This window comes from Gavia stellata, chromosome 13 (genome assembly GCF_030936135.1).
Source record: "Gavia stellata isolate bGavSte3 chromosome 13, bGavSte3.hap2, whole genome shotgun sequence".
In the NCBI taxonomy this organism is placed as follows: Eukaryota; Metazoa; Chordata; class Aves; order Gaviiformes; family Gaviidae; genus Gavia; species Gavia stellata.
In genome coordinates this window covers 9,611,466-9,683,554 of record NC_082606.1, presented here as the reverse complement: position 1 = coordinate 9,683,554, position 72,089 = coordinate 9,611,466, and the positions used below count along the sequence as shown (strand labels likewise).

The 72,089-nt window shown below is 42.9% G+C and overlaps 1 protein-coding gene across 1 annotated transcript; it reads right to left on the bottom strand.

Moving 5' to 3' along the window:
* Positions 1–14,907: 14,907 nt before the first annotated feature.
* Positions 14,908–41,285, bottom strand: RFX7 (regulatory factor X7). The gene is made up of 8 exons (XM_009820014.2): positions 41,252–41,285; positions 32,878–32,960; positions 31,924–32,046; positions 25,631–25,747; positions 22,800–22,884; positions 21,917–22,124; positions 19,225–19,520; positions 14,908–18,287 (listed from the first exon to the last, which is right to left on the bottom strand). The coding sequence occupies exons 3-8, from the start codon at positions 32,031–32,033 to the stop codon at positions 14,973–14,975; spliced, it is 4,131 nt and encodes a 1,376-aa protein (XP_009818316.2). The 5' UTR covers positions 32,034–32,046; positions 32,878–32,960; positions 41,252–41,285; the 3' UTR covers positions 14,908–14,972.
* Positions 41,286–72,089: the final 30,804 nt, after the last annotated feature.

Genomic DNA, 72,089 nt, shown 5'->3' with positions numbered 1-72,089 from the left:
CACGAGTTCATTTCAAGAAACGCTGAAACGCGCGCAAGATTTCATACTCTCGCTAATGGCAACGCAGAGAAAAGCACCATCGCTCAGGCCCCAAACTACCTTTCGTACCATTTTAATCCACGCGCCGCTTCAGTGGTTCAAATGCTGCCTGTGACAAAAGCCTGAAACAAAGACTTTATTCTTCAGTACTGGGGGAGGGAGGAGGAGAAATCCCGCTTCACCCATCTCGCACCCTCACGAGGAAGTTGCCCAACGCACGCGAATCTCTCCGTCTACGAGGGGAAGCTCCCACAGCTTTCAAAAAGCAGCCTAGAGACAGGAATGCCGGTGCTAGGAGACACGGCAGCCGCCAGCTTACCGCGCTGCCCGCGGCCGGCCGGGGCTGGTGGGGCGGCCCGGCAACCGGGGCGGAGGGGACCGGGCAGGGGGCGGAGGGGACCGGGCAGGGGGCGCCGGCCCCGCGCTGCCCCGCTCCCGGGCGGGCCCGCCAGGGCCAGGGCCAGGGCCCCCACCTCACCCCGCCCCGCCCCGTCCCTCAGCCCCGCTCCCCCACCCCGCCGCCACGCCAGACCGCGGCGGGCCCGCAGGAAATCCCCGCCCTGAGGGGAGACCCACCCGGCCTGGCCCTGAGGGAAAGCCGCCCCCCGCGGAGAAAGGAAGCGGGAAGCGCGGGGCGGGGTCGGGCGGTCACAGGCCTCACCTCCTCTCCCGGCAGCCCGAACACCTCAACAGGAGAAGCCGCCATGGCCGAGCGGCGCGCGCTCTCCGAAGACCCGCCGCCGTGTTTACCCGCCGCCCCCGCCCCGCAGCGCAGCCCGCCACCGCCCCGCCCACAGCCCCGCCCACAGCCCGCCGCGCGCGCGAGCAGCGGCCGCCCCCCAGCACCGCGAGCGCGCGCCCCCCTCCTCTCCCCGGCCCCCCGCCTCGCCTGATTGGCGCAGAAGCCGGCGCCACCGCCCACCCGGGAGGTGGGCAGCGCCTTCCGATTGGCTCTCGCTCCGTGCCCCGCCCGGAGACACGCGCCGCGCGGGCAGCCGAGGGGGCGCGCGGCCCCAGGCGGCGGGGCGGGCCCGCCTTCCCCGCCCCTCAGCGGCCCGCCGCCCGGCCCGGGGTGGGCACAGGGGCAGCACCGCGCCTCCCCCCTGCCCTGTGCGAGGGCCATAGGGTCATAGGGTGAATAAAATCGTTTTTCTAAAGATTCTCCCTGTGGTTTACATCGTCGGGGTCTTTTCCACGTCTCTGAGGGCCAGGCGCAAGCTGGGGTAGCTGTTGCCTAAGCCCCTTGCATCCAGGGAACCTTCTGGAATTGCAAAAATTTGGGGAAAACTGAGAGGAAAAAACAATCATTGTCAACGCGCGGAATGGACCTTGCTGACCAGGACGAGGTAGTGCTGTCTTCCAGGGAACTGGGAGGAGGAAGGAAGTCCCCGCTGTGTAAGGAGCTGACCTGACATAGCAGCCAAGCAGGGAGAATGCCAGAGGAGAGAAGATAAACTGTAAAAGCCTTGTCTGAAATCAAAGCAACAACGTAAAGACTTCCCATTTTCTCAAAAGAAAAAGCTGCCCCCCCCTTCAAACTTAAAAGCGGTATAGCAAGACGTTAGTGAGGGAGCATGACAACGCTTCGGCTGGACGCTTGAGGTCATTTCCAAGCAGCCGTTCAGTGATGCTTCCCAGCCGTCACCCACAGTCCCGTTGGAAGGACCCGGTTCCGCAGTGGTTTTGTAAATGGCTTGAATTCATGCTGCCTTCAACAGCTGCCCGTGAATCACTCAGGAGTCCCTCCCTGCCCACCGGCCTTCCCAGACGGCAGAGGACAACAGGAAGAGCTGTGCTAAAGAAAATACGAATAAAATAGGGTGGTTTAGTCTAAGCTTTGCAGCCATAAGCCTTTCTACAAGCCTGAGCCAAACTCCTCCAGGCACTGCACAGCCTGTGAGTGCAGAGAATGTACCATCGTCTTAGGATGAACGTGTGGAAAAACCACATGTGTCGCTAATAGCAAACAAATGTAGCAGCACCTGTACTGGCAGGGAACCAGTGACTTTTGTCATTCTTTCAGCTCATCCAACCTGGCCCCTCATGACCTGGGTGACCTACCTCTCTTATCATCCAATGAGAAACTCTACCCGCTCCAAAACAAACACAGACTCAGGCCCAGCTCTTTGGACTGTGCCCCAAGCAGACCACAAAACACGCAGGTAACTAACACATCCACGGCAGGGCTCAGGCAAGCCTGTGCCCATTATCACACATACTCATGTGCTCCTCTCAGGGCTCGCAGAAGGCTCTGAGGAAAGGCAATCTCAACAGCAACATCAGTTTGTGCATGTCCCAAAATAAATGTAAGGTATTACCTATGAAAAATCAGGTTGAGTGTCTGAGAGACAGATGAAGTGCCATCCGGGCAAGTGTCTTCATAGTCATGATCGTCTATGAATATGAACAGGTAGATTTACATGGGGAAACAATGTCTTTTATTAGACCAACTGATAAAGTTTGGAAAAAAGACCCAGGTAAGCTTTTGGGTAATTCAAAAGAAACAGTCCCCCTGTTTCTGGATCGAACCTCTATACACCCAGCATTTCTGTTTAGTTGCCTTCACTCAGCCTTGCCTACAGCACTCTCCCAGCACAGGTTTAGAGGTTTGTCCAAATTTAAGTGGGAGGTTCCTGAGTGACAGCCAAGCAAGGAAAACCTGCCTAAGTTACAGCAGGCATGATTTCCAGGGTCAGTTACTATATGAAGCACTTGTTTCTGTGATTGAGCCTAATGTTGATGAGTAAATTGTTCTTATGGCTTGCTAGAAAAAATATGTGGGTTTGTGGCTGTCAAGCATGAATACCTGGTTTTGCAGTGCTGCCTCTTACACTCTGCTAGAGTGAACAAACCATGTCAGACAGAAAGCATCAGACACCCAAAAGCTTATGTTTTGGGGTTTTTTTTCAAAATTGTATTGGTTAGTCTAATAAAAGATATTGGTTATTTCTCCCTATAAATCTCCTACTACAACATTACTGTCACTTGCCTGACCTCCGCTTATCTGTTTTTCTGCAGTCTCAGTCTCAGCTTTTCTGTACATTGGAAGGCTATGAGAAGAAGCACTCTGAAGCATCCTGAAGTCCTGTTTAACAAAGGTTTTGTTTGTGAATATTTTATTAGCACATTAGTTATCGGGCTTTTTTGTAAGACATCAAAACTCAAATATTAAAGTCTGAGTAACATGTCATTTCAGTAACTTTGAAATTTGAAATAATGCCCTTTTGAAATTTACAACAGAGCATTAGCATATTTAATTTGTTATATTACATTTTTTAAGTATCAGAGTGTAATGCAGTCCCAAATAAGATCTCACTGGTTCATTTTTTGTGTGGAAAGACCACTGATTGTCCAGAATGGGAGTTACAACACAGTCAAATCCCAAATCCATAAGTAGATGACCTTCTATCAACGAGGCTTGTGTTTCTGGGTTTGTTACCCAGAGGCATCCATATGCTAAGATAAGGTCTATATGCATTTTCAGTGGAATGGTTATCTTCAATGTTCCAGCAAGATATCTAGCAGTTCAGTCAAAATAGAAGAATTTTGAAGTATTCCTTTACTTAAAAACAGGGGAAAATAAACCATAATCTCTTTGTTAACAGACATTCAGTTACTGTGTAAGATATGTATCTCCAGCACTTAATATTTTATGGACTTATACAATTACAGAGTAATAGTGGAAGAGAGCTCTTCTGAGAGCTCTTCCTCTTTATGCAAACAATTGATTTTCAGTTGCAGAAAATAACCTGCATTTGGATCATCTGAGTGCAATGGAACACTTTAACTGTATATCAAGACCATTAAAAACATATTAATATTTTATCTCATTACTGCATCCCAATAATGAGTTCTCATCTGGTAACAAAGAAGTTTGACTTCTCTTGCCATCTAAATTAGTCTTCTGTCCCATGAAAGATTGAAAAAATACAAACTTTAAAAATATTTTCCATCTCGTAGATGATGGCATTCAGCCTGATAGACCCAATTTGTGGTCTGAATTTTGTATACATTTGCAATATTTGGTTTGCATCTTTCTTTATCGTAAATGTTTTTATAAACTGAAGAGAATCCATACACTCTAATACAGAACTGCTTTGAAAAAAGCAAAGCACTGTTTGTTCTTAAAGGAAGAAATAATGTAGGAAAAGGAGGTTTGTTTCAGAATTCCAAAGGGCTATCATAATAAAATAATGTTTAGCTTAAGAATATGTATTAACTATAGTCATGGTTAATTACAAAAGCTAAGACATCAAGTGACATCAAAGTATGGTTTATCTTATTCAATAGAGGATACACTTTTGCTACAGAAGATTTCAAATCAAATTGGATAAATTATCTTCACTGCTCTTCCTTTAAACCAAAGGAATCAGAAGTCATTTTAACGCAATTAAACAAAACATCCAGATGCAAATGACACATACAGATTTTTGTCCTATTGTCTTTTGTTCTACTGAGTCACACAATAGAAAATGTTATGATGAACCACTCACAATGTCACAGTGGCAGGTAAATGGAAAACTACATATAAGGGGAATTAATAGAAAAAATTTGTATTGCTAGTGAGTCATTGATATGACTAAGAGAAGTAAATACCTATTGATAGCCTAGTAATCTCAACTTCTCTACTAACATGGCAGTGACTCACTAATGAGACTAAAGCCAGAGATACACTTAGGAGCCCAAGACTCAACACTCTTCTTGGCCCTACAGTTACATGCAAATACATGCTAGATCCTGGCGCTTAGTACTAGATTTCAAACACCACAATAACAAGATGCAAAATTGATACAAAGATGAAAGCTTAAATTTTGTACGCAAGAACTTCCGTCTGGTAAAAGTCACCCCAGACTGACTGTTGTCTGTGCATTGCATTGCAACTACACTGCCATTTTTTCACGCTCAGGTTTTCACCAGCCCCTTACTGCTCCTTTTAATTCTCAGTTCTCCAAAGTCACTGGTTCTGTTTTCCTCAACTTTTCTTCTTTCCCTTAAAAGCAACATATGTTCTATTTGGATGCGCGTTGCTTTCTGCGTTGCCTGCTGCCAAGCCACTGCCTCCAGCTGTCTCAAACCCTGCAGCCCTACTTGTGCCTGCGGGATGACAGCAAGGCGTGACCTTCATCCAGGGACAGACAAGATGTGTCACTCAAGCAGTTCCTTTTCAGGCAGCCTGCAGACAATATTTAACACTGCTCTCGAAGCGTGGGGCTGTGTTCCCAAGGCACTAACACCTCCCCTGGGCCAGGTCCCTCTGTCCCCCCAGAGAGATCCCTGTCCCCCAGGAAAGCTGCTGAGATTTTCAGCTCTCACAGGGGAAGACTGAGAAGGGAAAGATGTAAGAAATGTTTTTCCTAATTTCTGTGACTAGTATAACAGTTTACAATCAATTTCTTTTGGAAATCTCTCTGGCTTGATGAGCAAACCTGCATAGTAAGAAGAGCAACTGTGGTGGAGGTGGAAAGTCACACTCATTTTGTGCATATGCATTTGAATGAAGTGGTAAACACTTGTCTGAATCACCAGCACTCAGATGTCATCTTTCTCTCCCTATTTTCAGCTTGAGGGGGAGGAGAGCTGCCAGAACAGAAATCTGGAGGTGCTGAGCTCCAGTCAACTGCTGTCATGCTGTTCCCAGCTTAATTCACCACCAGTGATCCCATAGATAACACAGTCATTGTGGATATTTCTGCTAACAGCTCAACCCATTGCAATGTTACAGAAGATATATCTTTCCGGGGATGATGTATTTGCGCTTTTCTTCTTTAAATACCTTGAGGTTATCATTCTCCCTATGTGTATGAAGCAGCTTCTCACAGCGTTTCTCTCTTATTCTGTTAGGAAAATAGGAATAGTAAGTAACTGCCATTTAATTACTTCTGAGGTTTTTTTAGTGTTCAATTACTTTTGAGTACTCATATTTTCAATGTGTTATCCTTGGTCCACTGATTGGCTTCCAATGAACTTGAAAGTGTTGCCACGGGGAATTAATTACCAATAAGGCCAAAGTAGATGTAATAGCACACCATCCAAGAAGTGTCCACACATCTTCAGGTCTGGCTGGTGTAGAAAGTAATCCCACAAGAAACTAATCCTAAAAAACAGGATGTCTGACAAGGATGTAGGGCTTTGTGCATGCTGTAAAAGGATACCCATTAGTGAGAAGACTGTTACCTCTGCCAAACAAAGGGAAATGCAGATATCCTCCGGTATGACATAGCTACCTTTTTGAAATGTTATTTATAAAAAAATGCAACTTCAGATAATTCCTAAAGCAGCAAAATAATTCTAAAGTTATGTGCAGCGTAACAGGTCTTCAGCAATTCCTTATTAGTAAGCACTGAGGTCTTTTGTTTTGCTTTTGCAGAGACAGCCATTTTTAGGCCCCAGCATTAGTTTTGCTTTCTTCAAGAAATCCTTGTCAGAGTAGATTTTAGTTATGCCATTGGCACAAGAACTTCTGAGTGGGGCCTCTTGGACATGGGCACTTCGTCTCCCCTCTCATCTATACCTACACAGCAGGAGAGATTGTTCTGATTTTCAAAGCAGTTTGAAATAGAATCAAATAGCATTTTGTCAGAAATAACCATTGCTACTACACAGCTTTTTGAACAGCACATTTCAAAATGCCTCTCTTGTCTCAGAGTAAGGAGGGATTGGGCTTGATCTCTCTGGGAACTGATTATCACAGCCCTTGGAACAAGTGTCCTGTTGAGGTACTGATACAGAGCAGGGAAACTGAACACTCAAGGGTGTTTTTGATAGAGAAAGGAGATGAGTGAGTCCTAATCAGTTAGTTTATAATGTAATACAGTTATACAGCTGTGTTTTCCCATTCATACTAAAACCCAAAGACAGATATTTGAGAAGAGGGAGCCCAATAGCTCTCTAAAGTAAGCGTGTTGAGAAGCAGAGATTTGTAACGATGGGCAGGTCAGCTACCTGAGGAAGGCTGCAGGGACAGTGACTTCTCTTGATTCCTGCTAGCCACCCTCCTCACAGCGCTCAGAAAACCTGAGGCTACAGATGGACTCAGCCCCAGCAGCAGCCAGGTAGCACCCTGTTCAATTTATTCGTCACAAAAATCCACTAGCACCAAGTTAATAACTGGACATAAGGCTATCAACTCCTGAAAAAATGGAGATGTATTTTCAGCTTCCTATGCATCTCCTTTTTCCTACCTTTAAGATACATGAAGGAATAAAACCAAGTTTAGATTATTTGGTAATTTCTATACTACTCTGAAAAACATTTCTACCAAAAGTGGCTACTTGTATGCACAGGTAGGTTAAAATGGAACCTTCTCACAAGCTCTGGAGACTCACTTCCATCCTTGCACCAATTTTTCAAGTACAATTTTAACATTTGTGTCAATAAAACCCCACACATGCAAGAGAGTATGCTCCAGATCAGTAGCATACTGTAACATTATTTGAACATTTTTTTGAAAGAGTAGCTTGAGATCCACTGAAAATTCGATTCTAATGGGCATCATCTAATTAGGTAGCATGGATAGGCAAAGTTCCAATGATACATAGCTTATCATAATCCATATATTATCCATGTCCAGTTTATTAAAAGGAAGCTGACAACAGAGGAAAGATGAGCCCCAGGGACAAAAATGGACCTTGTTAATGATTGCAAAGCTGAGGTATTACCAGATACAGAAAATGGGTAGGCAGGCCCAGGAAGAACAGACTCAGGAGGAACCATAACAAAGCTGTTGGAGAATAGATATGCAAATGTTCCAAAGCAACACATCTCGAGAATTTACATCCCTAGTAGGGTATCTCCTACATATTCAAAGCACATAGCAGAAATGTTATGATCTATCAGAAACTAAAATCACTTGGTTATATATTCTGCATTATATCAAGGTGATCTTCTATTTTGGGTATTTAACAAATCTGTGGAATGAAACTGCTGTCTTTTCCACACTGTATGTTTTCGAAGCAATTTTCTCCATGTCCTCAGTTCACTTTTGACTTAATTGACCTGGCCTTACTTAGTTTATATTTTACCCTTTTTTCTTTTTTTTAACAAGATGAGCAGGGAAAGCAAAAGAGACTAAAAGATTTGCAATTGCATTAGGTGATGTTAATTACGCATTAGTAGGTGCTGTTTTTTTATGATAGCAGTAACAAAGGTGCTCAGATTCTGTGAAGTACTGCTTAAAATGCCATTTGCTAGAGCTAGCACTATAAAGAAAGAGAGGGCAGTATAGTCTCACATCCCTTCAGATCCCCAGGCTACGCAGCACTGAACGGGCCTCCCATCCACCTGCAGATCCTGCTGGTGGAAGCATCACCCCATTTTGGTCATTTGAGCTATTATAGGGTTTTCTTACAAGAAAACAACTCTGTTCATCATTTCTACTGTCAAGCAAAAAGGACGTTCACATAAGAACTTCTTGCTGCGCTTTTCAGATAAAGGCAAGGACACACAGGTGGCATAATCGCTGGCACCGAGTGGGAGCTGCCTGCAGGCTACTCTGCTATGGTTACTTGGCCAAGTTTACCCTGCAGCCAGGGGAACAGCGCAGCACAACACAGGGACAGCACAGTGCAGCACAGGCCTGGCCATATTCAAGTTAATTGTTAACTGTTAATGTGGATCACTAACGCCTCGATATGTAACCGTCTTCTGGTCTGGAGGGTTACAAGTAACTATTAGAAACACTATGCAGATTAAAAGTTTTACATGAACCACTAAATTTGCCAGTTTTATTGCACTCCCTTATAAGCATTTTTCAGAAACATCTGAAGCGTACAGTCAGGTCACTGCTCATTTCTTAAGTTTGGAATTGCTTTCCAGAGTTACTCCACAATTTGTAAGCCTCACTATACATTTTCCTTATCCAAGCTTAACTCGCGCCATTTGTAAGAGGGGGCGGAAGGCAGCAAGATGCAAGTAGTGGTTATCTCTCACTTAGCGCATCAGAGGAGGCCTAGATAATTAAAAATGTTTGCTGTCAAATGAATTTGATGATCATCAAATATTATGCTTCAACTTTATCTGAGTGAGAGCAGCCATGCTACTGAGTTAGATCCAGTTAGGTTTACTCAGCCCTCCAGCCTTGATGCACATGCTGACACAGTGAGCTTGAAAGGAAGCTCTGGAGGTTACCTACTCCATCCCCCCCAGCTCTAATGCATTGGGTTCAGATTGAGCTTCTAGCTCTTGGGTACAGGAGAGCAGCTTTCACAGAGGCAATTTATTCTGCGACCACCTAATAGTGCAGGACTTCTTTCTCTGGAGAAGATGGTGGTATCAATTGCCAGAGACACTGTACAGACTACATGAACCACCGGCTAAATCAACACAGCAATCCTTATGACCCCAGAGGGGAAATAACAGCTGCGTTCACACATGCAGATTTGTATTTCTAGAGATGTAAAAATATTTCTAAGCACTTGCTTAGAATTTACTCTGGATGTCTTTATTAAACATACAAACATCTAGTCTTTTCGAAACCCACAAAGCTCATGACTTCCAACATTTTGACGTAGTTATTTTGATCATGCATTTAGTTTGACACTTCTACGTTCTTAAGTCTTTCTTGTTAGGCCATTTCCATTCACAGATTTGTTTGGTCTTACGACCCTTTTTATTAACCATTAAGGCCAATTCTTCCCAGTCTACAGCTGAGAGGTTCCGATTAAAACCCATTATTATAAATTTCTAAAATAGCCTTTTGTATCTCCTACATTATATTCCATCTCATTCCTTGGGAATTTTTAATTTGCATTTTTTATGACTGTGGAACCTGGAGAAAGCACATCCACGAATTGTTCATTGAGAACTCTTTTTATACCACATTGATTTAGAATCTAGTGAAATATATTAATAGCATACCCGCCAATGTCATGTTAAAATTAATGTGTCTTTCTGATGCTCTTTCATTGTTGCTGCCTTATTTATGTCTCCTTGATGATTTTCTTTGTTGATGAACCTAAAGTGATTTTGTGCTGCCATCAAATCTGCCACCTGCCAGCTCATCTCAGCACCTCTGTAGCCTGGGATGGAGTCTAACTGTTAACCAGTGCTCTCTTTTTGGCATGAAAACCTGAATGTTTATCCTCACCCTCATTTTCTCATAGCCAGTTTCTGCTCTGTGGCAATACTTTTCCATAGCGTTCATGTAGACTGTGCTGGTAACACTGCTGGCTTTACATACAATTTTACAATCCAAATAAAGGACTCCATTGATCTAAACAGCGTATTTCCCCTTTATGGCAGCGAGCCAACCTGCACCATAACACTATGTTGTAAAAGCACTTTCCTAGTGTCGAAAAACAAAACCAACTAAGCATCACCACCATGGATGGCTATACCAGCAACGGGATATTGTATGCCCCAACAGCATTAGCCACCACCCAGACACAAAACGAACACTTTGACCAGCACCCAGAGCAGGATGAATGCAGCACAGAGGAGCTGCACGTGACAACAACTCTAACCAGCACGACTATCACCACCACCTTCTGAAGTACAGCCTCGGCCAAAATACTATTTTAATGTTTGATGGTAAAATTGAACTGTCAGGTTCAACTGTAAGCTGCAGCTGTTTTTATCCCCCAAATGTAACAGCATCACCACACAGGTACTTTCCACTTAAAAGGGATACCTACAGAAATGGTATATAAAGTGAATGGTCAGAAGCCCATTACCACCAATTTCTCTCAAGAGATTACTCTGACAGCACAATCTGATCAAGGCATCCCAGCTAGGAAGATTCACCTTCATGCTCAGCTTTGCATGTATGACTGGGCTCAGCAACTGCAGCAAGTCGGTACAGCTGAGCAGCTGTGATCTGTCTTTACACAAACTAGAAAGCTCTGTATTTTAGGTCAACCTTAACACACATTTTCCTTATAAAGAAAAAACTCCAGAAGTCATTTTAATACAAAATGTTTTTATTGTTTTTGAAAACATTTAAAAAACAATTTTTGAGCACTTTCAATAAAAAAAAATAACTGAAATGCTACTGCAATATTCAACTACTGTAGTTTCAGCAGTACAACAGACAACAAAACACTGGGGAAGGGGGGAGAAACTGGATTTCCTGCACTAAATGAAAACGTGGAACAGGGATTTTTCTTTCCTTATGGTGCAGTAAATAAAGCACAGTATAGTACAAGACTATTTTATGAACCTCAGATGCACTGCACAAGAAACGCTTTCCTTCTTTTCAGTTCAGAAGTCAGTGCTTATTGCAATTATTTGCAAATTATTTACTTCATGAATTCGTATCATGATAAAATGATGCAAAAATGTTTCTCAACACCAGAACAATAAAAAATAATCCAAGAAAGGAACATATTCAACAATAACTAAGCTGAATTAGTTAACGTAAAAAAGTAAATAATTGTGAATAACTATGCTCACCTGGTTAACACTGAACCAGTTTCAATACAGCAAAAGAATAAAAAAAATAAAAGTGGTTACAGGAATATATCTAGTACTGTACAAGATTAAGTCATTGACACTCATGCACGTTTTGTGATCATGTATTAACATGGTGAAGCAAACTAAACTTAACTTTTCCTGCTGTAATATTCTCACGTAAGAGAATAAGAAATAGAAATATCTCATTGAGATCAATGCACATTGCTACATAAGACAATTTCACCTGTCACTTTTAATGACATTTTGCCTTTTAATAATGAAACACATTAAAAAGGGGTTGTTTTTTTTTTCTTGTTTTGCGCTTTTTTTTTTTTAAATCTGCGGGTCGTATTTGTTGCATTTATCCTAAGGAATGTGCCTGCCACAGGTTCAACAGAATTTTAGTGCAATATATGAACCCAGAAAGTTTGCTGGACTAACCAACCAACCAAATTTAAAGTGTTTGCTGCAATACTGTACGCAGGGTACAAATTCACTAGTTTGTATACTTTAGCAAAAACTGCTATCAAACTAATTTATTTCTCATGTTAGTAGGAAGCCAATAATGTAAACAAGGGGTCAGAACTGTCTCAAATTCTTTGTTTTGGAGTATCTGACACAGACAGGCTTCCATTTGTTAGAATCACAGAATTTTCCTTTGGGTATTGCATACTTTGGTGTGCAGTAGTGCTCTGTCTCAATGTATAGTAAAGAACTAACTAGCACTAAGTACAGGGACCTAACATTATTAATTACAACATCAACACACAAACACCTCTAAAATAATACATACCAATGTACAAAGCTGTGCCTGTGCCTTGGATTTTACTTGAAACAATCCTTATCGAATTTAACACTTCTTAAATTAAACATATATTTGCTTTAAATCCACTGATTATAGAATATTTCCGCTAATTAGGTCACATTAGGCCCAATGTAATGCTTGTATTTAAAAATAATTTTAAACGCACTTTTAAAAACCTTTGGTGATGGCTGCATAATTTAGAACGCATCAGCTTTAAATCCACTCCTGCTTTTCTGAGAAATGTTCTTAAAAAAATTAGTGGAGTTAGGCAAAAACTTATTTCCCCCAAGCCCACATCAGTCTCTGTGTTAGTGACTTGGAGGTGAGGCCAGCACATCATGCAAACGCATGGGCTGCTGCAGCATGTGTGTCGCTTCTCCCCGCAGTGCCGGCGCCCGCGTCCTCCCCCATCGCTCTCCATCGGAAGGTAGGTTTCACCTATTCACAGTAGTGCTGGCACTTCACACAGGGTCGGCAAAAAAACCCCAGAGGTGCTGAGTGTCTCTCAGACCCAGTGAAGTCAACAGGGTAAGAGGATGTTCAGCACGTCTCTGGCAAAAGGCCACGGGCAGGTACAGAACTCAAGCCCTGCCTTCAGCAACTTTAGTCTACAAGAAAAATGGTTCAAGCCTTACTGACAGGCACCTGGCAAGATAATAAGCAGAAGGCTACCCTGCAGTTTTCAGTCTCCTCCCCATTTCCTTTACAAAACTTAAAAGGGTCACTTGGTCTTAAATGAAGCAAACCACACCATCACACATCCATGTGCTTCAAGGAGGGGTCTGAACTCTCGAAGTTTGTTCCTGACGAAGCGGCAAAACTTCTGATGCAAGCACAGTGAAATCAGGCCCCTATAAGGTGCTACAGCTTGGCACAACTGTTCATCCCTGCAGAAGAGGCCACAGACTGGTGATGAATTGGGGCAAGAGCAAGAGAAGCCGTGGTACACCAGCACCTCAAGTGCCAATGCAGCAGCACAAATTGAATCAGCACCGCCAAAAAAAACTGACCAGTACTGGGATCTCAAGTCATTAGCAAAAACTGAAGAAACAGAAGACCACCAAGACACTTAAACAAAAAAACCCCTAATCACCCGAAAAATCTAACCATCTTCCCCTTAAGTAAATCTAGGGGGGCTTATTGTGCCTCCCCCTTCATAAATTCATGACTGCTCATTCAAAGAAGTAACGCAAGAGAGGAAAATGTTTTCTGCTGTTCTCTGTTTTGTAAGTGTCAGTTCACAGGAGAAATAATCACTTTCATACTAAGCTTAAGGGATGGTATTGTAGCATCCTCAGTGCACTACTTGTAAAAGTGTTTGTAAAAGCTTGCCTCTGCAAGTCCTCTTTCTAGCTTCAGGCCCATGGCCGGTTAAGTACCTCTCTCTTTTCACGATTAGAGAGATCCATGCCATGCCGATAAAACAAAAGGTCTTTTTTGGTTCAAGTGAACTAGTGAGGCAGAAGTCTAAATCTCATTTTCCAGAGGGGCAGCTCAGGACTTCTAAAAAAAAAAAAATTAGATTCACCAGTCCTGTCCAATCACTTATGAAAATGGAATTCAGGCTTCTAAAACAGTAAGTACTTTTAAAAGAAGTTTTACCAAAAGAACGATCACATGTCTTACTGTGTATCTGTAAAGTGCCTGGCAGTATTATGGCTCTATACGAAATATTTTTAGATCAACCAAGTTTTCTAACATTTTAATCATCTTTTGTTTGAGAGAGCGCGAACAACAAAGACAGAAAGGCTCAACCTACTGAAATACAGAGAAAGTAACATCCTCCTACACCCTCCACTAGGTTAGGAAAGAGCAAACTTTAAAATACTATTTTTAAAGATTCTTTTTTTATGAGCTCCAGCAGCTCTTTTATTTAAAAAAGAGGGAAAACATCACGTTCCTTCTCTAGCATTGATAAATAATTAAACAGTACCTATCGCTTTAAAATAGGGTGTTATGCCTAGATTAAATCTCAGTGCTCAAAATCTTTTCACATGAATTTTACCTAATATAAAAACATTGAAGTGAGAACTAAAATATAAAGTATGTCATGAATATTAATGGATAAAATAACTACATAGATTTATTTCTCTTAAATAAAAAATTTAGTGCATCTTTCTTTTTCCTGGATCATGCCTGTTAGTTTTTCCTATCTCCGCCTTTTACTAGAGATGTCAATGGCACCAGCGCTACAGAGATTTCCCACAGTTTGCCACTGAGCAGTGCGCAAGAGAGCTACTCAACGATCAGGCACCTGCATGTCACCTGGTTCACTTGTGCCCACTCCCCACCACAGATCTGCAGGCACCCTGCATTTCAGACCTGAACGACAAAGGTCAGTAAAGATCATCTAGTAGGAAGTAACAAGCAATACAAAGTATGGAAAGCCTACTAACAAGCTTGACTTAAAACCCTCCCAAAGCCTCAACCATAGCTGTCACTGCTGGCTGGCTATTAACCACTTCTTTATTTGCTACAGTAAGAAATGCTGAATGGGAAACACTGTAAGATTCAAATTTTAATACTGGCTCTTTGATAGCCCATCACTTTCAGAGATTTCTTTAAAATTGGTAAGACCGCCTTTTCCCTGCTGAAGAGTGAGCAACGGGTACAGCAAACTTTTTTAAAAATGCCACAATACATAGCAAGTGTTTCTGCTGCGGGAGGCACTTCCATTAAGACAAATACAATACGTCTGTCTTTTAGATACAGTGTGCTACATACATATTACAAAACAAGATTAACCCAACATTTCAACAGCAGGATGATCCTTACTCTCCATCCACTCAAAACCTGATGTAGTCATTGAGCTAATGGATTCATTGCAGATTTGTTGAAACAAGGGGTCATTTTTTAATTCCTCCAGTGTAGCATCATCATCTTGTCCCTGCTGACGACCTGGATCAAACAGTAGATTTGTGTCTAAAGTGTTCAGATCATTAATGCTGCCTGAGAGCTCGGAAGACAACCTGATGTCGTTGGGAAAGACAGATGGAACGTTATTGAGATCTGATGCCACCTGATTCACCAGCTGCTGGCTTGTTGGCAGACTGTCCTCCCCTAAAAGGTCTTTTACAGTGCTGCTAAAATCTAACTGCTGCTCTCCGATGTCTGATTGTGCTTGGTTATCTCCAGAAGAAAAACTGATCTGATCGGTGCTGCTGTTTTTTGTGAGGTAATTTGGTGTTTGGAATTCATAAACTGAAGTGCTGGAATTGATCATATTTTGTGGGTTGGCACTAGGAAAAGCGGCGGATGTCTCTAAAATCTGAGTGAGATTCATCCTGGCTGTGTAATTTGAGGGCATGTTGTTCACTCCCAAACCTCTCACTGCATCATCGCTATCAGAATCAAGTTTGTTTAACAACACATTGGTTATTTTTTTAGTGTTTGTTTGTTTCTGAAGAGAGGGGAAGGCTGTCTGCATCATCACAGTCAACGGGACTGACTGGCTTCTTTGCGCTATGTTATTGGCACTGGTGTCTGCATGGATATTAGCAAATACATTGTGAACTTCAGGAGTCACTGGACTTCCAAAAGGTGTCAGGTTAGAGCGTGGTATATTCGAAACAGGGTAAACAGTGCTTCCACTGAGATTACGCTGGCGATGGACAGCAGGGCTTACGCTCCGGCATCTCAGACTGTTGTTGAGAGAGGAACCGCTTCCCTTGTTGTCCAAAGGAGCAGGAACAGCAAAGCCCTCTTGTTTGGTGGTGCTACTGGCAGGGGCTGCCTGGTGCTGCACAGGTGAAACAGGAGTCACGCGACCAAAGTGAGTATCATGGTGGCGCGGCTGAGACTGGTACGACTGGCCAGGAACGGCAAAAGCGTGAGGTTTCCTGAAGCGGTCTTCCACCAGCTCCTGATAGCTCGTAAGGATGCCGTGGTTTGCAACCGACGAATTGCTAACACCACCGTAGCCGTTATTCATCCACTCAAGCTTGGTTTTGTCAGGATGCGTAGCCATAGGCCGCTGCATTGGCTTCACGGGGCTACTTGATATAATGCTGGCATCATGGTAAGCCATACTGGAGCTGATGGGAGTAAACGCAAACGGGTTTCGGCATTCCACAGGACTTGGAGGGACACTGCTGCTGCAGTTTGAATGTGGTGTGCCAATAGGTGTATGCCGGCTGCTTCCTAGAGCACTGTCTACGGGAGTCGTCTGAGCCAGCCTCGAGCAAGGGCTCTCTCGGGACATGTTCTGAGATCCAGCGATCATTTCGGAGGTGGGTGTTGGAGTTGGGGTGGGGGTGGGAGTTGGGGTGGGGGTGGGTGTGGGAGTGTGAATCGGAGTGCTGTTGTTATGGATCGAATGGTAAAAGTGCGTGCTGCTTGGATGAGATGACACGGGAGCTCCTTGAGCTGCAGTCTGACTCTGAAGTGCCATTCCTAGACAACCACCATAAGGATGAGAATTATTCATGGACATTTGCTCCTCCATGAGCACCAGCTCCTCCACAATGCTGTCCTGGGTAAGGTCATCATCAAATGAAAAGAAGTTTTCGTTTGACTGAGGGACTGTATGTTCAAAATCTTTCAACTCAGACTGCAGAGGTAACTGGTTTGAAGACTGTGCTTGTATCTGACCCAAGGAGGAGTCCTGGACCTGGCTCTGTAACTGCTGGTTGTATGCATCCTGCTGTATACCTTCACAGTGCACTGGCTCCCATGCCAGTTCCTGTAAGTCACTAGAGCCAGAGTGCCCTGCCATAGTCATAACACTGATATCTTGCTGCTGTTCAAAATTCACAGATGCAAAGTCGGAGGTTTTGGAGATATGGTGCCATGTATTTGGGTTAAAGCTGCCATCAGATTTTGAATCATTTTCTATGATAAACACGTTTCCTTCCAATTTTACTTTTATGTCTGGAGATGATGCTGATGCAAGCTGCTGTCCTGAAGCAGAATCACTGGTATTTAAATTGGTGCTCAAAGAAAGGTCTGTTGCTAAGTTTGCTGCAGCTGCAGAAGGTACAGGTACCTTCACAGGTACCTTGCTGGGAACTTGAGCAAGTGTTGCTGTATTGTCACTGTTAGCTAATGATCCAACCTTTGGAGACTTCTTAACACTGTTTGCTTTTTGACCCTCCACAGCATTACTAGCTGAAAGCTGCTCCACCAGTGGTTTCTTTACAGGTGGTACCTGGGAATCCTGAAGTGTAGAAGGCTGTCGCTTTCTTGGACTTTTAGTGCATGTTTTGTCTTTAATCGTAGACTCACCAGTAGGAGGTGAACCGATGCTGGTGCTGGACAAGTTTTGACTGGCAACTGAGAGCTTTAGAGTGCTTTGATTATTGCCTGCTGAAGAAACTGGTGTGATCTCACTGGACTGTGTTTTATATTTGGTCCCTGCTTCTTCAGTTCCCTGATCACAGCCCTTAATTGGTTTTGCCTCCATGACATCATCAGCTGAAACCTTCAAGGTTGCAACCTCAAAATTAATTAGTTGAGCAGGAGGCAGGTCAGGGGTTGCCTTTATGGATTTAGACACGTCAGAGCTCTCTTGGCCCTGCACTGAGTTCTCATCCAGCAATGCTTCTGGTTCCATTTTGATCTTGACTGCAGGCGCAGCTACGACAGTGCTAGGCTTGGATCCTGGAGACTGAAGTGAAACAACAGATCCATTTTTGATCTGTGGACCAGTCCTCCCTTCTTCCACTGCTCCTGCACTACTGCTAACTGAAGGCGTCTGTTTGACAGGCACACTACTGCTGCTTGGGGCCAGAGATATTGCTGTCATTTTTACCACATTTAAGGAATTCACATGTGGAGCTGGCACAACAGTCTTGATTGGGCTACTGGTAAAGAGCACCGTCGTGGGAGAGCGGATGGTGAGAGCACTCGTATTTGCTGGCTTCGGTAAGATCTGCGGGTAGCGATGCCGGGCAGAGCGGTCACCAACTGGGCTGGCGGGAACGTTCTGGGGAGTCTTTGGTGACTGCTTGACTGATTGCATGTGCTGAGTGACCACCTGAACGTTGAGTGGCAGGACCTTGCTATCAGACGACCCCATAGGACCTGGAGATGTCACCAACTGCCTGGTCCTTGGCACCTGTAGAGAGAAAAAAAGAAAAGGTGTGGCGATGAAGCAAGAAAGTCCCCAACGCCCACAGATCACCTCATCCCCAAGCATTTCAATGGTGAAGGACAACACAGCTCAATACACCAAAGCTGGTTAATGTCAGTTTGAAACAAAACAAGCTCTTCAACTACATACAAGACAATTTCTATTTGTTTGCCTAAGGATTGGTACACAGATATCTGGCCTCAATTTTTAAGGCATGAGGTACTGGTATACACACTAGTCTGCTCTTCTGCTAATGAAAGGGTCATTCTCATACAATCGTTCACCACATGGAACAAAAAGACAGAAGACATACAAAGGTTAAAGAGGAGAGGATGTGTTCAAAACACTGTTCATTGTTAAGGTTTCAAAAGTGAGTTAAATAAAAACCCACTATCAGGCAGAAATTGACAACACAGCTAACATCTTAAAAACAAATAACCTCCCCCCCCCCCCCCCCCAGTTTTCTATGGCTGAAAGACAAAGATGTTCCATACTACAGACATTCATACAAAAATAAAATTGTTGCTGTCACTGAATGTGCGAGGCCAATGAAAGGCAATTTAGATTCCGTATTAGGAGCTCAGTGACCCACACAACTGGTGTCAGCTCTCTTGTCTGGTTAAACTTCATCTCAAGGGCAATTATTCCCTCATATAACCTTAATTATTGCTAGCTGAAATCCCACTGTCAATGACTTCAAAGACAAACTTGGCCTATGCCATGTGATCAGAATTCTGCTGCCTCTGCATTGATCCCATAACTCATGTGGTATAACACAGTCATTGGGACAGAAAAGCATCAAGGGACCCAAGTCTTTGAACAGAAACCATTTTTCTATCCCACTGACACCACTGCTTAGTTACTGGCAATTTACAGCCCTTTCATAAGGTGGTTTCTCTAGAGAATTACTGGAGAGCATTACCGGTATCGGGCTGGGAACAGCTGCCACAACAATGCCAATAGGCGGAGGAGACAGAATTGCAGGACTTCCATTAGATATACTGGTCACACCATTGGTTGTGGTGCCTTCCGTTTTCTTCGCTGGAGACTCTCCTGGCAAAGGAGACTGCAGTTTCTGTTCTTGCTGCTTCTTCTGGATCTTACGCTGCAGCTGCTGCTTGGCATCAACAGGAGATGGCAGAGTTTTCACTTGCGGTTGAAAGGAATTACTTTCAGCAGTAGGTATAAAAGCTGAGGGCTGGGGGATTCCTTTTATTCCTGAATACAAAAGGAGAAGAATGAATTGTAACTACACATACACTGTCTGCTGGAGTGCTGCTTCTGTATCTAACCACACAGAATACAGGGCAGGCATCTCCACAACCATTCTGGGAACACCTCCTCCATGAGGTGCTCCCATCCACTTCATCGTCAAATCTATTCAGTGTTTCAGTTTATTTCCACATTTGTGGCAAAACCTCTAGCTGTTAGACAAGCTGGGCATTAGCTGCTAAAATACTATGTACTGGCATCTTCTTTCTAGTAATCTCAAACTGCAACTTTTGCATCAGCAAAATCTAAAAAACAATGCATTTCCTTTAACTGACAGTAGAGGGCAGCGGATATGTTTTAGATGAACCTTTAAAATTCATCATCTACTGTGTTTTTGTTTTGTTATCAACCTCCAAGGCAGCTTTAAAAATGAAAAATCTTTCCAGAAAGCTGTGGGTCTGTGTCACAGAGAAGCAGCTCTGAGCAGATGATATTATCTAATGGCCAAAGGCATTAAACACAATGCATAAAATATCAGAATGGATCACAACCTGCATGTGATCAGGGATAATGGTGAAAGAAGGGCAAGAAGAGAAGTGTCCACGGAAAAAAAAGAAGAAGGAAAAGGTGAAAAAACTATGGAAAATAGAATGGAAGAAAATTTTGTTCTGCAGACAATGCCTTTGCTGGTCACAAGCAAGTGGTGCTTCCAGGGACAACAACAGGGAGTTAGTCTCATCTGTGCAGCTGGTACCAATCTCCCTTACAAAAATCACATCATGTTTATGATCTTTTGTTTATTAACGGTTAAGAGGATTAGGATGCTCTCTCAGTGACCAACTAACCCTGTTGAACTGCCCCTCTAAAAATGCTTTAACACTGTGTCATTTACACTTCGCAGGTTTCATAGTTTTTAAAATAACTCTTAATTATAAATTAGTCGACACCATTTCAGGGCAAGTATTTGGTTTTAGATAGCCAGTACCATGCTTAGGAACTGTGGTCTGGGAGCCCACCCTCTCAGCAGCAGTCTGAATGAAATTTTTCTTTGAGGGAAAAAATTTGCTTTTTCTCAGTTTATGCAGAGACACTGTAGTTCCTTGAGACAAAGAAGAATGGGAATATTTTATTTGCCATTCTAGAAAGAACCTCTCCTGAAATGACTATCCAAGCCACAGAGGCATGCACTGGAAATAACTGCCCTTTTCCTTGAAGGAAACCATCTTCTCTTGAAGGAAGTAGGGGGGAGACGCTACATGAGTTGAAGAGCTGTACATATACCTAGCGTTCCTTCTAGCAGCACAGCAAGCAGAACCAATGAAGCCAAGCAACGACAGGTAATAAAGGCAGCAAAACCTGCCACTGTCACCCATCAGTTCCAAGCTGCAATAAAGTAAAGAGCTGGAAGGAGAAAGAACATAATCCAGAAGGGGATCACCCCAACCTACAGCGCTGACCACCAGTTCCCATTTGAAATCGCCTATCTCAAGTCAAGAGATTTGCCTTGATCCAAACACATCTTGCTTGACAGGCCCAGGCAGAACTTCCCAGAGGGAAGGCTAGAGGGCATGTTGTGCACCTGCACTTCCCTCCTCATCCTTCATTTTTGTAATTTCCTTCATCCACAGCCACAAAAAACCTACTTTAAATGACTAAGTGACTGATTTTGAGCATGAAGAGGGAACCAAAGAACACAGAAGCAGATGTACAAAACAAACACATAGAATGTAAGCCTTCTCACAGACTGAATAGAACAGGAATTCATCTGATGTAGCAAAATACAAAATAACTCTTCTCTTTACCTCGATCCTTGATGAAGATTTGAAATCAAGTGCTGGAATCTGTCACACAACTGCCCCCGGAGAAGGCTCTCCTGCCCCTCTCAATGCCCCTCAAGCCCTTATTTCTAATGTGATCAATAACAACAGCAGCTGACATGCTTGTAATACCTGACACTAATCAAACACCTCAGAAAAATTTGCATCTGACATATCAGGAATGCCTGTAAGAAAATCTGCTCTTGAGAGAAAATGAAGACAGGCAATTGTTTCCAAATTAGGGCAAGTTACCAGACAGAAACACAGCTACACCAGCAGTTTGTCTACAAAACAGCACTGTACCAGCACCAAACTCCTTATCTCCAGGGTCCTCATCGGAGGAATGGGAGAATCACAAACTAAACCTGAGACCACTGCTTATTTTCAGATCTCTTTACCCAGACTACCAGCAAGTAAAGTAATTTGCAGCAATGTGGACTAAAATCACATAAATGGCATGCTCAATGCTCAGAGTCAGCGCTTAAAGCTTGCCCTGGAGAGAAGTGCTTCCTAAACCCAAGATGTTATTACTCTTTGAGAAAAGATCCCCTGTTTCATCCATTCAGCATTAAGTTATCTTAGTACCTGCTGGTGCCCCTGCCATTACTGTTAAAGCTGCCATTGACTTGGTACTGATATAGTGACTTTTTACAAGGAAACGAGCCAGTTCCAAGACTGTATCAAAAGGCTGGCTCAGCACTTTCTGGGCCCATTCACAAACAAGCCGGCAGGCCGCAGAGACAACTTCCTCATCAGCACTTTGCAGCTGCCCAGACGGCTCTGTCCCATCCAACTGAAACAAACAAAGGAGGAAAGGTTACTTTAATTATTAAGGGTCATTAAGGCATGAAAACAAAAATAGAGAGCAAATGATGATCAGAAACACACAAAAAGTTGAGTAAGTATGTTCAGTTTTTCATTAAATTGGGAGAATGAGATCACAACATCAGTATCATTCAAAATGAAATGTCTTAACATTCATCTACTGGTTGTTTCCAAAGGCATTATATGGAGCTGACATTCTTGGAAGAAAATTGCAGAGAGAATCCTAATATCTGGTCCCCCAACAATTGATGCTCCCTGCCTGCGGGTCAACTCAGCAGACATTGTTACCCAGGAACTGCTTCTTTCACTGGGGTTCCTCTTCCCTAGCATTGACTTTTTAAAAAAAAAAACAAAAAAAAAAACCAGTAAAACCAAAACAGAATCAGAGTTAAAAAGATATAGCTTGTGGGTGGCAACACTGTGGAAGTCTGCTTCACGTCCTAGATTAGTTTTTTTAATAGCACTGCAATTCGTTCTGAGCTTTACAGAAAAATATCAAACAATGATTTAAATTTTAAGTATCATAAAGAAGAATCTCAAAAACTACATAGCTCTTCACTTTGTTTTGAAAACTTCAGACAGAAGAACAACATAATAAATGTTAATTTGCAGAAATATATACATAAGCAAGTATATATCATACCCCATCTCCAGTTTTATGAAAGTCAAGGTTGGGCAGTGTAGGCATATGCACAAAAGCCTTCTTCCTCAGTCCACTGTAGCAATATGTGAACAAGAATTAAGGTCTAAATCGTCTCTGCTTGTTAGCTGGGGGATAGGAGGGAAGAGCAGTAATTCCTCCAATACCTCGCATAAGTTTTATAAGCAAACTCAACAACAGATCTAAGAATTACTGTCATTAACATAGACTCATAGCCAGCCAGAATCAAGAGCCTATAAATGGCTGTGTTCTTGGGCAGGTCGTTGGACTTCTTCATCTATGCAGAGGAGCAAGTGATGCTGGGGGTGATGAATTTAATTTGCTGACTTAGAGAACCACTAAACCACACCAAGTAGTTTCAATTAGTTACTCAATATTTAATTCATTAACATAAATTTGGACTAAACTCCCTTCCTAAATCAGGCCTAAAATAAGATGGAGAATGCATTTTCAAAAGTTAATTACTATTAAAAAAACGTGTTGCCAAATTTCAGTTTTACTTTATTATCAGTTCTTCTTTTTTATCTCTTTTTGCTAAATTTCCTGACATTTCCTTCTCCTAAGGGACTGCCACAAACTGAAGAAGTTCCCCATGACAAGATAGTGACTGATGAGGACATTTCTTCCTCAGATTTCACACAATTTTTGTGGCTCTCTCCCCACCCATGATAATTACTCTTCTGTAAAAATATGAACACAAATACCCAGATTTGTTCTTACACTGATCTCAAGTCAGTACACAAGAATATACTCTCTCCATTAATTACTCTTACTTGTTTATAGGTCTAAAAATCACATCAGCCTTTTCTCCTCTCAACAGCATTACTCTGCGAGTTCACATACAGTGTCTCTTCTCCGAGACACACAAATCCTTTTCAGGATGACTAATTCTTCACATTTTGTAAATATGTCTGTATTTCTCTTTCCTAGACCATGGAGTTTGCATTTGCTTGCATTAACATGGATGGAGCACAGTTACAGTAAAATAAATGCAAGGAGGATAGGTGTTAAGGTTAAGTGTGAGATAAGATCACATTTTAATAATTCTGAATTAGAAACGTCAGAAACAGAACTGAAAGAAATCCCCTGGGTCAAGCTAAAATTACATCATATGATTTCTCCTTAAAATTTCTCTAGCTTTATCCGGAACATCACTATGAAGTTTTGGACTCCACTGCTAGATAATCATAATTCAACACTGTATTTTATGAAACAATTTAACTGACACACAACTTCTCCATTTACTACAATATGGAAGGTATTTTCCCTCTATGGAAAACAAATAATTCTGGGTTGCCCACTAGCATTTTATTCTCTCTTTAAGTGCACACTTCAAGTGAGACCTTGGCAAAGGCCAGTATTACAGTGAGTCCATATCATTACTGATAGTTCTTCTGAGTGGTTCTTAATTAGAACCTACAAGCACCTTGATGCCTTTTGGCCTTTTAATGCCCTCCCTCCCTTGCTTACTGCAGTGGCTTAGCCTACCCAGCATGTCTGAACAGAGCAAAAGTCAACCCTGGGGGATGCAACAGGCAGCAGGTATTACATTACTTCACGATGGTTTCTAGGGATTCTCAAGGGAAGGTGTAATTCTGAACTTGGAAAAGACAAAATTCTTGCTGATGAGAAAACTACTTACTTCGAAAATCACTAACAGTTTTTGGTTTTTTTTTAATGGAACACCTCAGCGTGCTAAAGACTAGACAAACTGAAGCTCAGTCTCAGAAAAGCCTCAGAAAAATTCCCATCCTTGTAGCCTTTAGACTTGATTATTGAATTTCTTTTCTAGCAGAGCTTCTTGCCCCTACACTGAAGCAGCAGAACCACCAGTAGTATGAGCACACTCTTTTGCACAGGATTTTGCACAGGATTTGCCCCGAATTCTTCACAGTGGCTGCCTATTAGTTGAAAACTAATCTGTCCCAAGATCCAACTGTGTATAGTTTTTCCTGTAACAATTATGCCTAGTTACACTATAACATCAGTTTTTTAAGTACTTTAAGGTTTGTATTAAGTTACAATTAAATGGGGTAGTGTTTTTGCACGCCCTCTGGGATAGACTATTTCTCTAACACAGGGAAGGAGGGCAGGAAGCTGATTCCAACTTTGGGCACAGGGAACAAGATTCCGCAGTCAAGAGAGAGACAGCATTCCCTATCCTAGAAGCTCTTGCTCTGAATTGTCTTTCCTATCTCAGGAGGGCTGCACCATACAGTGAAGGAAGCCATCTCCCCCCTCTGGCAGCAGGACAGGCCTCAGATCATGCCTTCCAAGTCTGAAGTCTGCTTTTGTGATGACTTCCCAGTTCCCTCTTCTCTTTCAAGCAATACTAACAGTTGAGGAGAGGCAGTTTTATGAAGTATCTGTAGCACAGTTTAAGAAGGATCTTTGGCTTTACAACTAACTTTTAAATTACCGGTGTGCACAAGTATAATATAAAAGCAAAAGTGTTCTGATAATTCTGAGCAGTACTACCAATAAAATACTACCATAAAATACCAAAAAATGTACATATACGGGGCAAGTTCCTTTATTCCAATACCTCCCTTTGCATTAACCGATAAAGCTTCTTTGATTACTTGCTGCTGTGACAACTAAGCGTCAGGACCTAAATTTAAGTACTTGTTTCCAAAGGTATATCTTGCAACCTAACACTACCACAATTAGTAATTTTTAAAGAACGTTGAAAAAGTGTCTGCAGTTTTTATTTAACATTACTTCTACATTTAGCTGGTAGTTAAGCCATAATGACAGATGTTCTCCAGGCAAGTGCAGAAGAAGTTACTGAGAAGCATTCTAGCAAAGGATATTTTGATTTGCCTCTTGTGCCTAGACGACGGGCCTTCATATTTGGAAAGACATTTTTCATGATCTTTCCAAAGTCAGCAGCACTTAATGGGTGGTAGCCAAGATTGTCACAATAGCTCCTGCAACAAAGAGAAAGAAAGCGTGAATGGAATCAAAGTTAATACAGGAGGCCAGCCTGCATGCTACAGTCCATCAAAGGTTTTCAAAAGAAAACACTTATACCCATCCATATTTAGAACCACATTTAACATTAATGAAGCTATCCACAACGAATTGAATGCATTAAAAATGTATAAACAGAGCTATTAATACCATAGTTTTTGCCTTGTTCTCTGAGTTCAAAGACAAGTCATGTGGAAACATAACAAGTAGTGGCATTATCTAGAGCACAGTTAAGATTTACTCCACAACTTAGTTTGAAGCATATGTTTCAATTCACTTATTTTAGAACATAATAAAAGCAGATACATTGTTCTAGCCAGAAGTATAGCTTGAGTGTGGTAGGGCCTGAAGTCCTGCAGGAATATTTGAAAAGCAGTAAGAGATTTGTCAGTGTCCACAGAAAGATTCTGCCTATACAACCTCAACTTAATAAACCTTAAGAGAACTGAATTTAATAAAACATACCTTCCCAGGGAACCAGCTTCACCTTTATAGTTGTAACATAAACATGTACTGAGGATCTAGTCCTCTTACCACTGTACCACTACTGAACTATGAGAGCTGCTTAATTATAGACATCCTTATATTCATTAACAGCCCTAAATTAACAGAGGTTTCAACTGCCTCTACAAATGTAGACCTTCGTGCGAATGAATATACAACCTGATGATATAGGGGAATAAAGCAACAAAACGTAATTATTTTGCTAACTTTACTTATTCTAGTAAAATAGGCACTGTTATCTGTCTTCAGTCCTCAAAAGCAGGAGAAGGAATTTTGTTTCAAGATCGATTCAGATGTTTCAACATCTGAGATATTTTAAAAAAATATCTCCTTTAGTCAGAGAACAAGGATCTTTGATTTCGCTGCAAAACGTGAATGTGAAAATTTCTGGAAAATCACAAACATGTGAAAGCAGAGGAGAAAATCAGGAACTGCTCTGGAAGGTTTACCTACACAGCAAAGCTTAAGGCTGCACAAAAGATATGAAGGTCATATTGCCTTTTGTTCAAGACTCTTGCGGTATTTCACAGATATTAACACAAAACATACCATTAAAGCATTCTCATTCAGATTTCCTACAGTCACAAAGTCAGCACCAGATAGAAATAACCTCCTTCCCCGTGAGAAGTCCTACCAGCAATACACAAAAACAACCCGCCTCTGAAAAGAAGAGGTGACCATACACAGTCCTGTGTAGGCATCAGCAGGAGAGCAGAAAAACAGTAACTTCATATACCACGTTGCCTGCTACTCTAGTCAGGTATATACATGCAAACAAATCTCTGCTCATAAAGGAAGAAAAGAAGAAAGAAAGAAAGAAAGACAGAAAGAAAAAGCAGCACTCCTGAAACGGATGTTTCATTCACTAGTAAATTTCCCTACCTAGAAAAAACAGTAACAATTAGCAATGGCATTTGCATCCAAGTAGGCCAGTCAAAATGTCTTCTCTGACAACTGTAGCTCTATAGGAAGCAGTATATATTTCTTGAGACACTTCCACTGCGTTTATTTTTCTCTGTAAAAATACTAGTTATTACAGAGCAAGCATCTGCTGCTTTTACCCTGGCTGTATGTAGGCATCCTCCACTTGGAAAGCACCACCACAAATGTAATCATTTTGATGATGACAAACAGCAAGTTTTATGCTATTTGGTTCTGACATTTCCCTGCAGAGCTTGTGTGTACCCACTTCCCCCAGCTACCAGGCCACTCTGTCCAAACCAGGAGATGTTGCCTACAACCTGGTATACAGTCAGCCATTAGTCTAGTTTCTGTATGGGACATCAAGAAGGTTTTTATCCAATTTATATACCAACATATTTCATTTCAACGCATGTCAGTCACAGAATCTGGATTCTGGATATGTCCGTTTGAAGTTAATACAAAGGAATACTCCTCTTGCCTTGCTGCACCCTCTTAGGAATCAGACATTGCTTTATATGTAATAGATAGATCTCTGTGTGTCTTTTTTTTCCCCTTGCATCTTGTCAGGCTCCAATGGATTTTAACTTTACTCTAAAATTCCTAAAAGGTGTGTCTTTAGTGCTTACTGATGCTGATTACAGGACTTTAAGCCTCAACTAGTATGCAAAGGATGGCTCTCTGAATTTCTCTGCCATGGTCAGCACTATCTTTGACTGAAACTCAACGATGTCAGCTAAACAAAATGAAAAAAAAAAACCAAACCAGCAAAACAACAGGATTAGGGACCTACCAATCAATGACTTTAAAGTTAAAATTATTCCCTCTCTAGCAGAAAATAAATAACAAAGGAAAAAAAATAATCAATTCCTCAAGTCTAGCACATCTGGTTCAAGACAATTACTTGCTAGCAGCAAAACATACAGTTACATGGTCCCCTTGTATCCATACTGGCAGCTCCTGCAAGCTTGTGATTTCTGAGCTGTTATTATTATCATGTAATTTCAGTTTTCAGACAGATCAGCCCATACAGCCCCTCCTCCTCCTGGCTGGGCCGAGGACCCTCCATGTCCATCTGTGGTCTCTCATTGACTTGACAACACGTACCAGGAGTCTCTTCCCTGAAGCTCTTCTCTCTGCTACTTGCACTCTTGGCACATCGCTGAGCCTAGGAGCTGTTTTGCTTATTTGAAGGGTGGGTGGGAAACAGATGGGGGGAGGGAAGGTCGACGCAGAGACAGGAATGTCAATGGACACCCGGTTGGTTATGTTCCTTTGTACACAGCTCCCCTACATGATAAGGAGAAAAGGCCTTTTTTTGGTTTTTTTTTTTTTTTTGTAAGATCTTCAAATTAGATGTACCCAAGACATAGAATACACTGGGATTGCACCTGATTTAAATCACAAAAAAGATTAATCTAAAAGCCAATGAAGACAGTCAGGCTATGCAGCCCAGCTTACCTAGCTTCCTGGGCAGAATAATCATTATGAATAGCAAATGATAAAAGAATCTATTGCATGAAATGACACAAAGATCTTGGCTTATCTAATCCAACAAAATAATTGGTCTCTAAAAATGGGTTACAGCGAAGAAACCTTAGGAAGAGGTAGGCTCTCATTAAGCTGATGAACAATGCCGGCACAGAAATGAGCCCCAAAAATCAGGTAAGATGGAAACCAGACGTCTGAAAACCATCAGAGAAATGAAATTGCAGGTCAGACTCCCAAGAGCAGCAGCAGAGGTGGGAAACAACTGCTTTAGATGGAGTTTGATTCGCTTTAAAAGGAGTATATAGGTAGCTGCTTATGACAGGACTGGACTTCACAACACAACAGGTCCCATCCTGTTCCTATCAGGGAGTTTTTTAACACTGGTTATTAGCATGTATCTTGTGTCTTCTATTTAACAGACATTGTATTCCTATACCTACTGTCCTCTTCTGTGCTAGCTTCTGAATATTCTTCATCTAACTTGTTGGGTAACATCCTTAACACTTTGTGCACATAATCTATGTGTCAGGTGCTATCAAGTGGCCCAGCAGCCAGTAAAGCAAGGATTAATGATTTACAGACTAAAGGAAAGAGATACAGGCTGACTCAAAGACTTCCTAATCTATATTAGGCATATCAAGTGAACCTTCAGGGCACCAAACTTAAATAGGAATGACTTACTTTCCTTGTGTCACTGTAGTAGAAGCAAGATAAGAGGACCCAAGCATTTACTGAAGGCTCAACAAATCATTTTGTGTGCAAATAGGGATTTTGTCTGCATAAGTACTGCAGGACTGCACTTCAACTCAAAATCCTAATTCTCTAAACTCAGCTAAATCTACACATGGCTGCTACCAGAAAGGTGTTTACTAATAGGGAGAAGATACCCAAATAAAAGTGACTTACAAGAAAACATTGAAAGGATCTGATGAGAAGCAACATCTATCCTCTGCAGGTTAGATAACACTTTAGGCAGCTCCCTGTGAGTTCCCATATTTTCCAGACTGTATTTCCCCATAGCTCCCAAAGGAAGCTGGCAGAAGAACTGTGCGTGCCAAACAGAAACACAGCTTCTTACAGCCCAACGTATTCTGTCAGTGCAAGTGGCGTCACAGCATCAACAAGAGAGGTGAACTAGCCCTCATTTACCTCCTTTCTGAAATTCAGCTGCAAGCTCTCAACCTTCGCAAGTGCGACTGCCTTATGTTATGATGCATTTTTCATTTATTTTATCCCTTTCAAAAGGGAGATTAATCCATTCACTTATATCCAGTTAGAGATGTGAATTCACAATTAAATAGAAGAGTAAGAAAACAGAAAGAAGAGTCACTGTGTTGAACAAGCTCAGCAAGAAAAGGCTACTGAAACGTGGAGGAGCTGGAAACACTATCAACACTTGCCAATGGTGGACTTGTGTGTCTTTCTCTCTTCATAGAAAAAAAACTCATGAAAGGTGATGCAGAAGCCCAGTAGTTTTGTAAGATTTATTTTGACCAAAATTTACAGCAGGAATTGAGATGCTGGTATGATGTGGCACTCTTCAGAAGCCTTCTAACTTTGATTTTCATGTGCAGAGTGCATAAGCTTGCTCACTGTGAGCTCATGCAACATCTATCTTTGCACACAGAGGAGAGAAATGGCAACTTGCTAATATGGCAGAAGTGAGTTTTGAGAGGTCTTAACACCCTTAGGTAAAGAAAAATTACTTACCAAAACTAACTCTCTTATCTATTTATATGCCTGTTCCCTACCTCCCACTCCAAGACTACTCTTCCTTTGGTGTGCAAGAATAACTCATGAAAATATTCAAAGAAACGGAATGTTTTAAAAACAGAACAGATGCTTTCAAAGGAGAACAGATTCCAAACATTTGATATTTTACTGAATATTTGCTTACCGCCCTTATTTTGTTAGGAAAAAAAAATACAATACACAAATACTTGATGCAGCTACATACAAAAGCCATCCAAATTTCACACTCCACAATCTGTAGATGATGATTTTTCCGGGCATCTGCAGCTTGGCACAGCATGGAAGCCAAGCAGATTTGTTGCTGAAGCAGGCCATAAATTATTAAATAAGAAATATATTTAAGAATAACGCTTCCATCTCTCTCCCGCACAGCAGCTGCCGCTGTTGCTGTGTCTGCGCGAGAGGCTGCTGCTCGGGGATTGGCCACCCCAGCACGTCTGTGCCATTGGCTCTATTTCCAGGCTGCGTCACCACTCCAGTCGATGGCGAGATTTCAGAAATAGGTGTATGCATGTTTATCAACCCCAGGCAAGCAAATGCCATCATGTTTCAGCTCAGTCAGAGTAAAAAACTTGACCAAAGAGAGTTAATTAAAAGGACGTATTCGCAGAAGGCAACCCTGCAATAACAATTACTAAGGGCTGAATCCTGTAGGCACTTAGGAGTTGAAGGGACTCAGCTCGCTGCAAATTACTGTAATCATTCAGATTATGGAAATATTCATACTAGATCATAAATCTGTTATTCATCTTCAGGCAACTGGTCTGAGGATGATCTCCCCCCCACCACCCCGAGAATGTTCTGTAAATGAATTCAAATCCAACTTCCATCAGACAGCTCCCTCTCCCTTGCTTCTAATCGCTTTCTCATTACATGGTAGCTTTGAGACTTGACAACACAGACTCACAGTGGCCTTGGTTACTGGTTTCATACATATTCAGATATATTGTGCCTCTGTAGAAATCAGGTTTGCTGCAGGAAGGTCCAATATTTATGCATTATTCTGGAAAGAAAGGTGTGATGGGCTAGATCTCATGTGCAAAATAGCTGCATTTCCACGAAGAACAATTCAACCCCTCATCCTTGTTAAGGCAGTCATGCACGTATGTATACACAAGCAGACCAAAACGTACTGTATGATAGTAACTGATGCTTTTTACCTGTGCCAGTCTGTCCACAAAACAAACCCAATATTCATACAGATATTGACTTGTTAAGAAATACTTGTACCTTTCCTTCAGCATATGTAATGCACAATTTAAACATCACAGTCTTATCTTTAGTGGCAGAAATAATGAATACAGTTTGCCTCACTGTAGCTAGTACATCTTCAGGTACATTAGTACATAAAGCCTTGTTCTGCTATGGGCACTTGTACATCAGCGGAGTACCTGTAGAGCCAGTGTCACAGAACTATCTATGCTCACTAAAGCCATATGTATGGATCCAGTTTGGAAGCACTCACTTGTATTCATCATAAACCTCCTGCTTGGGAAGAGATGTCTCAGGGTGCTCTTCCAAGGTGTTCCGTATCCACGAGAAGGCGTGCATCTGCTGGGCACGGCTGGATGACATGGAGATCTGATCGCTAGTGAAAGAAGAAGCAGTGCTGATGAAGACTTCACTCCATAGCTCCTGCTCAGTTACAAGACTTAGTATTTGTCTGCCTACACAGGTGGAGAGACACCAGAGATAACGAGGGCCAGTACCTCACACGTTAAGTTATTCCTTGAGGCATGGGCAGCAGTTACCTCCCTCTTTCATCTACAATTTAAGGAAGAGATTCCACACTCCAGTTCTTGACTGATACACAGCCATGAGTAGGCAGTGATCAGTGAGAGTCCATCTGCCTCCCCTCTTAAATTTATTGTTCCTTACTGACCGCCTGTAAGATTTTGCCCACTTAGTTTACCAGCTGCCCTTTGGAAACACCCAACTTTCCAAGCAGATGCTCAGAGTGCTTCCTGTAGGCATCTGTCTGCCTATAACCATCCTAGTGGGAACATATACTAATTTTATGATGTTGTGATCTGCAGATTGGTTTTCTAGACCTTCCTTTAGTCAAACAAATGTTACCAGAAATACCAGTAGTTCCTTCTTTCCCCTGCCATCACATTTGTGTCGCTGTATTATCACTTCCTACAGAAAAAGTGAAGGAACAATCACACTTAGGCTGCAAAACACTTTCTCTGATGACTCTTGCGTTTTAGGAGGTTTATATTCCCATGCTATTCATGCACTAAAGAGTCAAAAGTTAAAAAACCCCAATCTTCAGGATAAGAAGAGTCCTTAATGTTTAATAAAGGCTGTTTCTGCTACCAAATGTGTCATGTGAATGGTTCCTCAGCAGATAAGTGCCACAGGAAGTAAAGTAAGTTTTCAGCACTAGCTGCTCATGTTTACACACCCACACACATACCTTTTGTCTCCATTGTTGGGACCCGAAGGCAGCTGAAGGTAGAGGTAGAGTTTCTCTAGGTCTGTAAACTTCTCAACTTCTTGCTAGATAACAAAGGTGTTTTGGTTAAAAAATAGGGTGGGGTGAGGCAGGGGGAGAAAAAGCAAACAGTAAGAGTGGAACTAGACAGCTAAAACTGTCATCCAACAGTGTATTTCTAAATAATGCAATTTTAAACAAGACAATATTTACTTATGTGCAAGAATGTAACTGTGAGCACTCTGGGACTAGAAACCTGATTTTTCTGTTTTATTTGCACACCATCACACACTAGAAAGTGCTGGTCACCATCACAGAATTCACATGCAACAAAAGCAGAATCTGGAAAACTGTTAGTAATAGATCACTTCTGTAACCAGACACGTAACATGAAAACTTTATCTTCTCAGGGCACACATGAAGCACCTCTGAGAGCACAGCATCAAAAAACAGCTATGTTGTAACAACGCAGGATGTCACACCTGATCCTGTGATCCACTATATATTAATAGTTAAGCACCACAGACTTCAATGAAGATATTTTAAAATCTATCTACATACATATGTATTTTTTTTTCCTTTGGAAATCAGAGTTATTGAACAGGTACTGAAGACAAGCCATTCAGTTAACATGAATCTCAGTGATGTCGGACTCCTCCTCCAGAGGATACCAGCTGAGGATCAGACACAAGCGTGAGTTTTACCTGGTGTATGCAAACAGTGATTGCTATATACAAACTAGCTTTTGGTCATCTGAAACCAGCTACACGGACTTAGAAATACCAGGAAAATCAGTTGTGGTAACGTGCTCAGGCCTGCTGAGCAGCAGCGGGAGAAAAGCCACACCGCAAGGAGCAAACAGGTTCTCCTTCAGGAAGATGCTGCAGAAGCAGTGCATGAGGTAGTGCAACATCAGCACAGAGCCAAAGACTCCCATGATCCCTTTTTAAGTCAGAATACAGCTTTTGGATTACAGCTCATTCTCTTTTCCTTTACTGGTGTTTTACTACCAATGTAACCTTTTCCAAAAAGAAAGAAAAGAAGAGAGCAGGGTCAACAGGTAGTGAGACCTGGCTGTTTACTTCAGCAATGAGCAGAATAGAGAGTGGGGAAACTAAAAATGTAGACTTCACTTCAAACTGGGGCTCCCTACCCGCCCCAGTCACGTCCAGATCCGCCTCGCTTCAGCTGGCACAAAACTAACAGCAGTACTAGAGAGAGGAGAGCTCCCACTTCCCCTCCGCTGGCTTTGCGCCCAACGCGTGGGTCCCCTCCCTGGCCCCAGACTCTGGGCAAGGACCGGCGGGACACGCCGTCTGGGGAAGGCCACTGGGAGAGCGCGGGGGGGCTTGTTAATCCCCGCTGTCTAAACCCACTGCAAAACTGCCTCACAGAACTGGGCCACCAGCGATGCGACAGACGCTCTCAGAGCCAAGAGAAACACTTCCAGCAGGAGCCAGGTAACAGACACTGGATTTGTTGCTTTTATAAACTGCAGCAAACCACATCATTTGGGTTTTTTTTTTTTCCTCTGACAAACTCCTGAAATTTGCTGACACCGATTTCTGCGTGGCTCTACAGCAGCTTACACAGCAGTGGTGCTCAGACCACCAAATATCCAGAGAGATATTTCTTCATGGGTGCATTTTGTCAAATTCTCTGTTCTTCCTTTCCTGCATATATCACAGCATTTGGACTGGAGGGTTTTCCTTTAACAAACCGATTATTGAAAAGATCAATGTTCTTCAAAGAAAGAATTTATAAAAAGTTAATCACTTATTTATGAAAATATAGAAATTTAACAACTACAAGAAAATTTGCACTTATTAGACCTCCTCTTCTTCAAGGAACTTAGCTGCTTTTTGTTTTAAACAGCAAATGCCAAAGCAGTACACCGAAGGACACTGTTTGGGTGAGATTACCTTGCATGGTAAAAGCATCCCAGGCAAAACCAAACAAAAAAACTCCTGACAACTCTGACACTGAGGTGGAAGACAACCTCTCACTTCCAAATCTGATGTGCCAGAGTCCAACATAAAGGGCAAGGTTTTAGATGAAACATTGAACCTTTCATCAAAAAAATACGGAAGTAGTCTCAGAGCCCACTGCAGTTGAAGCAACTTCTGCTGTGTCCTGGCAGAAGGAAGGGGCTGTGTGGAAGGGCCCTGCCTGAGCCGTGGAGGCTCTGCTACACAGGCCCCATCCGTCAAACCCCCTAATTAAAAAAAAAACCCCACAAACAAAAAAACCAACACTATATGTGTAGAGAAAAAATTTGGCTGGGATTATGTCAGCAGAGCCTTTTCCAAAGGATGTAAGCAAGCCACTGACTCTCTCATCAGCAAAACTGCATCCCTAGAACTGAGGCAGATGAGGATTATGGCTTTCTCACATCCTCAGCAGAAGCAGCTGGACAGTGATGTTATCTCACTGTTTTTACTCCTCTCCAAGCATGGCCCCAAGCAGCAGTTTCTGCACAACTGCTCCAGCTTCCAGGGATGGCTGCAGGGAAGCCCTAGGGAGGCAGGACCTCCTCAAAACAGCAGTTAACACACAGCCAGGAGTCACAGGCAGTTCACAGAGGTAATCCCACCTGGGTGATAATTAGATAAACCTAAGCTTATTAGATGAGACCAAATCTATTTAGAGAAAACTGTCTTGAAACTGAAGCAGTGGCAGCAAAGGGATGGAGTGTGACAGTGCAAGCAGATTCAGGAAACATCATGTTTTATTTAGTTTAAAAATTTGTTAAACATTATGTTTTGTTTAGGCTGTTTTCTCTAAAGATTTCTAAAACTCTCACAACTTGGTTTACAGCCTCAGTAAGTACAATATCTTCTTCAACCTCAGCTGACATCCAACAGTTCTCAGTGCTAAAGGTGTGGTGAATTCACTAATAACTCTGCTACTGCAACTGTTCGATGTATCAAAACTTTCAAATTTCTTAATGCAATCAGAAAAATATTTGGGAAAGTGGAAGAACATTTCAGCTGGCCTACTGACCAAGAAGAAAAAGATTCAGTCATCCTGACTTTTCCTTTGTGCTAAGTTGGATGCATATGGAAATGAATAAAAAGAAACAAGAACACAAAATAGACTATAAATTTTCTCCACCACCACCCCCAAAATAGGTCAATAGTGTGGAAAAAATAGGTCAATAGAATGAAAAAGAGTCACAGCATCAAAAGGAAGACTGCAATGCTGGCCTCATCTTGGACAAGTTCCCCTTTGTGTAGCCTGTTAAAGCTTATGCTACAGTAGTTTTAAAACCCATACAGAATGTAAAATGTCTGGGGAATCCTTTCCCGCTACTTAAAAGGATCCAAGTAAAAAATTTTGCTTGAAGTTTCCTGACCTTGATTGACTGGTTCTATCAAATCAGATGAAGACTGTCTAATTCTCCAAAGGCTATTTATAAACCATATTTCTTGAAGCTGCATTAGAAAAATGCATAAGCATCCTAAGCTGCTTGCAGGACTGAGGTGTAAAGCCATCACAAAGCACCACCTCTGCTATTCTTGGTTTTCAGACATTATATTTATTCCCTGTAATTGGAATCCCATTAAATAAAGGAAGATTCAGTGAAGATCGGGAGCAAGCAGTGTTCATACTTATTTTCACAACTTGGCTTCAATTTAGCCAAAAAATGTATCAAGTACTCAAAATATCTGAGTGATCTTATATTCTGAGACAGAAAAACTAAGGACAAAAAATTAGAAACCTCAAGTCACAGCTAAGCAAAGACTTTCAGTAACATATAAAGGAGCAGAAATCTCTGATATTTTTGTTTTGACAGTTACCAGATACAGACAGTTCACTGTAAAAATGCACAAAATATGTAGCAAACAAATTAAACCAGAGTTCCATATATATTTGCATTATGAGTGGCCACATGGATCTGCTCCAAATGAATCTGTCCTTTCGCTGCCTAAGACAGACACAGAACAAGGATCTCGTAGGAACAGAAGCAACTTTTTCATTCTAACAGGCATTTTGATTGAGCAAATAAACAGCTGTGAAATAAACCAGGATGGCTAAAATGTTGTGGGGTGGGTTTTTTTTAATAAATGAAAATAGCAGGTTTTGACATCTGGTTCCATTCTGAGAGACACTAACTAGACACTGAAACTTTTCGCAGCACAAAGAGACAAAGATCAGTTCAACACAGAATGAGGTTAAGGACTTAATCTGTGTTATAGGAAACATGAGTTTATTCATGTTCCTGCTTGAACCAGAGAACCTAGAGATTTGAATGTGAGTCTCCAGAATCACAGAATGTAGTTTCAGGTTTCCTGACCTTGGTGGATTGAGTCTCTCTATCTGGTTTTCTCTGACTGCTGATCTACTGACAGGTCACAAACATTAGTGAAGTTTCATCCTAAAGTTGTCAAAAGCGATTACCATGGGAAAACTCCAGGGAATGTGCTTTTTCTGGATTGTTTTCAAGAAAAAAATATTTAGTCAGGCCAAACTTTAAATAAGATAGAGGAAGACTATACTAGGGAACAATTAGCAAAGTTTCAACTTCTCTAATGAACACAGTGAAAAACGGCATTCAAATTTGAACTATTTCCACAATGAAGGTAGAATTACAGGTTATTTCTGTCCTTGAGTTCTGGTGAAGAGGAGCTAAAGGCCAGGGGCACCACTGCAAGCTTTTTGCAAGACTACTATTTTAGAGAGCATGGACTGATCTTAGTATTTCTTCCCCCATTTTGAGTATTTATAGATAACAATGCTCTAACTGAAGTAAAAAAGGCTATGCCAATGGCAATGTAGCTTGCACCTACTGGCAGACTGGTTCTAAAACTTGTCATACTTCAGCAGAACAAACATCTATTATTTAACAACCAGACTAAGAATAGCAAAGTAGTCAAGCAATCATCTCCCCACTTTGTGAACAGAAAAGCAAGAAGCAAAGGTTAAATAATTTGCTCAAGGTCAGATGGTTTGTTGGAAATATGATCAAGACAGAAAATAGCTAATACTTGAAAGAGAACCTATTATTCTAAAAAGCTGATAAGAAATACATTTGATATGCTTTATCTGAACAGAAACATATTTTAGGTGCTAAATATTCCAAACAAGCCTTAAAAAACACAAGGCAGCTTTGTACTGACAGTGTCCATGCACAGCTGCCAGAGCTTCATAGAGCTTCTGCCTGTCTCCTGTAGGGCCAAAAAGGCAAGTGACAAGCGACTACCTTCTCTGCAGCAGGACCAAGGCACATTGCTTCAACAGATCTTACACACCGCTGCTGCCCACACGGCTTAACTGCTCCAGCCATCAGCAACTTTGGTTTTCATGGCCATCAATCCAGCACTCTCACCAGCACTGACCTCTTTTCAGAGGACTAAGGAAAGAAACGTTGACCTTCTTGCTGAGCGATTATATGGAGCATACCATTTTAAAAATCAGGTTCAAGAGTTCACTTACTATACGGCAACAAATATAACAAGCGAAGTCATAAGAGAATCTACTGCTAGACATGTTTACTACAGTTAAAAAGATGTTATAATGAATTTTTAATGGCTGTTTACACCACAATTCTTGCTAATTATCTTTTTTGGATTGCACAGCGTACAATGATTTTCTTATGATCTTCCAGAAACTGACAGTATGTCAGAATATAAGTGATGCAGTATAACAAGTAAACGGCAGGTAACTTTGGTCTCTCGTATGAGTAACTGCAGTCCCAGTGCCCTTATACTAGCTGTTTTCCCTAGTCCTCTGCTGCTAGCTACCTCCACAACAAAGACTATTGCCATCACCTCTGTTTCTTCTTATTTCTCTCTTTCTTGCTACCCTGTGTTGAACTAGGCAGTCTATATGCTAAAGAGCATTTGTGTGCAGCTCTGCACACTGCAGTTATGACTGGTGCTACTGAACACAAACAGCAACAAGCGTAGTCTGATTTTTCTCTATTGGTGTTTTTTCTTTTAAGATTGCTAGCAAACTGATCAAGTTTAAATGCTTTAAGGTATCACCAGCACCTCCCAATATAACTGAAAGCTAGTCCCAAATCTCCTCCTTACAGGAAGAAGGAAGACAAGGAACAGACATTGTCCCTTTATGCTTCATGAGACTGATTCAAAGGCCCTGAAATGGTTTCTATCTGAACCAAATATGTAAGAATACACTCTTAAAAGAAATGTTCTGACCTGCCCATAAGCTTGGAATCGGACTCCCTGCAGGCAGCTGGTGCCCCAATCACAGGACTGCTCTGACAAACCCATACACATTCCACCAAAGAGGCAACCTGCTCATCCACCTTCTGCAGCACAAAACTGGACAGGCCTGCAAGGAAGCTCCGAACAAGTTATTTAGAACTATATAGTCATGGCCTTTTAGTTTAACATACTTTTAGATTCTGTCTGCAGCTCACAGCTTTCCAAGAGCACGTAAAAATGCAGAAACCATTTTGCCAGAATTCAGCTTAATTTTTATTTCCTAAAACTGTATGATCTTGGATTTTTCTTTTTTAAACTACCTGAACAGCATTAGATCTACCTTTGCTAACCTAGAGTGGCCTTTCCACTGTTGACAGGACTCCTCTGAACTCATCAGCAGGACAGACAAAGAGGCATCTGGAACAGAAAATTAGACCAGCAGGACACTGCTCCTCTGTTCCAAGCCAAGCTATGGAAACTGCTTTGCGTGCAAGAGCACTATTCAGAGAAATAGCTTGTCCATCCAATGGATGAGACCTACACAAATGAATGGGCTCATACAAACTGATAATCCCTACCTCAGTATTCTAGGTCGGCAAAGCTGCAGAATTTAATGCAAGAATAGTCCTAGTGTAATTCCATTTTTCTTAAAATGGATTTCCAAGAAGCAGATGACTAGTTAACCTCCCACTTATTTACTCCCTCTCCGATGCTACTTAGGAACACCTACCCCACTTCCCATTTTTCACCACAGAAAAACCTGGTGTTAAAAGAGCTTCTCAAGTGCAATTTGCCCTTTTGCCACTGAAGACTCATACAAGAAAATTAAGATCTTAAGACACCTGCTTTTTGTCCACAAATGTCAATGACGAATGAAGTGGACAAAAATTACGTTTTGCACCACTATTTTAGTTGGATGCATCCAAGAATTTTTAATTGTAGGCAAAATTGGGTCCAAAGTTTGTTTGCAATACAACAATACAACTTAGTTCAAACCTCTTACCACGATAAATTAAGACAACATTTTAAGGAAAGAAAATTCAGTGCCATCTGAATTAGCCTTTGATAATGTGACTTCAAGGAGTATTCTTATTTAGCTCAGCCATACAGCTGAACAGATTCTATCTGATAGTATCCAGATGGTTGTCTATGTCATATTTTTATCTTACCCGCTGGTACTTCTGGATGAAATGCCGAAGGTAGAAAGCCAGAATAAACAGTCCCTTCCAGTCTTAAGATTTATGAACTCAGACTCTGATTTAAACAAACTCGGAACCTGCTCACTATTAAAAACAAACAAATAAAACCTCCTTCTGAGTTAGTGCTAGATATTTGCTTCCCAGAAATAATGTCTTATCACTGTCTAGATCCTGTTATTTTAACGCACAAAGGAATATGATGTTTATGCATTTCAAGAGCTTTCCTTCTTCAAAAAACAATATTATCTCTCTGTCCTAAGTAGTACAGTGGCACTAACAGGACCTGTAGTGTTGCACATTTCTGGGAAGGTACCTGAGATGGTGTGCAACTTCTGAAGTTTAAAAAAAGAAACAAAAAATCTGATAATTATGACACCTGCAAGATTTTCACAGACCAGGACATTAGTCTGCCAGGTTTTGTGCAAACATGCAGTTCAATCTAGTTCCTTCCTTAAAATGTAGTACCAGCCATGAATTAACTGTTTCAGGGAAACAACAACAAAAGCAATAATCATTGTCATTAAAGGCCTAATCACAGAATCACTAAGGTTGGAAAAGACCTGTAAGATCATCAAGTCCAATCATCAACCCAACACCATCATGCCCACTAAACCATGTCCAGCAATGAGCAATGGAACTTGACACACAATTAGCTTCTTACATACTCTGATCTGTGCAATACATAATCTTGCATTTAATAAAAACATAGTTACAAAAGCAGTAAATCACCTTTCTGTGCTCTATCTATACCGACAGTTCTACAAGTGGCAATCATAGCCACCTGCTGCTGGCAATGAGAGATCAATACATCCATGGAAAACACACACACATTTTTTTGGCAATGGCAACGAATTTTGATCATATTTAGTGGTAGTACCTTAAAGCACTGCTAAGAAAAGGCTTCATAATAGCTGTCAGTCTCCAGAGCCATCTATTTTGGTCTCACAGTTTATTAAATATTAAAAAGCATTCTGGAGTTGTACTTACCAAAATGCAGTCCACTTTAGATTGTACAGTTTTGCTAGATGTGAGGGAAGAAAGAGAGAATAGAAATCGCGAATTAATCTAAACAGCAATGACAAAATATTACATATTAGAATTTCTATCACTGTACTACAGGCTTAATCTCCTGCTGTGAAATATCCTGCCAGTCTATGGAAGAATACCCATGCAGCTTTTTTTTTTGTAGAAAGCCACCCCAAACTTAACTGTTTGTTAGAATTCTTGCTGGTTTGCTCTTTTATATAAGAACTGTAATTTTGTTAATGAAATATCATTGCAACTGGGAGCTATTATCCCAAGTCGCAAAGCAGCCAGGATGGATGTCACTACTTTTTTTGTAAGCTCTTCCACAATTCAGATGCATTTTACTTGTTCATCTGTAAACACAATTAACAACCCCTTCTCCCCACACTTCAGTAAATCCCACCACTTCAAGGCATTTATTTCTAGCTTTCCAAAGAGCTGCTACAAAGCAGACAATTGGTATCCCACTGGCAACTTAGGAGTTTTCCACGTTAGTCTCGCTACCTCCCAGTTGGCTTATTAAGACGACATTGGGTGGGGACTGAATTAAAGTATGCCATAAATGACCTCAGTACATGTGCCAAGGAGTGCAAACAGTATGGAACTTATTATACTTCATATAAACACACCCATAAGCAGCTTTTGTGTTTCTTAAGGGTGCTGTATTTCACATGCTTTGTCTGACTGCATTAGTTGAAGGCATTTTATCATTGCTCTGAAGAGGAGCAGGAGCTTTAACATGCAAAAAACAATAGTCTTTACTGCTGGACGCCTACTGAACAAGCACTAAACAACCATTTTCGGAGTTCAGGGAGTGATTCTTTTCCTAGTAGGATAAAACATAATTCAATCTCCTGTTAACACAAAACATCTCATTTCCAGTTCTTTTACTTTTGTACAGGTGCTACCATGTACAAAGAAAGACCAAGTAAGGTATCTGATGGATATACTAAAATCATAAGTAAGAAACAAGCAAAACAAAAGGCTTTAGTGTCTCGTGGTGATAGGAACCAAAGCTACTGAACCAGCATCTACTGTTCTATCAGATGCTCAAAGAGCACCTTGTTCCAACACCTCATTTTGAAAACAGACGATCTAAAAATCTGTTCTTCAGGAGCTGCTAATACTGATGCCCCTTCCCATACAAGAACTGCACGTGCTATAGTGACAGAATACAATAAAAAATTTCAACAGCTAAGAATATATGACAAGTCCACTGAAGTAGATACATCAGCAGACATCTAGTTCCGCTGACTTTGCGTAGAAGACACTCAGATGGATGGACACTCGGGAACACCAAGGAGGGAGTAAAGCAGAGCTGTTGGGGATTTGTGAGAACAGGGAATTCTAAGGATGGTAAAATGGGAGCTTTCCCTTGCCTTGGGGAAGATGCTCACCTCTGTAGCAACTGAAGAAGGGAACCCAAATGTCGTCTTGCTCTTCAAAAACTACCATCTTACTAGAAAAGTCAAAGGACACCAAGTATAGAAATGTGCTGCTGACTGCGTCTGACCCAAAGCTGACCAAGGCACACCGACCAGATGGCAGCTCCAGCAGCACTTCTCTCACCCTGGACTCCACCTCGCCCCACTGCCTCCTGCCCCTAGCAGGGTCTCACAATCCCTGTGCTGCACAGATCCACAGCTTCTCCTACAAAGCAGCGCTCATGAGAGCAGGCAACAGGGATGAGGCATATGTGCCCATTTTTGTACCTAAACCTTTTCTATGGCTTCACATGGTAGCCTAATGCAGAAAAGGAGCATTGAGGATAAGGGCATGCAGGGTACTGGCAGATCAAGCTTAGCCCAAATACAGCCTCTACTCTACAGACTTGCAGACAACATCGTGTGCTAGGCTTTTCAGGAGAATATGCTTCAGCCAGCACCGTTTCCCATCCTGCTCGGTTCTGCCAAACTGCACATAAGCACGCCCATTTGCATCAGTATTTTCTTCTTGCAAAGAGGAAGAGGCAAGTTGCAGGAGGCAGCTGGGCGGGAGATCCCTAGAGCCGTCTTTTTATCTCCAAATATCAGTCTGAGTCAGTAAATGTAAACTCTCAAATTTAGTTCAGGCTCTTCCAGTTGTGACCTCTGCTCCCACAGCACCGAGCAACAGCATTGAGAAGCTGCAGCAGAAGAGGAACAATAAGGCCAGCAAACACACTTTCCTCTATGTTTCCTTTTTGTCAACTGGTGGCATAGAAAGGATAGTCAAGTTCAGGTACTCCAATTTCCAAGCAGATTTTGTGACATTTTAAAAGGGAAAGGTCCCATGGCTTCAGCAGGGATAAGGGTGATTTCTACTTTAACAGCAATTTTTTTCCACCTCCTGCTCCATGTTCCCTAGTATACTGGGAGGACATCGTTAAAATTTGTTAGTGGTAAACTGAGGCTTCTTTCATCCTAACCCGAGCACAGGCTAACATGGCCTGATTCTATAAAGCCTGCGTCTAATGACATGAACAGTTCTTATTTACCTTCCAGTGGAGTTGATCCATGTCAAAGTCAAGCAACGGCAACCCTGAGGAGCCAGCCCTTTGACTGGGAAGGTGCTGGGACACTGACCTTCTCATGGTCCTGAACACTGCACAGAAAAGCTCTGTCTGGTGACACTGCAGGATGCATCTCCATCAAATCAGGATATAAAAGGACAAGTGACAAAGTTGGCAATGGAACAGCCACTCCAGTTACAGTGTATTTGCCACTTTTATTTCACAGAATCACACACACAGAATCACTAAGGTTGGAAAAGACCTGTAAGATCATCAAGTCCAACCATCAACCCTCCCGCCCATCTTGGCGTCGTCTGCAAACTTACTGAGGGAGCACTCAATCCCCTCGTCCAGATCATCGATAAAGGTATTAAACAAGACCCGCCCCAAAACTGAGCCCTGGGGGACACCACTTGTGACCGGCCGCCAACTGGATTTAACTCCATTCACAACTCTCACACCACTTCTTCCTTCACTAACAGGACAGGTGTGTTTTGAAAGCTGAAATTTGGTTTACAAATAAGTAAGTCTGTTTCTGTGTCTGTCAAATGCATCCCTTACCTAATTACTGTTGCAATTACAGTAACTGCAACCAGCAATCCCAAGAGCAAGGCTGAATCAGGCCCTACACAGAGCCATTTCTAATGTTTGGAGGCTCTTACACATCTAGGAACAGCTGCAGTCATAGATGTTCTTGTTAATGAAAATAATCGTTTGAATCTATTAGGGACCTGAGCCCACTGGAAAACTCAACTTACAAACCATACCATAAGCCAACAGCCAGAGTTGCTCCTGCAGGAGAGCTGTTCCTGGGGGCTCGCTGTGGCTCACCCCCACCCAGAAGCACAGCTGATGTTATTCTCTCGTAGCTCTTCATGCTGACAGTCCCCCTGAAGTTAAACTAGTTCACTTACTTGATCTAAAACTTAATTCAGGCTACTTTAAGCAATTTCATCCAGGACAAGAAGGTGCCTTTTCTGATTCTGAGGGTAGCTGTCTCTTATGAGTGAAAACAAAGGCGGCTGCTTTAACAGCTGACTTGGATTTACCAGCTTGCACCAGATACTGACCCACCACAAGAACCTGGGAGCATAAAACTATGTATCAAAACTTTGCCAAAAGAAAAAAAAAAAATCAGTGACATTATCACAACCAACAATGAAACTTTTGCTCGGTGGATACCACCATGCAGACTGTTTGAAAGTTAAGGCACAGTGAGTGCCTATTGAGGGAGGTAGTCCTGTTCTACTGTCTACAGCAACGCTCCTCAAAAATGTCAACTCTGCCCCAAACACCACCAGTCTGGATCAACCTGCTCACCTCTGAAGAGCTACCATCAGCCACTCCAAAACAAGGGCCCAGCTTCTACTACTTAGCAAAACAGCAGAGAAAAGGGATGGTTCTTAGCCTGTGGTTTAGAGAAGCATAGCAGGGGGGCTCCCTGCAAAAGCCGATGTGTTTCATGGAGACCCCCAGCCCTACGTCCTCCCAGGGAACACAAGCTGGCTGCTTTTGGTCTGCAGCGCAAAGCCTCCAGCGCATCTTAACAGCCTCAGCTTTTGACTTAACCTTTAGGCCCAAGACCTTTGAGAGAATCCTGAAGGTAACTTTTGAAGGCTGCAGTAATTTAAGCTCCTAAATGCTGAAGCCACATTGTCAAACTCCTGAAAATATCTTGGGGAGGATGGGGAGAGAGGAAATAAGACCAAAGCATTTCCTCAAACTGCTCTTCTGTCTTACGCCAAAGTATGCATGTCTGCTTTCCCTGACCTATTTGTGTATTTCTACTCAAAACAGACTCATTTTAATAGTCCTGACTTGGCATAGGCAGTATGAGGAATGTGTTCTGTCCCCAGGTGTGCAGCTGGGTTTACTTTGCACTGAGGGGGAGATGGAGAGGAAAAAGCAGGGGCAGAAGGCAAGGAGATGTAATTTTTTTTGAAGTGGCATAAAACCAGATGCTGCCAACCTTCCTCTAATCAAGCAGTGCTCTACTTTGAGGAACAGGTAGCTGAACTACACTGAGCAATATGGGACTATTGTATTACAAGAGGTGGCAGAATTCAGTTGCTCTGAGCACACCGAGTATTTCCTTAATGCTGGAAATAGTAGAAGCCATACAACCACAAGGGATATGAAAAGCCTTATGCGTGTGAGAGCAGAAAGAGGAAGGCGATTGGGAGGGGTAAAAGAAAGCCCTCAAACTTATTAGCTACTGCACAGTTAACTATAAGCCTTCTCAAAGCCTGCACAACCACTGAAACTAACGCTTATCAGCTTTCCAACTGCAGATCATTCACTCCCTATGAAAGCTAGCGGCGTAGCAAATACTGGGGAAGCATGTGCACAGTGAACACACTGTATGAACACCCACCCGCTGAAGAACAACTCCTGTCCTGGGACACACTGTGCAGAGGAAGATGCTGGCGAAGGGGCTCCTGGTTGTGTCCCCAGCAGGAGTGGGACAGCAGCACCTCCAGACCACTGCAGTTCTGCTCAGGCAGGGGACCTCCCATCCCCAAAAGTCACACGGGACATGGCTCTCATCATTCAGGCACGAGCAGTGGACTCAATCCTCAAACGGAGGAAGATGTCAGTAACAGCAACAAGTCCAGTTCAGCAAAATTTGGGGAATAGGCGGAGCCACAATTTACTGTGCAAAATATCGTAACAGTTTGACTAGGTGGTCAAACCCAGGAAGCCCAGAGTGATTTTCTTCATTATAACTTTCATACCATCAGTGAAGTTGCCACAGATACTCTGTATCCTCTTCAGCCCCACGGCAAATATTTGCATAAACTGGAATACCCTCCCGAAAACAGCCTCTGTAGCTGTGTTTTGTGTGCTTGGTGCATTTTGGACAGCCTAGGGAAAACATAATTTCTGCCAAACCCTAATGCAATTTATGAAAAGGAACCACTTTCCGTCACTGCTAATAGCTGTGCCATATACCACGAAGACAGGATATGACTCCTGACCCGGCAGCAAGGGTCCCCCACTGCAGGGCTCCAGTTTCCGGTATTCATGCATAACGTTACATTATTACCTGACATACAGGACGCAGTAAGAAAAGTTGCAACTAGAAAGGAAAACCCCAATGTGTAGTTACTTACCATCAGCAGTGTTAACTAGTTACCATCTCAGATAGTAAACCACCTACCCTCAGACAATTAACAAAGAGAGAGAAGGTTTATGAAGTCCTAAAATAAGTTTTCTTTGGAGAAGAGAAAAAAACCAAACCAAAAAACCCTTAAGTTTTTTCTCCGGAGAGTTCAGCACAAGACCAGCAACAACTCAGCGCAGCTCCGGTGCAGGAACAGGAGCTGTTCAGAGCCACAGGAAACCCTCCCAACTGCTCATTCATAGCCCAGGTGTACGACCCTAACACTGTATGGCAACACACTGCTGCCCTGTTATTTTTACTCAGATATCTGAAAACAAGCCTTCTGTATGAGAAGGATACTCGAGGCAGCCGTTAGAGCTGACTGCTAAGGAAGAATTATTTTGGTCACATGGCCTTTTAGAAATTATTCAGCTCTGAAAAGCCTCTATTTCCCACAGCATCACTCTTTCTCCCATACAATCTCCGAGGGCTGTTTGTCAAACTACTTAACAACAGGGTCTACAGGTAGTCTTGAAAGGCTGCTTCTGTGGGGAGCAATACCACGTAAGCAGCATTTGCCAGGCTTGCGACTCCCAGGCACAGGAGGTATTTGGGTGTCAATAACCCCCAGGAGCTCTTTTTCCTGTGTAGTGTCCTGCTGTCTCTTTGCCTCTTGCAAAAACCCAGTTAGCTCCTGAGGAAAGCAAGTTAGACTCCACTACTAAATACCAACAGTGACAGTATTGACAAAGTCATCTTTCTGAAAGCTGCGTTAGAGAGGGTCATTATTAAACTGACCACACATGCTTTTGGAAAGATTTGATATCTCTTCCACAACCCCGATGACATCAGGCGACATTTAAAACAGTATCTATTTACTCTGCATGCTGTGAGGAACCACTCAATAAAAGGATTACCAACCCTATTACAGTAAGTGGTACTATCAGAAAGGTACTATTATCACATCCTTACCACGACAAGTGCTGCGTCCCAGCGGTGCCTGTAGGATTCAGCCCTTAATTCTTAATCTTACTGAATTAATGCTTCTCTTTCTTAGACTAACAGCTCTAAATATATCTTTATATAACCTTCCACTCAGAAGCACAAAGAAATGTTAAACTGGAGCCAAGGATCATCTAAGGAGAAAATTATGAAACAACCGCCTATGTGTGCTGCTACTCAATTAACATCTTTACATATGCCATGTTACATTGTCTGGCTTGGCTCACATTGATAAAGAAGTAAAATGGCTGTAAAAGCATTTCAATTAAATATTTAGAAAGCAGAGCTGCAAAAGGTTGAAACATGTTTGAATTAGTGAAATGACGACTATATATACTGCTCTGCTAATGGAATAAGAGCTTTTGCTAGCACAGGTTACTGAGAAAGGAAAGAACACCCAAGCCGGGCACATCCGTGAGTCAACCCTGGCATCCCAGAGCACAGCACTCCCCTCCCATCCGCACCTCTCACCCTCTGGCATGCAGGAGCCAAAAATCAGATGGCTTCTGATGCCACCTAGGGGCTCTCTCCCTGCCTGCACTTCTCTCTCCCCCGGGGATAATTCAATGTTATGCCTTAGAGACACAGCACTTGAACCTAGCACAAACACAAGTACACAGAAGCAAAACATTTAATACAAGACAAGTTAAATCTTCTAGTATTCAAATGCAGATATATTCTTACTCCAGATAAAAGCTACAGGGACCATAACTGCATCTTGGAAGCACACAGCGTTGTTATTCCCCAAAGCGTAAAAATAGCCACAGAGGTGTGTCCACTGGAAATGTAGAAAAGTGTCCAACTCTCAGGCCTCAAAAAGTAAACAAAGCAAGTATTCACCGATTTGTAAATATTGGCTCTTTCAGCTTGAAGGCAGACTCCTCCTCAATCCAAGTCAAACCACTCTTCTCAGCAAAATAAGGAAGCAACAAGCACAGCAAGCCGATAAAACAGTGCAACAAGGGCAAGCTGCAACCATTTCACCTTCCCTGTAACCTAATCTACCTCCTTCCACTTGCTCAAGAGAATAAGCCAGACTGGTTTTCCATCAGACACAAGAAGGAGCAATGCTGCATCACAGTCCTGAAAAAAGCAGTAGTTCAGCATGCCACGACATTTTAAGTTAGTGCAGGTTAAAATTGGTCAAATGCATGACTTCAACACTTAGTACTAAAATAAACGCAATTAAAGTATTTCATATAGGATCAAAGCTTAATCCCTTCAGCATTTCTGACACTATGATGATTTTATGAGTATTAAATAATGCCAACTATACAAATAGCTGAACAAAGGAGGAAGATAAGGCTGCTGATGAAATGCTCAAGTCTCAAATGTAGCCCATCGTAATGAACTGCCAAGAAATAATTAGCCAGCAGACATCAGAATACCTACATCTGAAATTTAGGTCTATAAACATATCTTTTAGCTCTCTGAAGAAATCTAGCTGTATTCAACGCTAAACGCTTGTTCCACAATTCTTAAAATAACTGGGAAGAACTTGCAATAACCACACACTGCCAGGTGCTCTATTCCAGCAACAAGACAGTCATTTAAGTTCCTGGGGTTTTTTTACATTTATTTAAATACAGTATTTTGCCACAAGTTACTTTAATGAACTCTTAGAAGAGACAAAGAAAATGCTTTTACACAGCTCTCACCCTGGTTCTTTCAGCATCGCTCTGAATTAAAATCAGTGCGTATTGTTATATTCAGGCAGGACTCTCTATTCCAAGGATGTGATGCCCTCTGTACATCATGTGGGAAGATAATATGACTTCAAAAGAGCTACATCCTATATTTATTACTAACAATCTACATGGGGCACTGCAGGCCCTTGTTCTAAGATCAGTCTGCAAGGATCAATTGCCTAGAAGGGCTAAATACAAAAAGCACAGGGTAATCTCAATAAAGTGACATAAAAAAAGACTGCTCAAGTAGGAACTTAATCTAAAGTATGCCCCACTCAAAGCAGAAAGAATGGATACAGTCGCCAGATAGGCAGGTTTATGGCTAAATGGCAAATCATCCATTGCCATGGCTCACATATTTCACAATGAAAACTTCTGTTTTTAAAACTAATTATGAAAAAACAAATCAATCTTTGGCTGCTTCTGATTTCAGTCTATAGATAGCTAAAAGATCTACTGTGGTATTTTCAGCCATGTTCAGCAGAAGCCTAATCACAACGTTATTACTTAAGGCTAGTATTTCTAAGGGGTCTGAACTAGAGACACTATAAACCACGATGAGACTTTTCTCAAGCCTTTGTCCCACATAGCTCTGAGAAAGGATGCCTAGTGAAACCAAAGGGGTGACACTCCTCAGCAGCACTTGAAAAAAAAAAAAAACAAAGAAAAAATCAGGGAAAAAAAGCACACCTACAAAACATATGTGCACAAAAACTTCCATGCCTGCAGAGCCAACAGGACGAGGAGGAAGGCAGCGCCTCGCTGTGCATCGCAGCCTGCCCCAGGGCACAGACCTGGTCCTCTGCTGCCTTTCCCTTGAGAAATGGTGGCTACAGACAGCTGACGGCAAAGTGGAACAATACTCATACGCATGAGAAAACAGCAACGGTTCTACACTCTGCTTACATTTAATACACACCCATAAATGTACAAATCTGCATAGGGCTATGTTTATTGTACATAAGTTACACAAAGCTCAGCTGAATCCAATATAAAAGCTTCCAGTGTTAGCAGCTCTACAGCAATGCTTTCCTACCATATGCATTTCCCAATGCTGTACAGGTACCCAGATGGCAGATTTAAGCCTGCTGATAAACGGCGTGTTTCTTCTTCTTTATTTCTCATTATTTCCTTCGACACTTCCATGACCCACAGCTATCCTAGTTACTTTCTGTTAACAAACAGGTTTACTACTGATTGTACCTCTTCATTACCCTATTCGTTTGGTACACAGGAAGGTATCATCTGGTCAGCAGTGCCATAACCCAGCTGTACCCAAGCTCTTCTGTGGCTTTACCCTGAGCGAGTGCCAGCCTGCGGAGCGGACCAGACCCTCCTGCACTGCCAAGCCCAGCACTGAGCCCCACACACCGCTTGAGTCCCACCAAGACAAGCCAGTACTCAGACACCCCATGCAGCCATTCCCTCTCCAAAACCTGCAGGGTCAACAGCTGCAGGTGTCCTGTTGACAGCCTGGAAAGGAGCCCCAGCCTTCACACCATGCTACCATCTCAATGCTATCTGGGGCCTGACACATGCTAGGAAGCTGAGAAGCATTTTGAGGGCTGCAGTGGGGCTGGTTAGCCCTTCAGAGATGCTGCACTGGGGAGGTTCAGCTTAACCCCCAGGGTTTCTCTGACACATGCTTTGTCCCTCCTCCATGCCACAAACATTCATCTCTCCCCTCCACATTGAACAGCTCACCCATAGGCATCAGCCTGCCTTTCTGCAAACAAATCCAGCTTTTATCTAGCCCCCTTCTCCCGATGCTGCTTGCAACATCCTATTACCTCCACTTCTGCCCCAATCTCCGGATGTCTGCATTCCTCCTCCTCCTCACTCCCTTTCCTCTCATGGCTGTCCACCACACAGCTCCTCTGCACCCTTTTTTCCACTTGAGGAACCCGAATGCTGACCTTGGTAACTCCCAGGGAATGCAATCCTTGCAACCTCTTAGGTTTCCCTGCGCTGAGTAATGCCCCAAGTATCTACAAGCACCTGCCTACTAAAAGGGTCACTTCTTTCATACTAGATGGGCATGGCTTCACTGCCACAGGAAAGGCGACTTCTCTTCCCTGACCTGTGCCACACTGCTCACTGGCACATCCCATAACCCTACTCCTGTCCTTCACTTTTTTGTAGAGGTGAAAATTTAAAAGCTGAACGTATGCAGGATGAATATGGCACTGCTGCCTGATGGTGACAAACATACAACCTCCCATCTCAAAAAATTCCTCCTTCTTGTTCAGCTACCACAGGTTCTTTCAGGCCTCCATCCTTTAGCCTTGCACCTGCACCATAGGGCATTTCTCACTCACCTCTGCTTACTGGCTTCGACCCACTCCAGGCACAGAAACTGTCTCGTCTCTGCAAATAAAAAGCTGCAAGTAGCCAGAAGTCTCTTGCCTACCTCAAAGGTCAGTTCACTGAATATTAAAGCAGTATAACCCATCAGTTTACCACCCTCTGTTTCTGAGGGTAAAAAAAAAATAATCCTAATGGCATCTTTTAAAATGGTTTTAATCCCTAAACTAGGATATTCAGAAAAGTTACAAACACGTCCTACTCCAATTCTCAAGGATTTAGTTTGGAAAGTTTGAGTTTGCCTAACCTGCAAACAAGGTGAACTTTAGTTTACTTGCAGACTCAAGAGCTTGTCTAAACCTGTAAGTTGCACTTGTTTAAAATTAAAGCTGCACAAAATTTAATTAAGTTAAAGCTGTGTAAGTTCATACCTGCATGCATCTATTTCAGTTTGCACCTACAAAGCTGGGTTTGAACATAACTGCTCTCACTCCTAGGTGGTAGCTTAACTGTGTCAAATGAGCATCTTACATGATGAACCTGCACTGCAGGACCGGTTGCTCCAACCCAAGATTACATTTACCAGCTCTCGGGCTGAGACATCCATCAGGCCTGTACTGCTTCACAGCAGCCAGAACAGACAACTCCACTGCCAGCGTTGCATAAACTACAAGCGTAGGGCAGACGAGCATCGTTCACTCAGTCACCTTCACTCCATCCACTGCCTCCTTCACTGCTAGGCTGCCTCTGCAGCCGTGACGAATGAACAAGCAAGACTACCAGGTTATTTCTTTCCTCTAAAACCTAATTTATGTATGAAAATTATGAACAGCAGGCATCTGACCAGTACTTAATAGCCCTCAACTTTAGGGTTCAGTACTCTTGTCTCCTCAGAACAGAGGACAATGTACGCAGCCAGTTCGTTGCAGGCCAACTGTGCTACACCTGGCTCTGCCACCCCATCCTACTTTTCTTCCCTAGTAACATACCTGCTTTGCAGGCATGGCATTGTCCATGAGCATTTTGGTATCTAGTTTAAAAATTTTCATATTGTTGTGGTTTTCTTTTAAAAACACAGCAAAGAGCACGTGACCTGTCCTAGTGCAAAGTACTGAAGTCACAGCCATGCAGGTCACTGACTTTAGCACCCTATTAAGACGATTTGCAGAACACCTGCATGGATTCATTATTCATAGTATGTCCACTTCAAACACCCCATGGAACTGCAAAATTACACCAGAACTTAGTAAAGCAGTCAAAAACAGAAAAGGCTGTCTTTGATTAAATCTAGACCAGATTTCAGAAGAGCTGCATTAAACTTCTGACTTTCCAAAAATCATAGCACCAGAGAATTTTATTTAAGACAGATGTAGACAGGAAGGTACTAAAGCAATATTCATGGAGATAACCGCACTGTTGAAATTCACCTGTAGGCTGCAGCACGTCACTGGCTAACATCTTTCAACATCTAACAATTTGCTGAACCATGCTTGTACAAGAGTCTCACACTAACATTACCCACAATTACTTGTCTGATGGGTCCTTCCAGAGCAACATTGTCTAAGAGCACTACAGAATTGATCAGTCTGGATTTTCATTCCTGTGAACCGCATCATGTGTAAACATGCCAGTGGGAGAGCAGATGTCTGCATTAAGGGAATGAAACTGTCTTTTCCTGATTATTAACACAGTTTGGTTTCGATTTTCAAGGTGAACTATAAGCTGCTTTGCCACTCCCTTACTGAGCAGCTGAACTAATCAAGCTAAAACTGCAGCTCACCTTTCCGAGTTTGATGAATTCAGGATGGACCATCTCTTCCAGAAGAATACAATGTACTCGAGCTATCTCCTGACCCTACAACAGGCCTAATCTGCCACAAAGGTACTGGTATTTGAAGTATTCAGTGGTAATTAAGAATTTTTCTGAAGTGACAAGAATCACTGTGAAGTGACAAACAACAATTCTTAGGTTCCCCACTGCAAACACCCATTATAAGTATTTTCACTCTGAACACCTGGAGCTATTAATTGACAACATCCCAGTACATACATGTGTGTCTTACATGTTCACAGAGAGAGGGCTTCCACACACTGAACCACTGCACACACAATCTAAATTTTGTATTTCCATTAAACTACAAGTTTCACTGTCTTCAACGTACAAACCATGACGGTACATGAATCTCACGTTATTAATCTCTCCAAGAGAAGTAACCTTCTAGCAAGAAAAAGATGCAGTTCATGGGGATATGTGCAATGAAAGCTAAATGGGGACTGCTTAAACTTATTGGTACTAAACGAAAAAAAAATTACCTTGTTTTTCACCTTCATTCTCGACCTGAGAGATCAAGATTATTACCATTTTTTAGCCATTATTAACCAGGATAATTGACTACTCATAGTGTACATCCAAGCATACATCTCCAGGATAATCCAACACCTAGCTTCTACTTGGAAGTAATCAATAAGACATAGTTGTCTGAATATCTTCGTCGATCAGGGACTTAATTATAAAGGTTACCAAATCTTCAGGGTCAGCATTTCAGCATTTTTTGCACGACAAAATGGTAATAAACAAGATTAATTTTTAACTGAAATTTCACTATAAACTGCATTTAGACAAACTTTTGTCCGATGTAATTAAACACACACAAACCAGCATTTCCAAATTGCTGTAAAAAGAAAAAAGTGCTTTTTCTTATGTCACAGCACATTTGTTGATTACTTGGGGATTTTTATTTGACTCAGTAAGCTCTCTCTAGTTGTTACATACAACTGATGGTTTCTGTTCAAAATATCCCTTTCCATATTTTTCAAACTAGATCTGTCAATCCCACTTCATTCGCTTTTTGAAGAGGCAAATACACTTTTCTCTCAGCTGCCAATTCATTTCTCAACTTTTTATGAGTTCATCATTGAACTATACCACTGGAATCAAGCATAATGAAGGTAATTCTGCAGAGCAGGCTCCTGGACCCAAAAGCTGGCTTAGTTCTTCAGCACACAGTGGTTCCAGGTGTGCAGCTTGCGACTGCTGCCAGTGAGTAACAATTTGACTGTCTTCTACATACCAACTAATTTATTTAGTCTACATGACCAGTAATAGCAACAGTAGGCCCTAACACAGCTCATCATTTAAAAAGCTAACAGGCTTAATAAAAAAAAAAAATCAAACCGAAAAGAAAATAGGCAAACTTTTTGTGTACCCTTAATGAAAGAAACACCACACTTTGTCAGAACTTGGATAAAAGGTTCCCATGGCACAGTCTCTAACTCCTGAAAGATTACTTCAAAACGATTTTTGGCCTTTGCTTCAGACAGTCCCACCACAGCAGGAAGAGCTGCAGCTTTCATGCAAGGGCTGAGTGCCAGCCAGCCTCACAGGTGCCTCACCCACAGCTACTGACTTTCATATCATCAGCACAAGGATTATGGAACGATCATTTACCTTTCATTGAGAAACACTGCAAGAACCACAAAGCATCTGAATCTGAACATCGCGTGGGAGATGGTAGTCATAGGCAGACGATGCTGGGTAAGCACCAACAAGCACAGCTCGCTTCAGCAGGGTGCCCATCCTGCAAGGGAAGCCTCCCTCGAGGGCGCAGCAGCAACACCAACAGGCATCTGCCGCCCGTGTGCTCTTCCAGAGGAACTACTGCCTGCACACCACCAGCATGGACAATAATCCAGTCCTGCCAGAGAATGTCCAGCCCCAAAGTAGAAGCCTCGAGTCCCAGTTTCAGATTGCCTCTGACACAGCATTCACACAACATCCAGAAGCACCTTGCCCAGTTCTTCCCCTGGCTTAATAAGCACCCAAGCCTCTCGAGTACTCTTCTCCACTGAATTAGCACTAAAACTAGCATGTGGTTCTGGAGGAAGGACTTGTCACTATTCTTCAAAGCAGATTAAAAAAAAGGACTTAAAATTCCATCCACAGAAAAAAATTAAAGAAATGTTAAAACTTCTCAATTTACAGGCCGTCAAACAGTCACCACTTGTGGTACCGAGTAACTGTCTTTTAAGTCTGTATTTTAATATGGCAATGGTTCTGAAGAGGAAAGCACACAGAAGTATTTTCACTGAAGTCAAAAAGACTACTCCAAGTATTTTCAGGTGATTTCTAAACAAGGGCAAGAAGGTGGTGAGGAAAATGCAGCAGAACAAATTGCCCATCCTACTATCCAGCACATCTTGCTCACAAGCTAATTCTTGTTTGTTCAAGGGATGCTTAAGGCAGACGCTTCCAGGCAACCTCGTCCTAAGAAGAAGTTCCAACAGTCTGTTTGTATTGCTGACAGCTTTAAAAATAATTTAATTCACTGCTTTATAGGCAACCACAGTAATGAACTGTAATTCCTGCTGTCCAGTGCAATCCAACTTTTTCACTGGCAGGAGCCCCAACAACCTTATAATGGCATTTAGCAGTCTTTGACTAAGAAATACGGGTTGCCTCCATGCCTGTGAGACCATCCATCAAAAAGGACAACCATAAATCACAGACCTTGACATTTAACCACAAATTTCCTCTCAGGGGGAGATACTAATATGTCTCATTTAATAAACGAGTTCTTCCCAGGAACAAGATTTTCTTCCCAAACTTGAAGTACCTGACAATCGGTAAGTGATACCATCCCCAGCCAGCTCCAGGGAAAAGCTAAGCAGGGCCCGTCGCTCTGGAGGAGTACAGGTACGCCCCAAGAAACCCATGTCCGTAGACACATCCCCTACCTCCACAACCACCACGCACTGCACGATGTGCTGTGTTTATAGGTTATAGGGAGAACAAGATAACAGCTCACGTAGCCTAAGTAATAGCTGAAGACTAGACGCTCACTGGGTGCAGTACGGAGCAGGTCCAAAAGGAGTCTGGCAGGTCTGCCACCCACAAGAGGCCCCCCCTGCCAGGACTTCCAGGGTGCAGGTCCCACCCAGAGACCATCCCTATCCCCGATCCCACCTGCAGCGACACGCGGCCTCCCCACCCTTTGAGCGGTACAATGTCACTGCAGCAACCGCAAGCAATTAAAAACAAGCAACAGGGAAAATACTCGGGAAGTTTTGAATGTTTTTTCCACTGTCTTAATGATTAAACATTCAACAACAGAAAACACTTGGCAGCTTACTGAAAGCCTGTTGATGGCACAGCAGCCGATAACGAGCATCCTACTTGATGACAGATAATCCTTTTTCCATTAAATCAAGAAAGCATTAAAATAGAGATACTGGCTAACTCCATTTAGAACAAAACAAAACAAACCCTCAAAATTCCCAAAGATCTGAGGGAACACAACAAAATACTCCAGCACTTTTACAACTTTTACATGTCTTTAGGGGATTCTTCTCACTGGCTTGAAAGTACCAATTTGTGCTGGCCTTCTGGTTGGGCTCTTTCTGGGTGACAGAGCACTGCATTTTCACCTATTCAATTTACCTCTGGAATCACCTGCTGACAACTTTTCAAACATACAGTCCAGCATTCTACCTGGACTGCTCCAGAGGCAAGCCAGAAAGCTACCTCCACCTCTTCATCTTCGCAGTTTAAAAATAAGGCGTTCCCTATTTATATATGAGGCTTTATAACATTAGATATTAGAAAGACTTGAACCAAAAATCCAAATTTGGATCCTGATCTGAGTTTTGCAGCTCTGGCCCTTCTCCAAATACTTCTGTTTGGCAAGCAGCAGAGTGGAGTAACAAGAGAAGGCAACATACATAAGTTATGGGATCTGTATAAAAACATTAAGCTCAAACCCTGCTCTCAAAACTACACACACACAAAAAAAAAAGACTAACAAAACCACCCCAAGCCCCAATTAATTAAAAGATTAATCGGTGCTTCCGTATAAATCTGATCACCCAAACCTGAGCAGTACTGTCACCTCACCCAGCTACAGTATTTTTTTCTGATTAATTTATACAGCATCCAGAAAATTTTAGGGGGGGGTTTACTAAGATAGAGATTTAGATTCCTACTTGCCAACGGCATACAGACACATGCAAATCAAACAGAACTGCCCCAAATCGCAAGCAACCCAGCTACAGAGGCCTGGGATGACAATCCTGTAATTCTGTGCTTATTAAGAACTCATTAGAAATGCTGCTCTGAATCACCATGTCACACCATCTGACTTGCTTCAATGAAGGGAACTCCTGCGGTGGAAAGTAAAACATTTATAAAAGAAGGAATTGCATATGTTTGATGCTGTGAAGTCAACAATTAATGCACTCCTATGTATTTTAAATGAACAGCAGTAAAACTTAGCCAAATCTTTTATTACTTGAATAGTTTTTCCCCGTATACTTTATTAGATCCTATTATTTCAAGAAACTAAGACAAACAAAACCATGAGCAAGAGTGAAAAATCCACTCTTCCTAAAAGCAGATTTAGAAAAATCTTTTTTCTGCAAAGCTACTCTGTCCAACTCAGAGCCAGGATATTCAATAGAACCTCAACTCCATTCTCAAAAGGTTACATAAAGGTCAGCATTCATTTTATTCAGGTTTATTTTCTAACCTTGTAAAAATGCCTGCAGACCAAATTGGCTTCCACACCTGCTGACCTAGAAACTCCACCACAGTGGTGGCCATGCCCCGTTTTGGAAAGTTACCTCTCCACCCACGCCGATCTAGCACTGACCACTGCATGCCGCTGACCTGCCTGCTCCCGGCAGTCGGCGGCACGGAGGAAGGCCTTCCCAATAGCAAGGGGATGCATTTCAGCACAGGAGACTAAATGCTTTTTTAAGCCGCTTTGGTGAGAAGGAATTCTTCCAGGGGGGCTTCCCCCCAAAAGGAGGGTTTCCTCTGTACAGGAATGTGTAGTTACAGATAAAGGGTGTACCCGGACCTTGTTCAAGGGAATGGACGATCTCCAAAACAACCCACGGAGGGGATGGAGTGGCCATCCTCCAGGAAAAGAAGTCGAGTTGAAAAAGCAACAAATGGTGTAGGATTTATTTCACCCAATTCAAGAGATCCACACCACAGGTGGTTATTCTCTGGCACACAGTTTAAAATTTGTTTACAGTCAAAGAAAAATAGGCACATAAAGTGATCAGATGGATTGTTTTATGGAAACGTCTTCCCTAGGAGATGGTCCTCACCTCAGAAGTGCATTTTTCTCCACAATGGCTACAAGGGAGCTACCTTGACAAACTCGTACAGAGACAGATGGAGTCAAATTAAACAAATTCCACTTTCTGTTCCTATCCATTTGGGGAAGCTGAGTGTGAAGGAGAATGACATAGTGCTAAATGCTTTGCTCAAGGAAGGCTGACCTTTCCTGAAATCATCAAGAACTTCTCTAAATTATGGTCCACAGATCAATTTCTTCCTATGTATTTGACTACTTATACACCACATTGGGAAATGCATTCAGGACAGGCAAGTCTCACCATCACCTGTAAACAATGGAACCATAAAGCCAGGGAAAACTGGGTTAGCGACAAGAAATTTTTGCAGTTTTACACAGCATCTCTTAGCTGAGGGGCTCAAAGTACTTTTTCAAAGGAGGTAAACACACTTCTGATGTTACATAGATTTAGTGAATGCAGCCGGTATGTCTGTCAATGATAATTATTAGCTCTTCCTCACAATAGTTAGTAATATTTTATTGAAGAATTACAAAAGTTTTGTTTCCCACCTCCAACAATGAATGAAGCAGGATGAAGGAGGGAATGGTGGCTGGTGCGTTTTGGGCTGGGGGCACAGAAGAACCACAAAGAGTCTGTAATCAGTTACAGGAAATCTTAAGCTCTCCACTCAATTTTGACAGACCATGTAACAAAATATAGAGGTGGGTGTTATCTTTTTTAATTCTTATTCCCTGCCTCCCTCTCCCGAGCTACAGAAAACTGAAAAAGAGTAAATGCAAATGGATTGGTCTACAAATTAATCCAACCTGACTCAAGAAATCCACGTTTTAAAAAAATACATAAAGGGTGTTACAGGAATTTCAACTGCAGAAGAAAGCTACCAAAAAGGTGTTTGCATTTGCAGAGAGCCTGAAACACATACCCCTTGAGCTTCCCTCTTCATTGCCAGGTATTTTATTAAAAATATCAAGATTGTCAATCATTTTTTCTGCTGACCTAACCATACAAATAAGTAGCAATTCCCATTATGAAAAATCTCAATGGCATTTCCCAAACTGCAGAACATTTGCTCTGCCAACAGTTAAGTGATGATCCACACTTGCTGACAATGCGTAATGAGGAGTGATGGATGCAACTGGAGGAGGGAGCAGGAATGATGTAAGTCGTAAGAAAGAACGGAGCCTCCCAAAGATTAGAAAATATTGGTGTTATGATCAGCTAATCTGGTTTTCTAGCACAATACCAAGAGCCCAAAACTAACAACAGCACAATTCACCTCCTACTCCCCCCTCAACATGAGACAAACTGGGCTTTAGGACACATAATTTTGGCACTGCCTGGCCTAGCTCATGTGGTTTTCCAATACAACTTCTAGCTAGAAGAGCGATTTGAGGACAAAAATCATGGATCTGAAACCCACAGCCAGGTCCCACTGAAATGGCTGCAAAAGCAATGCTTCGTGTTTGCCACTCCACGCTGCCTGGTCCTCAGCTCAGTTTACACATGGGATAATGGGGAGGAAGAGGAGAGAAATTAATCTCTCAAGCAGAATTATTATATGCAAATCCTAACTGATGCCTTTAGGACAAAAAGAGCTGAGATGCAGGTAAGGTGAAAGAAGCTGGGGCCAACCCGTGCACAGATGCAAACACCAGATTACTATTTACAACAGTAAACAAGTACTCATTGAAGAATCATCACCAGTTATTCACAACAGTGAACAAGAAAACAAACCCATCCGTTCCTTCAATGTTCGCAGCTGCAGACTGGACTTTAGATTAATACAGTGAGCGGAGGGATTAAATTGCCTGAAACTGTTGGTCCTTTTCTTTCACGCCAGTGAGAGCAGACCCTCAGCTGACACCTTCCTCCCTTGGTCATCTCCACATCTCAATCCTTGTGCCACACTGCTTTTACATACGTACATTGCTGGCTGTCTTCAGCCACAGGACATTCTTTGGCAACCTAATGTAATATTGAGCAGACTCTTGTCTTCACCGCCACACATTTGGGTACAGAAACATCATACACAAATAACACACATTTGGTAATACAGTACCCTCACCCAAAGAAAATAATTGAAACCCCATTAGTCTATATGTTCAGACAGCTGACTAGGGAGGTTTTCCCGCCTCGGGCTCTAACGTCTGGACAAAAAGCTATTAATAAATATGAAAGCTTTAATGAATCTAAAGGGAAATAAAAACAGGCAGATTAAGGCCCAGTGTCCAGCAAAGACCAAAGCAATTTACAAACCTGCCCAACCTGACGCCCATCAGCCAGGCTGGGCTCCCAAAGAGGTGTTATCCCGGTCTAGACTTCTAATCTGTCAATGGGAAAAGACACCTAATATTACTTCTGCCCATTTCAGCGACACTGTAAGAACACATCCAACTGCCTCAGCAACTCACACACACACACACACAACACGAAACAGAAACCGACACCGCTTTGCTGGATGTGTTCAAGTGGAGCAGACAGGAAAAAAAAATACAGTTAGACAGTGATGAACTTTAATTATTGTAACCAAACAGCAGTTAAGTACCTGTATGTGATGTTGTAATGCAAATAAATACTTCCTGATTTGTTTTTAAGCACGCCTAAGTAACTCTTTTATCTCGCCCTCCTCAGTCCAAACTAATGGTCACTTTATACGCAAAACAACAACAACAAAAAAAACGAAAGAGAGACTGGACTCCTAGCAAGCACGTTTTTAAGTCTCCAGTACATATGCTGACCGTGTCTGCAATTTTAACCAGCAATACTTAACCTATTGTTTCATTTTAAGGGACTCCACATGTTCACAATTACTTCAGTTACTTTTGTTGAGCTACATTTTAATTTAATAAACAAAATAAATTAAGTATGAGTTGAGATAATGAATAACTCATTGTCCCGCTCGAGGCCTACATCACACACTATATTTATATTTGTCTGTACAGTGGAAGGACAAGCACAGACTTGTTTGTGATCCTCAAGTCCAGTATTTCAGTAGCTGCTATATTTTGCTACACTACTATTTTCATTGATAATAGCATTTGAAGACTGAAATCCCTTAAAAAAAAAAAGGCAAACAAAAAACCACACAACAACCAACCAACTAAAAACATCCACTATGCACAAACATGTGTGGCACAAAAGAGGTGGGGAGGAACAACACAGAAGAGTACTAATCTAGATGTGCTAAACCTTTTGGGAAGCAAAGGAGGAATTGAACATGCCAACCTGCCAGCACACACAACTGGCACGGCAGGGGAAGAGGGAAGGAAGAGGAGGGAAGGCATAAAAGAGGAAGCTCTCTTCTGCACATTACACCTAGTCCTATTAACAACTGAGCACTGCCATTTTCACAAGCAGCCTTCCACAATCTCTCCCACTGTTTATCCATCACCAGCGCACAGCACCCACTGAACAGAATAGCAGATCCAAGACTGCCACTACAGAAAGAGACTTTCCACCGTTTACTCCCAGTGTGGTTTGCACGACTTCCCTGGCAATGCTCCTCATCCTCTCTGCTCAAAAACAACCACTGCATCTACATGAAGATGCAAATTAACATTAAGCTCCAGCCTCAGATGAAGACTGCTTGATTGCAATACAGAAAAACAGAATTTCTAGCAGTTCTAGACAAAAGATTTGAAGATCAAAGAAAAGGTTTTATTACAAAAAATAACCTTATCTTCAAATACTGCACTTCAACAGTATAACCTGCAGGGAATGGATACTGCCTGAAAGCAGCAGGGAAGTCTCAGCCTGGTGCAGGAAGCAGGTAGCCAGGGAGGAACGCTCGTGCGGAGGTGAGGAACGTCTGTGAAAGTACCAGGAGACAGGGCTGCAAGGTGCTGGCAAAACCTCCGCTGGTCACAGGCACTTGGCACCAGGGAAGCCACTTACACCAGGCAAAACGCTGCATTCCTTTGAACCAAACGTGGGCTCGGGCTATTCATCAAGTTTACCTGATTCAAATAAGCAGCTTTCATTCAAAAGGCTAACATATGTGCTCTTTTTCCTTGAAAAGAAAACCCATAATAAAAGCAGAGGTTTTACTTAGTAGCCATTTTGTCTTCAACTTGGACATGATACCTAAGCTGAATGCAATGTAAACATGCTCTCTGAGGCTCATTTCCAAACAGCACGTTCATGGAAAAAGAAGAAAATATAAAAAGGCCATTGCTAAATACCATAATAAATTAGGAGGATGTGAAGATTTCATGATCTAAACAGACAGGAAATTCTGCAGTTTGTATTCCTTCTCTAGGTCACATTGCAGAGAAAAACAAAACAAAAGGTAGCAAGTGTGGATTAAAGACAATGAATTATTAAAAAAAAAAAAAACAACCAGCCACACAATGAATGCAATTTTAGTATGCCATACAATAAAAGAATCTGAAGGAAAAATTATATTTTTTTTTTCCAGCTACATCAATTCAAACCATAAAATCTAACTATAATATGAAGTAATATGCAAGCTAGATCAGTATGTTTTTATTAGGACGAGTAGATGTATAAAAATATGTATGGCATATATATATATAAAGGAAAACATGATAAATGAGTAACCTATACTTACAACTCTCAACTTTCACAATACTTTATCAGGCCCCTCAACCAAAAGCAGCTTTTAAAAACATACACAAAATATAAATGCTGCAAGTGACAGCCTCTTGCAGATATTTTTTTGAAAAAGCAGAATATTTTATTTGCGGGGCAAGCTAAACTCAGTTTATCTCTTTCCCCCAAATGCACACAAGATAAATATTTTAAGTAAAACATTGGTTTACTATGAATTCTGTTCTAATTTTTAGAAAAAAACCCCCTGGATTCCAGTGTAGGAACTTGCAAACCATCATCACAAGTTTCAGCCAAAATTGCATTTCAATTGCCAGACTGGAAACTCAGAAGAACAGAGGTTTACATGGAGACTGGAAGAATACACCCTTACTGCAACGCTCTGCATTCCCTGCTGCATCAACACTCTGTGCTGGGGGGGCCTCATGTGAACGTTAAAAAAAAAATAGACGTAAAAACAGAGGGCCGTATAAAACGCCGAGTAATTAAAATGCCTTCAGCAGGTGAGCCTGTACCCGTCCGTCTGAACAGAGCCGCTCCGTAATTAGCATTATCGCTGAACACAAGCGGGCAGCACCACCAGCCCACCCCCGGCCGACGGGAGGCTGCCTCATTCCTGGAAAATAACAAGTACCAGGCACGGCAACAGCCACGAGCCTCCCGACCGCCCAACCGGCACACCTGCCCACGGCCACGCGTGTTTTCCACACGGCCGCCCGCGGTGCGCGTCTGGGGGCGCAGCCCCGCGGGAGGGGGCGGGGCGGGGGCGCAGGCAGCTCCGCGCGCAGCTCCGCGCTTCCCGGCACAAAGGGGCCGCGCCCCCCCCCCCCGCCCCGCGCCCCCCCACGTACCCGAGCGCTGGCCTGGGGCGCAGCCGACCCGGGCGGCGCGGCGCGGCGGCGGCGGGGCCCGGCCCTTACCAGATGGAGCTGCGGATCTTGTGCTGCAGCGCGCTGGCCTCGCCGCCCTGCAGCCCCGGCACCAGGGCCGGCAGGGCCCCGCCGGGCGCGGGGGTGCCGGCGAGCCGCCGCGGCGGCTGCCCCTCCGGCTGCTGCTCCTCGGCCATGGGGGCGCGGCGGCGGGGACGCGGAGCGGCGCTGGCCGCACTAGGCCTCTGCCGCAGCCCTCGAGTGAGTTGCCTTCCCCTGTTGCCCGGGGGACATCACGGGCGGAAAGCCGAGCCGCGTCCCGCCGCTACGCCGCAGGATGGCGAGCCCGGCCCGCGGCACGGCGCATGGCGGCCCGGCCTCCGCCGCCGCCCCCGCGCAGGGTCGCTCCGTGCTCCCCCCGCCTCGCAGCACCTGGCCCGGCCCGCCCCGCGCCGCGCCGCCGCTCCTCGCCCCGCGGCCGCCGTGCCCGCCCGGGCGCCGAGTGCGCAGGCTCAGCGCTGCCCCAGCAGACGGGCCGCCCCGCGCCGCCGGGGAGGGGGCCGGGGGTGCGGCCGGCGGCGGCGGGCCGGAGCTGGAGTCGGGGCGCGGGGAGGGCGGGGGGCAGCCCCTCCGATAGCCCCGGGCCAGGGCCTGCGGGCCCCCGCCGCGGGGCGGTGGGCTGTTCCCGGAGCGGCCCGGCTCTGCGGGGGCGGCCCCCCCTGCGCGCCGGCGGCGAAAATAACACATATGTGTGTGTGTGCGGTTTTTTATAGGTCGATATATATATAATACACGTAGATGTGCGTGATGTATGTAGGGTGCACCGAGCGCATAGCCGCGCGCTGGAGGCACGTGAACCCCGCTCCTGCGGCGGCGGCAGCATTACATCAGCTGGCTGCGCCACCGCCGCCCCGCGCCTCCCGGGGTGCGCCCTGCGTCGTCCCCTGCCTCCCGGCGCGGGCGGCGCTCCCGAAATGCTCGTTTGATTAAAAAAAATTAAATGCCTCCCTGCGCACACGTCCCCGAGGAAGCCAGCCATCGACACGGGGCGGTGGCAGGCCGGGCCGTCCCTTGCCTTCAGCCTTCTCTCTCCCCTGGACATAAACGGGGCCGTGGTGACATTAGTCCCACGGGCCTTTACCCCCCGCTTTCTGTGAACGGCAAAGGCGGCTCAAGCTGCCCCCGTGTTGCCCCTCGTTTCCCAATCCTCCAATTGTGGTAGTGCTCTGACAGGAATTCACCATTTTCCCGCTCAGCCCGCCGGGGCGGCACTTGGCAGGGGGATGGAGGCGCAGGCACCCTTGCTGACTGTGGTACGCAAGGATAAAGGAGTGACTTCCTAGCCTACGCTGATCACAGGAAATGTGGGCCTAAAGGCGACTAATAATGTAAATACGCACATGGAGACATGGCATTGCTAAATTTAGGACACAAGTATTTGTAAATTGCTATGTCACCAACCAAAGCAAGACTTTTCAAAAATAAATTTTCACTTACGCTGCCACTGCTCCAAAATCAGAATGTTAATGGCTATGCCAATGATGGTGATGATCTTCTCCTCATAAAACCTCTCATAAGAACCAGCAAAACTAAGCTCTCTTGTTCCTGCCTCTTACTAAAAGCATTTTTTTAAACTTCAATTGGAAATTTCTGAAGGGTATCCAAAAAAAGAGGAGAAAAATACAAGTAAAAATTGTAATCAGAAGTAAACAGAAAAGTCATCAATTTAGAATCCCTAACCGCTATGCTTTTTGCAGGAAAACTACACCAATATGCATGTAAACTGGCACAGGAAAACAAAGGTGAACGTTATTGGTGATATTTTCTAGTTTTGTGGCAATTTCCACTTAATACCAACTGTATCAACGCAGCCAGGGTGGCCTGTGTTGAGATCTTTTGCTGAACCCTGTGACATCTGCCTGGCCAGAGCTCAACCCACGCGGATCCCAGCCATAAAAACATTCTGGTCAATGCGGACCTATCAGTCCCAGGCTGATATCAATGGGCCTACACATCGGAATAAAGTTCAGCAGATGTGCATCATGTTTACAGGATCTAGACTACTACAATAAATTGGAAAGCTGTACATCATTTCAGTGTTGCTTTCAGTCTACACCAGCAGTTGGAAGACAAATTTATCATTTAGTTCCTTGTGAATTCAGTTTCTAGCCATGTCAAATTGTAATCACACTTATTTACAGCTGTATGGGCATCATATGACCAAAAAAATAAATTAGTCACATCGCTTCTGCAAAATCTGCCGCGCGGGGCACAGGCGAGCACCCCAGGGCCGCCACCGCTACCCTGTAATCATACTGGGTGTTTTAGGGCAGAATGTGATTAAATTGGCACAGAGATTAAGGAAGCGGGCCAGACTCCCAGGTTGCATTTTTGTGGTGGAAGTGGTCAGTGGGCCTCAAAAGCTATGTCTATACTCCCATATCTCACCATCAAGTCACCTTTTTAAAAAAAAAAAACTTTTTTTTGGTGCTTTTTTGGTATGAAGCCTTTCAATGGTAAGCTGGTTTCTATTGCTGGGTTTGAGTAGTAGGCCCAAAATGAGATTGCACAGAGGCCCAAAATGAGATCAGGGTCCCGTTTTGTGTAAAGAAGAGATTTCCTCCTCAGGCCTAGCAGTAAAGAAGAATTTATCGTTTTTTTCCCAGCATGATACTTGAAAGAAATGGGGCTGGGTTGTGTACAGCTACAGCAGAGGCCCACACTCTGCTCTCCAAGAGCCTTTTCCACATTAGGAATAGTTCCCCCTCGGCGCTTTCCTCACGTTCCCTCAGTGCAACTGAGCGCGAGGTTTGGCGCAGGTTTGTTACATGCCTTTTTTAACACCGAGTGAGGAATTTTCCCCTTTATGCAGTAGGTAGGCCCATAAACAGAGGCCATATTAGCTGACTACTACACAACCAGCTGAACATGCCTTGTGTTTAGTACGGTCTCTGCACCTGTGCAAAATGGGTGAAAGAAAAATGGTTTACGTGATGATATACAACTAAAGCAAAGAAGAAATAGATCCGGAATAATTGTATAAACAAAGAGCTTGTGCTGACAGAATTAACTTGAAGACACTGAGTGGAATTATTTAACAGCTAAGAGACGAACCTGAACTCAGATGGACTGACTGGAGACCTCCAGAGAATATCCACCGAGGACCACTACAATTGTTTGCTGGAGTTCTTGTACCTAATGGCCCTGAACACCTTCATTTGAAACAGAGATCAAGCGCCTGGTCAGCACCGTATAAAAAAACAAACAAAAAATAGTACAAAGGAGTTAATTTTAAGTCCCATTACTGTAAATGAAGGCATGTGTGAAAGTTTAAGCATGTCAGAAACCTGATCAGTATTTGCAGGACTGGGATCTTACTTGTTCTTTCCCATTTTCCAAACGTCTGTTTTTACTGAAGAGCGCAGCGGCTGAGTTCCGAGCGGGCAGGCTGGGGGCTTCCTGTCCTCCTCTCCCCTTCTGCAGGCAGATTTTGCTCGTCTAGAAACTGTTGTTGCTGTATTAGCACTGAAATTCCTGTCTTTTCTAACTCAAAAGTGTTGGAAGCCTGCTGCGCCGGACAGGTATATTTATTAGAGGATGATCTTCAAAAGTGAATGAAAGAGCCGTTTTGGGGAAAGAAAGAGCCGTCTGTCTGCACGAAGACAATCTCCACCATGCAGTCCTGTGGCAGGTGGGAGCTAACTCCATTTTACCAGGTTAATTCTAAAAGCAGGTTAATTCTAAAAGCTAATTTTTCCTCCATTTCTGGAGCTCAGGATCTAACGCAAGCCCTCTCTGTGGGCAAAAGTTGTGCTTAAACACTGTCTAACCCGTTTTCCAGGATTTTCTCTACTGTACTTTAGCGTAGCATTGTTTTGGTTTTTCTTCTCTGTTGCGAATGGCCTCTGACAGTGGGGGAACATAGCGTCTCATGCTTTCAGGGAGGAATGCCTCGCTGCCCTTTCTCCAGCTAGCAGCCAGCACTGAGGGGAAGGCACTTTTCCCGCCCTCCTGTCAGTGGAGAGGGATCTGCCACCTCTTGTCCAGCACAGGGCCAGAGGCCTGCACGCTCGAGACTAACCTGAGGTATGAGGCAGATAAATAATGAGGATAAAGACAGCAAGACTTCGAGTCAAACTTAAAACATATTCTGTGAGGATAATTGACTTTAAAGGCGTGCTAAAAAAAGACACTTTCCAAAAGCTTTAAATGCTGGTTCAGTGAACTCCATTTTGATGCCTTTTTGCAACTCTCCTTCCCTAGGGATGTCTGTCTCCGTCTATCCTGAGCTATGCCCAAGACATCTCCCTCTGGTTCTCTTTGTTTTGTTATCTCTGTTCATATGTAGCACCTATGAAATGAAAATGCAATAACCAGTAATTCACCTAACCAATTTTAATGAATACTTCAGCTTTTATAGTTTCAATTATTTAAAAAAAAAAAAAAGCCAGTTTACCTATGAAACCTTCAAACTCATATCATACCAACTGACAGGAACCGGGCTGCGTTCAAGCCCAGCAGTGAAAAGGGGGCTCTTTCAATGGTAATGAAAGCCTGCTTGACCAGACGTTTGCCAAGCTTTGCTGGGTCTTGCAGCATCTATTTGTAGTGGTGAGCAGTATCACAACCTGGCAAATAATGGGAAACATTAAAAAAAATGCTAGGGAAGTCTGAGGTAGGGCCCGTGATCACGAGTCCTTCTCCAGCAAAGAAAGAGTATTAGCTACCACTCTTACCAGTTATGGAAACAGTTTTCTTGGCAACCACAGCTCCAGTTCTCTGCTTTGCCATCCATTTAGTCATTTATATCTCTGCAAGGCAGTTTTAAGGTGCTAATGAAATGGGTGTGCAGCCCTTACTCTGTGCAGAGGTGGATGATCATCAGGTGCAAGATCGTGATGGCCCAGACTCACACAAGCCTGGCTGTAGCTTGCCATGGTCGGTCAGACGAGGAATCGGGTGTTTTGCTGGGGTAATACATAGATCATTTGCATTGAGTTTGAAGATTCTGTCCTGTACAAGGCTGATGAGTAGGAAGGAAGGGCTGTCACTGAAAGAAATACCGAAGTTTGATACTTGGCTGAATGAGGTTTTAAACAGAGACATCCTTCCATTTTCAGTGTTGATGAATATTTGATGCTCCTGCAGGTAGAAGTTAGGGGAAAACTATTTTCAGTCAGATCCCTACGCAGATGCCTGATCTTGTCATTCGTCTCTTGTGCTGACCCAAAGGCTCAGTTTTAGGGAGATTCTGACAGAATCAAGGCCAAGGAGAGAGAAATATATACAAGTTTCATGTAACAAAGCAATCAACACTTAAGCCTTTCCTTGATTTTTTTCCTTTTGAGATCCAATAGTAAACTGGAAAGGCACAAGCATTCAAAACTAAACATTGCCTACCTGCAGAATGGCTTGGGTGCAAGGAGGGGGCCACCTGTACAAAATCATGACCCAAATAAGCCTCACACAGTAATGCAGTGGCTCCAGGTATCTGATAGCAGAGGATGGGAGAGCACCAAATCTCCAAATGCAGAGCCCCGTGGCACAGGAACCATGAATTTCAGCTACGTTGGTCCAAGCTCTGGATCGCCAGATAAACTATGGATGCCCTTAATCTTACTGCTGCCTGAAGGAATCCTGGAGGATTTCCAAGTCCTACAGCCTCCTGAGAAATTTTTTTGTGTTTTCTCCTGTATGCAAATTGGCAAGGCAGTGATTCAGCGATACACCAGTGCTTGTGATTATGGCATTGCCCTTTGATTCCCATCTTGCGAGCCAGCGGTGTCTTGAAAGATCAAACGCTAGTCTAAGGACACATTAAGAATTTTTCTTCTCAGAGAAGTTGCTCCCCAGAAATGGGGGGAAAGGAAAATGCTACCTGCACATTGTGCCCGTAGAGCAGACAGGTAAATCCACGCAACAGTACGATGCCATAGCCTTACATTTTGTCTTTCTTCTTTCGGCTCTCTGTCCTTGACAAGACAGTGGGGTGTCTTGTCAAAGATCAAAGCAATCACATCTCATCACTACTGGTTTATGTCCATCTGGTTTTAACACTTCAGTTCTTCTTGGTCAAAACTCCAGCCCTCCCCCTGCTCCTCTTCTGGCCGGCAGCTCCACCACCTCTGGGCACCACGTCAGGACCCTCTTGTCCACGAAGGCTTTTGCCCCAAGGGCTGCTTCATGGACTCTTCACAACATTTCTGCCAGCAGTCACTGCACCTCCAGCGTTGGTGGCTGCTGAAGGCAGCGCTGCCTGTGCCTGGGAGCGGTGCTATCAGTGCCTTGTCAGGACGCAGCAGGAAATGTCTGGCCTCCGCTCCGTGACCATCTGCTAAAACCAGGCCTCCTCTGGCGGGAGTCCAACACAAAGTAAATAAGAGTTTCACAGCCAGATTTCAAACAACAAAATAACTGAGAAATATGGCTCACTGCTCCTGGTTTTCAAATTCAAAACATGGAAGTCCCTAGAAGCAAAAATCCTTTATGAATCCTAAGACCTTTTGGTTGCCAAATGGGTCCATTGCAGCTAACGCTAGGGAGAAAGTGCAGTGACATAGCAATTTTAGTTACCTACACCTAATTAGTTCAATTTACACATTTGCTATTTTTAAGATTATTTCTTTCTCAAGATCAGTGATGGAGAAAAATTAAATTGTCAAACTGGAGACTTCAGCTTGCAATATTTATATGGGAAACTGTACAGACATAGAAGAATTCTGAGTCTTGCTACTGTACAATATTTTTCATGGTATAGGAGAGAGAGAAGGACTCAATGAAGTGTGAATGATTTTTTAAAAGAACAGATTGCCATGTCTTTTAAAATAGGTCAAGTTTTTGGCCTAGTTTCCTTTAGACTGTCCCTTAAAGCAACGGGGTTTGAATATGATAGTGCCATTACTTTTTTGTTTTTAGCCACATCTATGTGTGGCTCTAGTTGTAAGGCAGAAATGTTCCAGCGTAAGACTACAATGGCAAAGACCATGCAGTATTTCTGAACAAGTTACACTGAACAGTAAAATCTCAGCAGTGGCCACATTTCATCCTTATGTGTAATGTTATTCTGAAACAAGTGACTAAGAAAAAACAAACTATAAAAAAAGGTGATGGCCAGTGAAGCCAACACCTGCAGACCCACATCGTGTCAAACTTGACCCATTAACTCTCCAAATTTCAGGAGGGTTAGCACCATTGTTTGCTTTCCATCTTTAAATTGATTAAATCAATTGGTTAACTTGATTTGAGTAGAAAGTAGAATTACAATAATTACATTTAAATTAAAGATACAAAAGATAGTACTTATAAGAACAAACCAAGGCCACCTGTGTTGAATGGAGATAAAATACAATGTTCAACTGTCAAAGCAAAAAGAATCTGCATGTGTACATTTAGATTCTAAAAAAGGATGTTCAAGATATTTAAAGAGGGAGGAAATTCTGCATGCAATATTAATTGATATAGAATAAATACCATCTGTCTTCTATGTACAGAGCAGTCTGGTACATGTATTTATGGATGCATCTTTGCTCTATGAACATAACTTAGGTATAATGCACATGTATTTATGATGTTACATAGACTTAATTATTCAACATCATACACACACCAGTAATTGCAGTTGGCCTTAGTGCAGCTATATGGAGTGAGGCAGGACATGAGGAGGATTTCCTCC

Excerpts from the sequence above, each read along its gene's own strand:
- RFX7 (XM_009820014.2), bottom strand. The coding sequence starts at position 32,033 with ATGTCATCCAGCCGTGCCCAGCAGATGCACGCCTTCTCGTGGATACGG. Across the intron at positions 22,125-22,799 it reads TTCATAAAACTGGAGATGGG|TTGGATGGGACAGAGCCGTC; the intron begins GTATGATATATA and ends TGTTTGTTTCAG. Across the intron at positions 18,288-19,224 it reads CTGTTCCCAGCCCGATACCG|GTGCCAAGGACCAGGCAGTT; the intron begins GTAATGCTCTCC and ends TTCTCTCTACAG.